This window comes from Ambystoma mexicanum, chromosome 2p (assembly GCF_040938575.1).
Source record: "Ambystoma mexicanum isolate Mex_15411 chromosome 2p, UKY_AmexF1_1, whole genome shotgun sequence".
Taxonomy (NCBI): Eukaryota; Metazoa; Chordata; class Amphibia; order Caudata; family Ambystomatidae; genus Ambystoma; species Ambystoma mexicanum.
In genome coordinates, this window is record NC_090923.1 from 1,269,006,349 (window position 1) to 1,269,078,437 (window position 72,089).

Below are 72,089 nucleotides of genomic sequence, written 5' to 3' on the forward strand. Positions count from 1 at the left end.
AGAACATACTCAGTGCTATGACGTAGGCGACAGACATACCCACGGACGTGCATCTTTATTATTTTCCACATAGGCTCTCAAAATGCAGAAACGCAAGACGCATAATGAACTTATCTAAAAAGGCTTGCTCACGCTTCTTCTAAGAACCATGTACCATAATGAAGAATATAACGGAGACACGATACTGAGGATAGAGCAATATGATACCGTCACCTAAAGCGCTCTGCATCAAACGGTTCCACCTATGCACCAGGCCCAAGTAGGCCGCAAGCAAAAGCTTCCATGAACATTGAATGAGCAAGAGCTCGGTTGCTGACCCTGCAAAATGAGCCCAGCGAAAGCACACCGCCAAGGGCACGATGTTGCAATCTCGCACGCCGCAAGCCAACGCCAAGGTCGCACCTGCAAGATAAACCAGGCACACAGTAGGAAAAACAATATTAATTGTGCTGAATTCTGCCTCAAACACGGTCCCACCTCACGTGACAAAGCCAAGCCTGACAGGATGCCAAGCCCAGGAGGAAGGAGACGCCTGAATCCCACGTTTCAAGACACAGGCAGATACAATTAAAAGACTCGTTGGACATCTGCAGCAGTGGGAGTAGTCGACCTCCCAACACATGAATAAATCCTCACATTGTTTACACCTACCCATAGTAAAACATTGTTGCAAATGACAGGTGCACCGCGAGCTGGGAACAGCGATAGTCCCAGACTGGGAGGCTCGCGAGCGGACCAATCAGAACATGGGGTTCTTATCACTGACGCCATTACCATTGACCAATCCTCAGAGGTCTTCATGCAACAATTTTCATGTATCAAATTGAAGGGACATCCCAAGTATACCACCTGACTAACCCTCAACCACTAACACCGTTCTCTATATGTATGCTATACTAACCCTACCACTCGAGTAACCAATCCAGAGTGGAAATAGGTTTTTTGCTAAACTTTCTAAGGTGACGCAAGTAGCGCGTCATACTAAGGTAAAAAGGGCCTGCGAGCCCCACGATTGTGTGTGTGTCAGGACGGACGCGTACGATCCTTTACCCATCCCTGCCGTTTTGTCTAATAAACAGCAGAGCCACCTTGCTTCTTGCGTGTGTGTCATACTCTATCTCATTTGGGATATACGGGAGGAGTTGGGGCCTCCCTGCCTGGAGGTCTATGGACGGCCCGGCCGACCCCGGCAGAATTTCCCCCCGACAAGTTGGAGGCACTGCTGAGATCTGTTTAAGATCTGCTTTTTTATTTTTATTTTTTCCAGGTACTCCCGTTGCGAGGACGCCCGGCGGCGCGGCCCCCTCTGCCGTTGCCCCCTTCTGAGGACTACAGGACCATCGCGGAACTGCGAGAAGACCAGACAGCGCAATCCGGATATTGGCCTTCGGGAGCCGGTTGAGAAGTATCCCGCCCGCGGTTGGCGAGTGTCCAGACGTGGTCCAGACGAGGGGAGGTGGCGAGCCGCTTGGAGGGGTGCACGCAGTCGAGCGGCCCCGCATCAAGAGAACTTGGTGAGCATGCCACGCACAACAAGCAATGTGAAATTGTGAGGGAGGGGGGAGGAATTAAATACGGGAGGTGGGAGGTGTTGCACAGGTGCGCGGCGAAGGTTTGACAATTTAGTGTAGGCAATGAAATGAATGGTAGCCGAACGAGTGCGAGAGCAGTCGGCTACGTTACGCGAGAGAGGGAGGTGGAGCACGAAAACATCACGTGGGGCCGCTCGTAGACACTGATTGGCCTAGGTCACGACTACGTGTAAGGGTGTGTGTGTGTGGTTTCCTACGATTTGGCATTTATTGATCAATGAGTAGATGAGGATCCCTATTGTTCGAGCAAGAAACTCGATAGGTAGATGACGTTTCCCTGTAGGCGGTAGCTAGTTAGTTGCCCAATACAGAAGATAATTGGCTTGTTAAGCCCTCCTGTCGAGGGGCGTATCACACGCGAGGCGACGCAGCGTGCGCAGTCCGATTATATTATTGATTACCTTGTTCCAGGAGTGACAGGAAGACAGCTTTGAGGTTAACGGGGGTAGATTGCAAGTGTATTTTGAACTTAAAGAATATATGAAGAACTTACCAGTAGTTCGAAGAGATCGGTGACGTCACCAGTAGGGCTTTCATAGGATATCCCGAGCACAAGGCATTTTTCTTTCTGAGAGTGGTGGGGAAGAGAACTGTGGTAAGGGAGTGGAAACGGAGATAAACGGTAATGAGTTGATCGGGGAAAGGCGAAAAGGGGGACGTGGCTGCGCACGGAGAACGCCGGCAACGGCAGGTGTAGAAGAGGGAGGAGGAGCAAATGAAAATAGGACGGCAGTATAAGAACGTCACAAGGGGCACGCAGCCGCAGGGGGCTACGTGCGCCTCAGCCGCAGGGGGCCGTAAGGGTGTTGTGTAAAGGAAGAAAGAAAGAAGAAAATATACAAATGTAAATACTATATTTTACTAATTTTTCCTTAGTGGACTATCGCAAGTCCCCAAACTTACGGGGCCAGGTAAAGATATAAGGCTGTATATTGTAAACTGCTAGTGAGATAACCGCTACCAAATAGGGGAAGGGTAACAAGTGGAGCGCTACTATGTCACACGGGACAGGATCGGGAGGGTGGGGGAACACCCTCACTACCCCACTACAACACATATGTACAACACTGTCACCCCATAGGGAGAAACTGATCAAGTATAGCATAGAATGGACACAGGGGACGGACAACAAAATGATAACACCATGGCCGCCTAATGGTAGCTTCGATCCATATACCCAACATTCACTATTAAACCATCTGCATAATACATACAAAGGGAAGAAGTTGACAAACCACGTGGAGGTGTTTAACTTATGGAGGATGTTCCAAGGGTCCCGACCAGGACCAAATGGAATGTTCACTGTGGGGGAAATACCGGAAGAAAAAGAGATTAAGGAGGAAGGAGAGAATGGGAAGAAGGGGAGTGAAGACCCAAAGAACACGGGGAACGGACAAGAGGGAGGAGAAAAGAATAATAACTCAAAAGAAACTGAAATAAAAAAGGAACAGAGCAACGATATACCCCTAGCAAAGGTAGTGAAAACAGAGGGAGGGGGGTTGTACCCTTTAAGAGAATTAGGAGAAATAGAAAGAGGACAGTTAAGGGCAGCTGAGGGGTTCTCCAACCCGGCATACAGCCCGCCACCATATGTGGCTCATAGGAAGATGCCAGCAGGGGAGGGGAGGACTGGAGAAGAACAAACTGTGGAAATAGGACATGATGAGTGGGTAGCTGCGCAGATACTATTAAAATTACGAGGTTCATTAACAGGAGAAGAGAAGGAGGTAGTAAGGAAAATAGACGAGGATAATACCAGGGAGAGTGGAATGAGAGGGGAAGAGCTGTTACGACAAAAGGTAGAGATTTTGGAGGAACGACTAGCAGAGTTAAGGGATGAGCAGAATGAACTGATCAAACAGCTCGAAAGGGAGGAAAAAGAGAGAGCGAGGAAAAGGAAAGAAGGTAAGAACGAATTGGAAAAAATAAGGGAACGAACTGAGGAGCAAAGGAGAGAAGCTGAAAGGGTAAGAGCAGCAGCAGAAAGGGTATCAAGAGCAGTGCTACGAGAGAGGAAAAGGGAAGAAGAAGAGAAAGAAAAAGAAATGGCAATGTGGAAGAAGAGATTACTATCAGAAACGACTAAGAAATACGAAGAAGGGAGGGTGATAGAGAGTATATTAGAAAGGGAGAGGGTGAGATGGGAAAGGAAGAAAGAGGATGAAAGGATATTGGAAAAGGTGAGTAGTGAAGTAATGGAGGAATTAAAAAGGAAAAGGGAAGAAATTGGTAGAGAGATGGAGGAGAGAAATGAAGGGGAAAGAGAAGATAGGAGAAGGGAGAGTGAAGTAAGGGGGTATGTATATAGAGACGCAGAAGTAGCAACAACATCAGCGCAAAGGGGAGCGGTTGGTAAAGGAGAAAAGGGAGAACCGGACCTAATAGACTTAAAAACAGTAACAATCAAGGGAAAAAAGACAGAGTGGGGGCTGCCGTTTATGAATGACTTTTGTAGTGAGGAAGAAGAAGGAGTGGAGAAGGAAGGAAGAAACAGTGAAAGGGAAAGCCTAGATAAACTATACACCACCCGGACCAATACAGACTCACCATGGATCTGTAGGAGAAAGGATGAACTGGAGAGAAGTGAGGAGGAAGAGCAAGGAATAGCGGAAAGACAGACACATGACGCCACACCGTCACCATCACACCCTCTCCCATCCCACCCTACATGCTCAACCACCTCACGCTCATAACGTACAATCAAACTTGCGCCCTTCACAAACGAACTGACACCATATGCAGGTCGGCTTAGAGACCTCCCTAGACGCAGGCAGGAAGGACGAATACACATGCCCACATTAAATACAGGAAATGATGGAAGAAGGGGAAAAGATGGAGAAGAAAGAGTTACTAACGAAATTGACGATGTAGGAGAGAGGGAAGAAGAGGAGGGGTGTGAGGACTCGATTTTATGGAACCCAAAGGGTAAAACGAGACACAACTTAATGCCACTTCTGGAGAGGGGAGGGGTTAGACCACAGTACGTCCCTTGGAAGCATACAGACAAAGAAAATATAAAGTGCAGGCTCCCATCATTAAGTGGAGGTGCGGGTAAATGGATATATGAAATGGAAAAACACACCGCAGGACAGAAACTGGCAGTGGGAGATGTAAAGGGCCTTCTAATATCAATATTAGGGGATGCAGCGGATGACATTTGGAAGAGAGCGGGATTCCCTGGGGTAACAATAGCAAACACATCGCACGATGGGGCACCATTCGCAAACTGCAGACATGCACTATGGCAGGTACTGAGGGTACAGTACCCAGACACATCAGACATAGGAGCAATTACCTCACGCAAGATGCGTGAGAACGAAGATCCTGTTGATTATATCCAGGAAATCCAAGAGAAGTGGCGCATGGAAACTAGAGAACAATGGGACAAAACACCAGCAATATTTTATCATATACTAGTACAAGGGCTCCCAGAAGGAGTTCAGAAACAACTGAAGAAAGTAGTGGGAATGGAAGCAAAAGCATGGCCAGAAATACAACTGACAATAGTGCATCATTGCAGGACCTGGCAAGGAAAAATGAAACAAAAGGAAGAGGACAGGAAAACGGAAGAGGCTAAACTAGTACAGAAAAAACTTACTAAATACACAATGGAAGGGGCACTAATAACTACACCTACAACAATGACCCAAAGCCCCACACAAGTAGTGGCTGCACAAGATCCCTCCCAAATACCACCCTCACAGACTATAACACAACAGGTGCCGCCACTCCAACCATACACGACCAACATGGGAGGAGGATACTCAATGCCAGGAGCTGGGTATTATAATTACAACAGGGGAAGAGGAGGAATTATGAGAGGGAGAGGATACGGATATAACACACAACAGCAGGTGGGAGGACTTAGAAATTCCTACCCCACCGGGCAACCAGTATACCAGGACAACACAGGAAGCTTTCCATGGCAGAGTAGGGAACCACCGATGTGTTGGAGTTGTGGATTAGTAGGGCACATGTCACGCACGTGTAGAGTAAGACCAGGAACACCATCATGGAGCGAACAGGGACAACCAAGGCCCACACAAGAACAGCAGGGCATACAGCAACAGCAGACGTTGCAACAGGGAAATGAACAGCAACAACTAATAACACAACAACAGCCACAGACATATTCACTGCCACAACAACAGGTAGCGATAACACAACAACCCCAAGCACAACAAACACAACTGGGTAGGGTGACGGTCCTGGGACACAACCCTTACACAGGAAATGGTCAATCGTTGTACCCTCAATAGGACAGCCCACAGACGGCCTTGGTGTGTCCCATCCTGTCGGTAACACCTAATAGTGCGGAGGAACCACGCATAGAGGTAACGATAGGTGACAAAAAATTATCATTCCTTGTTGACACCGGGGCGACCCGGTCTTGCATAAGGGAAGGTAAATTTAAGATGTCGGGCGAAGCCATGAACACCCAAGGGTTCTCTGGGGCTAGAGGATTGGTTCCTTTTACTGATAACATTCCCTTATCTATAGGAGATTATGACATGTCAGTCCCACTTTTATATTATAGTGCCTCACCAGTAAATATACTGGGGAGAGACATAATGAACAGGTTGAATATGACGATCTCCTTTACGGAGGACGGCATAATTTGCTCTACTCCAGGAATTAACATGCTCACAGCACGACAGATTATGCAAGCATACTGCGGACAGACAGCGATTAGGGCTGAGCCAGTAGATGGCGAACTCTTCCAGTAAGGGACAGACATGGCATTTGCATGGATGCCAGGGATAGAGGGAAAGATCTGGAGGAGGCCAGCAGCCTATTTGTTCAGACCAGAAACACCAGTCAATGAACCAGAAGGAAAGGTGGTTCCAGTGGACATTGAGAGCATTATAGCAACAGCTGATTACATTGCTGTACATGCCCAAGACAGAGAAGGAAGAGCATGGAGGGCAGTGATAGCACTAGCAGAAGGATGTAGACTCACCCAGGTGTCAGATGAAGAGCTGTTCTCAGAGGAAAAGGAGGAAGGTGAAATGGTGTTTATGATGAGTGTGGAAATATGGCTGAGAGTGGCGTACAAACAAGTAGCACAGAAAATTGCAATGGCACTTGAGGCACCCACATCCACCCCAGTTCCCTTCTTTGAGGAGGATATGAAAAAAGTACCCACATCATTATGGACTACTAGCCCCTATGACGTGGGGTGCATAAAAAGTATAGGGGGAGTAAGGATAAAATTGAAAAAAGGTGCAATACTCCCCAGAGTGAAACAGTACCCACTATCAAAAGAGGCAGATGAGGGCATATATGAAACCATAACGGCCCTTATAGATAATGGCATATTGGTCCCCTCAGAATCACCATGTAACACGGCTGTATACCCAGTGCGCAAGGCTAGAGGGGGGTCTTGGCGCTTCATACAGGATCTCAGGCCCTTGAACAACATAGTAGAAGCAGAATACCCCATAGTCGCAAACCCGGCCACAATATTGTGTGGCATTCCAGCAGAAGCATCACGATTTACAGTGATCGACCTTAAAAATGCTTTTTTCTCAATACCATTGCACCCAGACTCACAAGATCTGACAAGCTTCACTTCCAGAAACACAAAGTGGAAACACACCAGATTGCCACAAGGGTATTGCGAATCACCCTCAATTTTCAACAGAGTAATACAGATGGATTTGGGTAACATTGAAGTGGAAAGCACAGTGTTGCAGTATGTCGACGACATAATAATTTGCAGTACAAACGAAAGAACATGCAGAGAGGACTCATTAAAGATGCTGACAGTATTGGCTGAAAAAGGTTACAAGGTAGACATGGAAAAGTTACAGTACTGTCAAGAACAGGTACTTTACATTGGTCAGCTCAAATCCCAACATGGAAGAAAGATTGCACCACAAAGAGCACAGGCCATTTCAAAAACACCAGTGCCACAAACAGTGAGGGAACTGCAGCAGTTCCTGGGTCTGTGCAACTACTGTAGAGCATGGGTATTTGATTACAGTTCATACATAGGACCCCTGCTTGAGGCGTTAAAGGAAGCTAATAAAGGGGAGAAAAAGTTGGGGTGGACAATGGAAATGAAAGAGGCTTTTGATGAACTGAAAGATGCGATATCAACTGCTCCGGTACTGGCAACCCCAGACTATGAGCGACAATTCTTCATATTTTCACATTGCGACTCAGCAGTAATGAAAGCAGTGTTGGCTCAAAAAACAAGCATGGGCTACAAACCAGTAGCATTTTACAGCGGCCACTTAGATCCTGTGATGTTAGGTCATTTCCCTTGCGAACAAGGTCTCGCCGCAGCTGCTTTTGCGGTAGAGAAAGCATCAGCAATCACCATGGGGTGCCCAACTACACTGTTTGTGGAACATGCACTATTTGCGATATTGAATAAACCTAAGTCCACCCTAACCACGCAAAGGGCATCAGGTTATGAGATCATCTTATCCAGAGCTGAACTATCAATTGTTAGATGTAGCACGGTCAACCCTGCAAGGTTCCTAGCAGAAGTAATTGAGGAAGGAGATTATGCCCGCGACTGTACGCAAATAACTGAAATGTACTCATGTACTAGAACGATTGAAGAGAACGCACTAGAGGGGGGTGAGCTCCTGTTCATTGATGGGTCATCAACTATCGACCAAAGGGATGGTATAAGGAGGACTGGGGCAGCAGTGGTAAAAATGATGGAGGTACCGGTGTGTGTGGCAATGAAATGTGTACAATTACCACAGCATTATTCCGCTCAAGCAGCAGAGTTCATTGCACTAATCTTGGCGTTGAAGGAAAGCTTTGACAAACGAGTGACCATATATTCCGACAGCGCATATGTTACGTCCACTGTCCACTCCGGGCTGTCGAAATGGAGAAGAAGAGGGTTTAGGAGAGCTGATGGCACTCCAGTGCAACATGCCCTCCTATTGGCTGAACTAATTGAAGCAATAAATGACCCCGAAGAATTGGCTTTGGTCAAATGCACCGCACACACCAATGGTGAAGACCACATTTCAAAAGGGAATGCAGCAGCAGACGCACATGCGAAGTATGCTGCATATTTTGGTGAGATATGGAACCCCCCAGAGTCAAAGAGAGGGAGAGGGAGGGGAATGGCTAAGGAGATGTTGATAAGAGAAGGGTACACCCATCTCCCAGCCACACAGATAATGGAGCTACAAGCGGCTGCACCAATGGCAGAAAAAGAAATATGGGTAAAAAGAGGATGCACAATGTCACCAACTGACGCACTATGGCGCCAGGGTGACACTGGGAAGATTGTAATACCACTGGCACTATTGAACACCGCCCTGAGCCAACTACACCACCCAGCCCACACAGGCAAGGAAGTAATTGCAGCACGAATTAGGGAAGACTGGTTCTGCCCCGAGTTAAATTCTCATGTGTCAAATTTTATCAGCAATTGTCTCACATGTCAACAGTTTACGGCCGGTCACACTCTGAAGGTGATAAGAGGTACTATACCCCGGCCAGAGGGACCCTTCCGACATCTCCATATTGACTATGTTGATATGATCAACGTATGTCAAGGAAATAGGTATATGATTGTAGTAGTATGCCCATTCTCGAGGTGGATTGAAGCAGGGCCCTGTTCACACCCAGATGCATTCAGAGCAGCTAAATTCCTAGTGAGGGAGGTCTTCCCCAGGTGGGGAGTGTGCGAGGTACTGCGGTCAGATAATGGCCCACATTTCGCAAACGAAATGTTCCAGCACATCACATCCTTACTGAACATCAAACATAAATTTGCATGTGCATACCACCCACAGGCCAACGGTATACGTGAACGCCTGAATGGCCTATTAAAGGAGGCAATTGCAAAAATACAGCAAACAACAAAGAAGAGTTGGTTGTATTGCCTTCCACTAGCCCTATTTGAGCTAAGGAATAGACCAGGTTCCGACCACCACCTCACCCCTCACGAGGTGGTTACCGGACGTCAAATGCGCCTTCCCCTAACGCCAACATCAAGAGCATTTACCGACCACGAGAGTACTGCAAATGTCCTTGGTGATGAAATGTACCAATATGTGTCTTCTTTGATTACTAGTGTAGTGTTTGTGTCTCAACAGCTCGAGCGCACGCGGGGCGGGTCTAACAGCGATCAACAAGAAGGCGCGGATAAAGAATTGGAAAAGGAAAGACTGTGCAAAGTTGCTAAAGGTGACCACGTGCTACTTCGCAATTTCAACAGAAAGTGGAACAGCCCACGCTTCACTGGCCCCCATCTGGTAGAGGAGGTATCAACGAGAGCAGTAAAGCTACAGGACAAACGTGCCTGGAACCACCTACACGACGTAAAGATCTACAAACTCCAGACCCGCCCCAGCACCACCGACAGGGCCACTGGAAGAACAACAACAGTGTCACCAACGGAGGAAGAAACTTCTACCACAACTAACAGCCTAAGTGTCCCCATACCCTGCCACCCCTCAGATTCCCCAGAGACAACTACTAGAGGAAAAAGGGGTGATCCCCATACCGCCCACCCCATGGTTACACGATTAAAGAGTAAAGAGACTTCCGCCAGTTGAGCCCCAAACCCTCTGCCCATTGACCCCCTACCCACTGTAGTAATAACTGAACTGAAGGACATTGTCTTACACATATACACATGTAAACACCTGAATGTTCTCTTTCTTTTCTCTCGCACATGCAGGTACAGCGTATTATTGTATTACTAAGAAAGTAGATAACTAACCAATTCACTGCCCAGGAGTAGATGGTACCCTCAGATGATAATTACCTGGAAGAATTGTCACACCAATTTGTGTATGAAATAAAAAGGCCAACGTACCTGAAAAGAAGGAGGGTACGTGTCTACTACACAGCATTCCTCTTGGCCATAGAACATTCAATGCCCCACCTCCAACCATACTTGCCTGCCCTAAGAGATAGATCGCTTAGATTGGCGTGGGAACAGCTCTTCGCCTGGGCACTGAATGACTACTTGATAGGGAGAGCTTAAAAACGACAACTAACACTAATAACAAGCATATTAAGAATTTTCAGGCGGGCAACTGTAACGTCGCAAGAATAAGCTGCCGGACTGCAGCAAGGTAAGAGCAAAATGCCGGTGAAATTAGCATTTGTAATAAAATTGATAGGGATTTTAATGATCACCGGGTTCTTGGCTGCCTCTGTATGGCAGTACGGCTATGCTATCAATATTATTGCTGTACCCAAACCTAATACACCCCTACCCCCAGCTGCAACAGGTGTTACGTCAGGTGGTACTAGTAAAATCCCACACAAGGAAAATAGAGTTAAACGCAGCACATACTCAGATAATAAAGGTATTGACAACTACATACAAGATTCAGCACACATCTCAAACAACATATGGTACCAACACATGACCCACATAGGTAAGCAGACAACAGAAGACAGCTGCTACGTTTGCTCATTAATTCCATTTGCCATGAGCACTTCTCGAACATTTGTCGCCACGGAGATAGATGGAAAAATAGCACGATGTATAATATACCTGGCACTGTTCCAGACGAAAGGAAGATTTCAAGGGACAGTGGTGAAACTGGTGTGGAAAACACGAGATACATATCCATATGAAAACAACTTCCTCAAGACTTATTTGAGTTACCACAAGAGCAGTTTACATGCTGAAGGATTCAGATACATAACAAGTGGTCCTGAAAAAGGAGAAACAAAGAAAGTAACACTACAGTATCTACCATGTGATTGGTACGCCACTGAAGTCCCTGGTAAAAACGGATGTTGGGAAAGACCACTGGTGATAATAACAGGGAAGGTGTACATGAACAACAAATGGGACATAGGAGTGGTTGGCAGCAACATGGTAACAAGAGAAAATATTTCAACTATTGATGGACACAACCATAGATGTTGGATGACTTGGGTCAAGTACGTACCCATGCTCACGTGGATGGAGAAGGATGAAGACCCAATAACAATACTGCCGCTAACTGCGCCTAAGGTATGCTACCAACATAAAGGAGAAGTGGACGTAGGATACAACACCAACTGTGAAAGCGTGATGGAGTTACCTGAGGGGGGAGCAGGAACAGCAGTAGTAATGGACCATTACTGGGCCTGTGGAGACAAGGCGTACCACACACTGCCCCCTTTGTGGAATGGTGTATGCACTATAGTACACCCTTAATGTACCATCACTAGTGGTGCCCCAGAAACATGTGAATATGGCGAATTTCCCCAAAATGGATGAAGGAAACAAGAGGAAGAAGAGATCTGCACAGCTTCAGAAGGGGCCAGAGAACAGGAACAACGGCAACAACACTGTCCTGAATAGGAAGAAAAGACAAGGAGAACCTCTGACAGGAAATTACCTGTGGGGAAGGTCGGAAACAGCACTCACTTCAATTCCGCCAGAACACAGACTATTCAGCAGAGCAGCAATGTTCTTCTCCTCAATAATACATCCGGGACTACAGGCTTACGCAAACGCAAAATGGCTCCAGATAACTAGGTGGGAACTAATGATGACAATTAACTCTACAGTAAATGGATTCAACGCAACAAAAGAGGAACTGCGAGCTGTGAGGATGGTAGCACTTCAGAACAGATATGTACTGGACCTCCTCACAGCAATGGAAGGAGGAGTTTGCGCTAAGATAGGACAATCATGCTGCACATTCATCCCTGCCAACGATGCTGAAAATGGTACACTGACAGAAGCAGTTTTACAATTGGCCCAGATGCACTCAAAAATGATGGATGAAAGTAAAGGTGTGAAAAAGGATGAGAGCTGGTTTTCAATATTATGGTCATGGATGCCATCTTGGCTGTCAGATGGACTGAAGATTATAGTTGGATGTACTATTTTGGCTGGAGCTACACTGATCATAATAAGATTTTGGATGGCCCGGAAGGCACGCACCACAGATGAGATGATCGAAATGGTTGGTATGCACCTCTTGATGCCAACAGATGACGGCAAACACACAGGTACAATCATAAAAGAGAGAGAGAAACTGCGCAACCAGATCATCACCAACCACCTGGACCCACCATCTGTGAAGCTCGAAAACCCAAGAAACCCGAGGAGTTACATAGGAAAATGGGTATACTGCACTCCTGGAGGAACCTGTGCATATATGTACTGGTCATTTGAAGACCATGTCAACCACTATGGACATTTGGGAGCAATAACTAAAATATGGAGAGTAAGAGGAGATAAAGAAAAGGATATGTTTGTGGTCGACAAGTCGACCAGAGGGGGGACTGAAGTGGGAGAATGGAAGAACAGGCTCCCGCCCTTCCCCTCTCGCGCTTGGCCTAGAGGATCACGGCCTAGACACCCACCACGAGAGGAGTTTGCCTATCTACCAGACGACCAAATGCCCTGGTACAGGAACATACGGATGTGCCCACCTACCTGCCCAGCAGCCCGCCCTGTCCATGCCGACACCTGTGGCATGGATCAACTCGACTAAACCTACACGTCGTTAGAGATGCCATGACGACCTAGCCAACGGTCAGCACACCTGTGCAACCATGCACACCGGACACTCCCACACCAATCCACACGAAGAACATACTCAGTGCTATGACGTAGGCGACAGACATACCCACGGACGTGCATCTTTATTATTTTCCACATAGGCTCTCAAAATGCAGAAACGCAAGACGCATAATGAACTTATCTAAAAAGGCTTGCTCACGCTTCTTCTAAGAACCATGTACCATAATGAAGAATATAACGGAGACACGATACTGAGGATAGAGCAATATGATACCGTAACCTAAAGCGCTCTGCATCAAACGGTTCCACCTATGCACCAGGCCCAAGTAGGCCGCAAGCAAAAGCTTCCATGAACATTGAATGAGCAAGAGCTCGGTTGCTGACCCTGCAAAATGAGCCCAGCGAAAGCACACCGCCAAGGGCACGATGTTGCAATCTCGCACGCCGCAAGCCGACGCCAAGGTCGCACCTGCAAGATAAACCAGGCACACAGTAGGAAAAACAATATTAATTGTGCTGAATTCTGCCTCAAACACGGTCCCACCTCACGTGACAAAGCCAAACCTGACAGGATGCCAAGCCCAGGAGGAAGGAGACGCCTGAATCCCACGTTTCAAGACACAGGCAGATACAATTAAAAGACTCGTTGGACATCTGCAGCAGTGGGAGTAGTCGACCTCCCAACACATGAATAAATCCTCACATTGTTTACACCTACCCATAGTAAAACATTGTTGCAAATGACAGGTGCACCGCGAGCTGGGAACAGCGATAGTCTCAGACTGGGAGGCTCGCGAGCGGACCAATCAGAACATGGGGCTCTTATCACTGACGCCATTAACATTGACCAATCCTCAGAGGTCTTCATGTAACAATTTTCATGTATCAAATTGAAGGGACATCCCAAGTATACCACCTGACTAACCCTCAACCACTAACACCGTTCTCTATATGTATGCTATACTAACCCTACCACTCGAGTAACCAATCCAGAGTGGAAATAGGTTTTTTGCTAAACTTTCTAAGGTGACGCAAGTAGCGCGTCATACTAAGGTAAAAAGGGCCTGCGAGCCCCACGATTGTGTGTGTGTCAGGACGGACGCGTATGATCCTTGACCCATCCCTGCCGTTTTGTCTAATAAACAGCAGAGTCACCTTGCTTCTTGTGTGTGTCTCATACTCTATCTCTTTTGGGATATACGGGAGGAGTTGGGGCCGCCCTGCCCGGAGGTCTACGGACGGCCCGGCCGACCCCGGCAGAATTTCCCCCCGACAGGCTGGTATATGTAAGTCTAATATCTCACTGACCGCTGTGGCCACTTCCTCCTAGAATCTTTTGATCAGGGGACAGTCCCAGTACATATGTATTGAGTACGCCGCAGGAGCCTGACATTTGGGGCAGACCGCTGGTTTTGAGGGATCAAATTTTGTGATTTTATTTGGCGTGAGGTGTAAATGGATTAACATTTTAAATTGGATTAGTAGAAAGTTAGCATTTATTGTGATGGCCTTAGTATATTGGCAGTATTTCACCCATCAGCTTTTTTCTATTGTTATATCTAAGTCTCGTTCCCTTTTTTCCTTCATTTTATTTTTAGATGGGGTGTGAGATTATCCCGCTTTGTACAGCCTGAAGATATTGCCCATGAAGCCCTCCTGTGACATTACTTCTGTTAGGAACTGATGTATGGGTGGTGCATTTGGAAAGGATGGCCCTTTTCTCCTACATGCCGCCTTCAACCTGTGATACTGTAGAGTCATGACAAGGCCTGCCCCCACCTTTTCTTGGACATCTGACAATGACACAAACTTCCCATCAGGGTAGAGGTCTCCTGGGCGTATCTCCTTACTGCTGTCCCATTTGCTTTGTAATGTTGTGTCTAAAGTAGGTTCGAGGTTAGGATAGTGGTCAACCTCACCTGTGTCTTTCCTGGCTTTGGCGAATGGCATGGCCTGTAGACTTAAGGGGGAGGCTGCCAACTTTTCAGCTTGTATGTGCGAGTAGTGCTCCGTTGTCTTAGTCCAATATTTTGCAAAATGTGCCTGAGCTGTGTAAAAGTATAATCGGAAATCGGGGGCTGCTATGCCACCTGTTTCATATCTCTCGCACATTTTGAGCCATTGGAGCCTGACCGTGCAACCCCCACACACAAAACTCATTGCTAGCATTTGCTATTTATCAACAAATTATCTCCCAGGCCATATTGGTATATTGCTGAACAGGTACAGCAGCTTTGGTACCACCACCATTTTAAGTAGTGCTATGCGACCATATAAGAATATCGGGAGTTTGTCCCAGATTTTGAGCTTGTGCTCGAGGAGCATTAGGTATGGTTCATAGTTGTTGGTGTGTAGGGTTTGTCTGTCTGTTGCCAAGATAATACCTACCTAGCGTGCAGAACTAGGTGACCAATGGAAGTGTCTGGTAGCCTGTGATTGTGATGTGGTTTGAGTTAAGGGGATCATTTCAGATTTAGATTGGTTGATTTTATAACCTGAGTATTTTGCAAACTCCATTATCTCCTGCATCACTGGTGGTAGGTTCTTCTTGGGATCTCTGATGTAGAGCATGGTGTCATCTGCATACAAAGAAATAAACTGGGGGGAACCCCTAATATGGATACCTCTCCATTAGTGTTTGTATCTCAGTCTTGCCGCCATGCCCTTTATGGTGAGTGCAAATATGAGGGGGGATAATGGGCAGCCTTGTCTCGTGCCTGTGCCCAACATGAAGCTTAGTGATAGGGTCTCATTAGTTCTAATTATGGCTCTTGAATTTTTATATAGTAGTCGTATAAAGTTCATAAATGCTGGCCCAAATTCCATTTTTACTCATTATGGAGTACATATAGCTCCATGACACAGAGTCAAATGCTTTTTCAGCATCCAAAGCGACTGCTATTGTCTTGGCATTTGTATTTAGTTGAGAGGTGATAGCAAAGAATCTGCGCCGCCAAGCTCGGCATGACCCGGTTCTTGCCCATTTGCGGGTGCTGGAAAAGATGCAACTCTGGCGGCAGCTGTGCCGTTTTTAATGGCACGGCTACTGCCAGAGTTGTAATGAGGCCAATACTCTCTCAAAGAGTTTCCATAGAAAAATGAACATAACACCCGAATATTTAGCTAAATTCCCACTCAATGAAAAACGAGATCTGCTTTTCAGACTTAGGCTTAATGTCCTACACAATAAGACTACTTTGCAGAGATACAACTGACATCAAGGTTCAATTTATTGTGGTCTATGTAATCAAAAGAGAGAAACTCTAAAGCATCTGATTTTATCCTGTCCAAAACTGAAAGACCTAAGAACCACCCTTTGGCATGAACTGTTAGCCAACTCAGTAGGCCTTGATGCTGAGAAATGGTGGGACGCTATACATGGATTTTTTAATTTTTTTTTAAGTGACAAACCATGTTGGTGGACCAAGGTTGCGTAGCATAAAACATACATCTGCGTGATGTTGGAACCAGTATTCTTTTGTACCGTGCATGGTTGCCAAGGTATTTATAATACTTGACTGTAAAACTTCATCTTTCTCTAGGATCTTTTGAAGCAGCTGTGTAGCAGACATGTTTAGAACATTGGAACCTGTTTTTACTGTGTGTGCAACTCCGTAATATAGAGTTGCTAGTTCACTTTCAAAGAGGAGGTAGAATATGTATTCAATGTTTTGTCTGAATCCGGGGTCTTCAGAATACATTTGTAAAGAGCTGTATTCTGATGCTGTTATTTGTGTAGATATTTCATCATACCATCCACCTTTTCCAGTAGGAAACAGTACAGGAAAGGCTTGTGCTTCTACACTTTATTCCCATCTGCTTTAGATACTTTGGCTTGCTGCATTTGATAAGTTTCTAGTGCATTGTCTATGGTGTCTTCGGAGTGCAGTCGGTGAATTGTATACTGGTCTCAAATATTGGAGGCTGTAGTAGAATCTAGAAGTTCAAATTGACCAGTTGATGAGGAATCCTGAATTATTTCGGTGGTTTCTCTCAGGTTTTCTTCAATGTTTGTTTCTTTGTAGTATTCATTGTTGTCTTTAAGATATTGCAGGGCTTCTCTATCTTTCTTTGTCTACTAGTTGCTGACACATTTTTTTGTCTTTTGTAGGTACACCATTCACTAGGATAATCAAAGATTGATCTATTGGCCATTGCCCTCCCAGAGTGTCTAAATCTTCTTTGAGATCTAATGGCAAATACACTACTTTTCCACAAATGCCTATCAGTAATTCAGAGGGATGCAACTTTGTTGTTTTCAGTGGATGGTGTATAATTACTTGAAATAGGTGTACTGTTTGTATTATAATGCTGTCGTTTAATTTAAACTGTTGGAGTGGTATTGGCAGTCGGAATATTTCCAAGTTATTAGTGATAACCCGTGAAGGGATTTGGTTATTGACAAGTTTTGCAGGGCAGTACGTGCAAAGTATTGAGGGGTTAGTAATTTCATATTTGTTAAAATAGAGAGCTGATTGGAACCATTGGAACTGCTCATTGTCTACTATTTTGTATGTCATATCAACAGTTTTGGTGCTCTTTGTATAAAAAGTTCTGCAGCAACACAAACATACTTGGTTTGGTATTTCAGCAGATGTGCTTTTAAACTTTGCTATTTCTTTTTTTGGACGTGTTTAATAGAAGGTTGACATCTGCAAGGTTGTCGCTACTCTTTTCTAAAGTTACTGGATTTGTAAGTGCTCTTCAGTTCCAAAATATTTGCTTTGGATGTGGTTGATTTCTTTGAGCATTTCTTTGGCTGTACCATGTAGGAGAATGTGATTTAAATGGTCCAGTGCTAAAGCAGGACTTTTTGCATAGTACAGTCTCTGAACAAGTTTTCATACAGTAGAATGGTGTGTTGCTAACCTTTTGATGTGGTGGAAGGTGCTTTTGCAAGCAAGTTCAGAAATGCAGGCTAATGAATGTCCTTGTAGTCCTGTGTATTTGCGCACTCGACAGGAGTCCAAAGTTTGTACTATTTTAATTTTTAATTTGGCTTTAACTGTCACATACTGATTGAGAAACTGCTGCAAAGATTTGAAAGATTGTTTTTGAATGTTACACATTGATGTGTACGGCCATTTGTAGACGGGACGTATTGGTTCGGTGGAATGGAGAGTTGATTGTAAGTTTGCTGGGATATTCTTGCAATCAGCATTTCTTCTTCCATAATCTTATTGTCTACCTTTTCATATCCTCGCCCACTGCTATGTATGGTGATTGGTTTTGTTTACTCTTGTTTGTATGCCTCTTCATTGAAATATGGCTCTGTGCTAGTGGTTTGAATACACTCACCTGCACAGACATTTGCAAAGGTATTTATGCTGATATTGCATCTGTTGCAAGGTACTTTTTGTACTTTACTAATTAATTTTGTTAGTGGTTTCATTCTGTTTGAAACTAATATGAATAATTTCCTTTTTGGGAGCATTGGACTGTCTATGAGATCTTCCAGGATCATTTTTCTGCTGTAAGCTGTAATGGTGGAGAGTGATTTTATAAGGTTCTGAAGGATTCTATGGTGGAACATGTTTTGTAAAATAAATGTTTTTGAATGCTTGCTTGTGGCTATATTACCGTTGGTAGATGTAGTGTTTACACTAATGGTAGTTGCATTCTTCTTAATACATTTACTTTTAGTTTTACATTTTGAAAGAAAAGTCACACTTTTTCCTGTGCTACCTGGTTCCGTTTTGCTTAGTAACTGTATTAGCTGTTTTGTTTGAACTTCTTATAGAAAGTCTGCTAGCCGTAGATGGGCATTTTGCATGGATTTAGTCTTATCTGCTCTATTTCCGTGTTGCTTTCTATGGAGTTGCTTTTTGGTAGGCATTGTCTTGTGTCTGTTGGAATAAAAAGTAAAGTGTGGGTTTGGAAGTTGTGCAATGTATTTGTGTGTATTGCCAATGAGTGTCTGAACATGAGGGTAGGTATACATAGAGGAGTGTGATTGTGCAAAGGGCTGTTAGTTTTGGTTGGGAAGGCTGTACTGCTATGTCTCGGTGTTCCTGTGGGAAAGGTTTGCTTCAGTGTGCATTAGGGTGTAATATGCTTGATGTAGTAAGGAAAACTAGTGGATGTTTACATATTGGGGTTCTGATAGCAATACAAATAGTGCACTTGGAAGGTGCAATGTTAAGGGTGAAGTGAGTGCTTTGGGCTTGGATAACTTTGTCTAGGCTACAATACAACAACACTGCCCTGTTTGGGTAACAGGCAAAACACTACAATAGTACTGCACTTACTTTTTTGGATGTGACGAGTACGTTTCTTCTGGGTTTTTTCTTCCAGCAGAGATATCACTGGTTTTTAGCAGGCAGTTGTTCACTGCAATTGCAAAAGAAGGAAGTTGGTGGGTGTGTGGGTTAAGTGCACAGTAATAGCAGTAGGATAACACATTGTTTTGGATTGTAGGAGGATTTGTTGGCAGGAAAAGTTGGTGTGTGTGTATGCAATTGTAGAGTACTGCATACGAGTGGGATTAGCATTGTTGGTATGGGGCCAGTGCTGCAGTGATAACACTGCCCTATGGGGCTGCAGTTTTGAAGTGTCTGAGATGTTTTGCACTATTTGTTGAAATATGTGGTTTGCACCTGTTATGCTTGTGGCAGTACAAGGACACTATGAAAGCAAACAGCATTGTAAGTAACTGTCAGTTGATGTGAAGGGATAGTACAAATGACAGTATGATTATTTGGTAGGTTATGCAGGGCAAGTGGCAGGCACCCTGTTCATAAGCATGCAATATATGTACTTGCTAAGCATTGGTAACATACATGCAGTTTTCATTTTCTATGTGCATTATAAAATGCATGCATACATGTAGTTTGTGTTGCTGGCTGCAGATGTGGATGAATCTGGAAGTAGAACTTTTGAATGCAGGTGCTTGGGAATCAATGGAGACTTGTGCTTTGAGTGTTCAACAGTACATCTTCAGTGTTGTACTGAGTTGCTGGAGTTAAATGTAGAGCTCTTGAATGTGATTGGTGGATGGTTGTGAGACTGCTTACCAGTAGCCAATGAGAGAGTGTTGTGAAGTGTGAAGTGGAAAGGGAAGAAGGGTTACCCCTGTGTTATGGGGTCCGCAGACAACGTAGTAGTTACCGGATACACATGCTAAATTCGGGGCTTTTCAGCATGCCTGGCATGGAAATGGGAGTGCACTGTGTGGAATAGCTAATCTGGTGTTAAGGGTGTACTTTACAGGAAGGGAGGGTGATTAATTTCATTGCTGTGTTGGTTGTGTGGCGAAGATGGCTGGAGATAGTGTATATCTAGTGGGAGATTGCTTTGTTTCTGAACTGGAGAGGTATGCAAAGGTAAGAGGTGTTTCTACAGATCTTGGTTTTCCAGGCATGGATGCTTTATGATAGAGTGTGCCTGGCCGCAATTTGTAGGCACTGCTTGCTATTTGTAGAAACATGGCTACTTTTGGTAGTCCTGATGTTTTGGTGGTGCACTGTGGAGGAGAGCATTTGGGGTACATCAATGCCCCAAGTTTGATTCTTGTATTGAAGTTGTCAGTGGAGGATCTAATGCTGCTTTCCCAAGTTCAAAGGTGTTTTTGTTTCTGAAATGCTACCAGGAGCACAATGGACTAACCCCAATGTGTTCAATCCCCAGCAAAATGTTGGAAGGTGCCTTGTGAATAGAGGCATGTGTATAGTTCTGTGCCATGCTGAGATGTCTGTTTTCTCCAATGACAACATTGACTCCCTTAGTGTGCACTATTTTACTGCAGATGGCATTTCAATGTCCATTCTTGGAAATTCTAATTTCTTTCAGAATCTAAGGGATGCTTTGCAGAGGTTGCTATAAGGCAGTGAGGAGGAAAATAAGAGAACCCCCTAAAAATACAAAATAAAAGGTGTTTGTTTTCAAAAAAGTCTCTTTTCAGAGCCGCCACTAAAGAGGATATCTCCTGCACTGGTTGAAATTTCTTTCCCCACCCCTGTGCATAGCCCGATATGTCCGCAGACACTGCGATAGTTTGCAGATCGCACGTGCCACATCCAAAGCTTTTGAGGATGGCATGGAAATGGGACTGTGGAGGCCAGGGGATTGGTGAATAAGGTTTCCTCTGTGGGGTGTGCAAGCAGAGACTGTGCCAGAAGGTATTTTCGCTGAGAGGAGTGCAGATGGCTATGGCTATGACTGTGTGTTTCAGGATGAAGAGTGTATGGATTTTGGGGGACTCATGAATACATTGGTTACAGGTGTATGCAGAGCACTGTGCAGTGATTCTCTCATGTGGATGTGCACTGGTATGGAGTGCATAGCATGAGGTGGATGGATTTGCTTCCACTCTGTGACACTCTGGTGATGCATCATCATCCAGACATTATTATTGTTCATTGTGGAGGGAATAGTTTAGGACATGTTACCGGAATCTCATTGCAGTTTGCGATGAAGGAGGAACTTGGGAAAGTCATGGACATGTTTCCAAACTACCGAGTAATTTTTCTCGCATTGCTCAGAGACAGATGGGGCTGCGCTCTTCTTCATTTGGTCCGCAAATGGAGAAAGCGAGGTGCAATGTCAACAAGGCTGTTTGTTCCTTTTTGAGAGATGTTGGCACCTATAGCATGAGATCCATTGTGCGCATGCGCATAGGTGTCCTATGGACAGTATTGGGGTCCCCAAACTAATTAAAAGTGTGACACACATGTGGCGGACAATTATGAACAGGCACAGTGTTTGTAAGACCCAGGGGATAAGATGCGCATGCACCCAGGTGTCCGCCGGCATGGGCGGGGTCCCTGAATTAATTAAAGTACGTCACCACTGTGCGGACATGCCAGATAGGCACAATGTTCGTAGGACTCGGGGGGAGAGATGTGCATGCCCCCAAGTGTCCTCTGGACAGAGTTGGAGTCCCAGAACTAATGAAACATACGCCACAACTTTGCGAACATGCTGGGCAGGGGCATTGTCCGTAGGACACGGGTAATGAGATGCGCATGTGCCCAGGTGTCCGCCGGGCATGGGTAGGGACCCTGAACAAATTAAAGTATGTCACCATTATGCAGACATGCTGGACAGGCGCGATGTTCCTAGGACTCAGGGGGAGAGATGCGCATCCCTCCAAGTGTCCGCCGGACAGGGATGAGGTCCCCAAACTAATTAAAGGTATTTCACAACTTTGCAGACATGCTGACAGGAGCAGAGTCCTTCAGACATCTCCATTTTGAATCCCGACTTTCTGGACCAGCGCAGTGTCCGTAGGACACCTCCATTGTGATTAATTTCAGACATCCCAGATAGTCGCATGCTCTGTGGACTCATAACAGGGCTTTTAACAAAAGAACAAACGCAGTATACACATAGCACTTTATTTACACTCATAAATACACACAACTAGGAAAGCGAAGGGGTAGCAGAAATGGAGACATATACAGGGGAATTGAGGTTTTCCACAGGTTGGGCATCAGGGGAGGAAGGGATTGAGGTCTCATCAAAGCGTCTTTGCTTACAGGGAATTTGTGGGGATGGTTGGCTGGGAAAGGGGGAAGGGATACATGTGTAGGTGGGGCAGCGTTATTTAATAATGTCCATTGTATGTCTCTGTACAAAATCTTTCAAGTCAGCAAAAGTGTTCATTAATTGATCAATGTTTCCCTCCAGGATCACTAGCTGATTTTGTACACTGTTACTTTGGTGTTGTATGTGGTCATGGACTTGTGGAGGAGCTGCTGCTTCTGGGGCAGCCCTTCATTTCCTCTATATACTGTTAAAGAAAAACATATGTGTCAGGTACATGTGAAGCAACGTGTATTAATTGTCTTACTTTTCAAACTGTATTGTGTACCAATGGAGTTACTGTCTTCACTCATTTCATCCCGAGGGAAATTTCAAGCCACTCCAGGGTGCTTGCCATTTCTCTGTAAAAAAAGAGAAATAGTTTTTCCTAGTATTGCACACTGAAAAAACTGCGCAGTTACAGGAAGAAATGTAGTGTACCTATCACGTTGTAGTACAGTTTTCTTTCAATTGCATTGAAGCTCTACATTTTGCATAATTAATGTGTTGCACTGAAGCCTATTTTACAATGAGCTCTTCCCCTGTTGATAGAGAGGTATGTAAGGTTTCCATTTCCTGCCACCATGCCGCTAGACAGCCATAATCAGCTGGCAATGTGTTACTATGTCATTGTGCATGTCTGATGTGAAGTACTCCAGTTACGTACAACTGCTTTGTCCGCTAGTTGCAAGTAGGTGTCACATTGTTGACTTGTATTTATAGTGTGTCAGCATTGTATATATTGTTGGTTGAATGGATGTGGTGATTGTCGTTCCATCCTACAGTTTTGGTTCCATGGCTGCACTTGATGGAGTCAACAGTTCTGCAGTGTGTCCACTGCGTGATGTGTTGGAATACTGTGTATAAAAGTGCAAAGTGTTCCAGTGCATCTTTTTTGTGTTTGGGTTGTGGCCGTTGCGCAGATTACAGAGTACGGCACTGTACTATGATGTGTTGGGTCTGTGTACTTCATAGAGTGCTGGGAGCAGGGGCATTGTTCTGAAGAGTTTGTGGTTTGGTTGGCAGTACAAAAATACTATGTGAGTGGAAGTAGGTAGAGGTGCCAGAGGCTGTGTTATGTTAGTGGATTTTACTAACTACCTATATGTTTACTGAAGACAGAAGGCCTTGGCGACATCCACTGCAACGTTATGCAGCCATGCATGCCAACACTGTGATACTGGTATATGAATTGTGTTTTTCAATTGTATGGAACAGCTACATTTGGCGCAATTCATGAGTACCACTGAAGCCAATTTTACAATGACCTTTTCCCGTGTTGATAGAGAGGTATGACAGGATTCCATTTCCGGCCACCATGCGGCTACAACAACAAAATTAGGCGACAACGTGCTACCATTTCATCATGCATTTCCAATGCTGAGATCTCCAGTTAGATAGAACTTCCTTTTACGTACATGGAGACATATTGGTATCTCATACATGGTGCAATGAATCCACACCTGACACAATATATACATGTACATTTACGGCCCCTTCCTATTATTTATATGTGCAGTGAGTTTCGAATCAACGGTGTATGTTGGCAGACTCTGTGTGCAATGGTTGCACATACCTCGGTGTCAGGACCATCTTACGCACTGTAGTGCCTTTGGGGAAGGATCTTTTTGGGGCTCTCCTTCATGAAAGGAAACAAATTACTTTACAACTTCTTCAAAAATTGTACGTGCTTTCTAATGTACGAAGCGCTGTGACCTGAACTAGTTGTGTCCCCTGTGTGGTACATTACAGCTATTGGTGTGAACCTTTTGTTGCCAAATGATACCTGTCCGTGTGTGAAGGCAGTAAGGTTGCAGTTACTTTTTTCCCCATCTTTAATGTACATTGACAGCATTCATATTATGTATTGCCTATGCAATTGTATATGTAAGGTAGAATGATTATCGGAATTGGAAGGCCTACATAATATGCTCTGATTTGCATTTCGTACCACCTGTTGAAATGGAATGGAATCAGTTAGGTGTACATACAGAGAGAAAGCATTTGTTAGGGACTTCTTCCTGAATGACATGATTGCAGAGAGTGCATGTATGTTTCCACAAGTAGGAAATCAGAGAGATTCCATTTATGGGTATGTTTTTCATTTCCAATACCTGTAGCAAGTACATTACCACTGCCTGTGGATTTACTGGTCTATTTAACGTGCATTTTCCATTGTAGCACACTAGTCCAATCCCTGCCTTATCTGCGACCCTGTAACTGTTTCCAGGATTGTGTGCAGCATTTCTGTGCAGTCCTATTATTTGGAAACACAACTTGTATGAGCCGTGTTTGTTTTAAACAATTAGTGCCATTTGCAATACACCACTGCTTTCTACATGTGCAAAGTAATTTGCAGAACTTGTGTAAGAAAATTTGAATGGACCAGGCAGTTTTGTGTGTGAGAACCATTTGCTTAGTAAACTTTTTAAATGAAATTTCTTACAGTAAAAAGGTGTGCTGCCAACATTTGGAGATGGTGATGGCTTTTGCTAGCAGGTCCAGAAACAGAGGCTAACGAATGTCCTTATTCTCCTGTGTATTTGCAATGGAATCAGTTAGGTGTACATACAGAGAGAAAGCGTTTGTTAGGGACTTCTTCCTGAATGACATGATTGCAGAGAGTGCATGTATGTTTCCACAAGTAGGAAATCGGAGAGATTCCATTTATGGGTATGTTTTTCATTTCCAATACCTGTAGTAAGTACATTACCACTTCCTGTGGATTTACTGGTCTATTTAACGTGCATTTTCCATTGTAGCACACTAGTCCAATCCCTGCCTTATCTGCGACCCTGTAACTGTTTCCAGCGTCGCAGCATTTTCTGTGCAGCCCTATTATTTGGAAACACAACTTGTATGAGCCGTGTTTGTTTTAAACTATTAGTGCCATTTGCAATACACCACTGCTTTCTACATGTGCATAGTAATTTGCAGTACTTGTGTAGGAAAATTTGAATGGACCAGGCAGTTTTGTGTGTGAGAACTATTTGCTTAGTAAACTTTTTAAATGAAATTTCTTACAGTAAAAAGGTGTGCTGCCAACATTTGGAGATGGTGATGGCTTTTGCTAGCAGGTCCAGAAACAGAGGCTAACGAATATCCTTATTCTCCTGTGTATTTGCGTACCGGACAGGATTTCACATTTTTTCCAGTATTTAACTTTCTCCGTTGTTGCTGACTTTTACATGGTGCTTGAGTAACAGCTGCAACTACTTCATAGAGTTGTGGCAACCGATACAAATTGATGTGCAAGGCGATTTGAAGCTCCACCACATTGGTTCGGTACTATAGAGAGTGGCATCTAACTTTACTGGGGTTATTTCTGAAAGCAGTGTTTCTTCTTCCATTATGCTATTGTTGTACCTTTTCATAACCTGGTACAGTGCTATGTATGGCAATTTATTATTGTTGCTCTTCTTTGTATGATTTCTCATTAAAGTATGCCTGTTTGCTGGTGGTGTGCCTCCACTGACCTGTACTGATTTTGTGAAAGTATCAATGTTGATAATGTGTTTGCTTCTAACTAGTGGTGATAGTTTACAGAGTAAATTATTTAGTGCCTTCATTCTCATTAAATTTAATTGAAAATGTTTTCGTTTTAAGAGCATTGCACTGCCTACAATAGTTTCTAGGATTAGTTATGTGTGGTAAGGTTTGAGGGTTTAGCGTGATTTCTCCTCTCTACTTGCAAGGGTCTGAAGGACTCTGTGGTGGATTTTATTTGTAAAAATATGTTTTTTAAATGCTTTCTTGTGGTTTTAATAGCATTTGCACATACTCCATTACCAGTAGTAACAGTCACACTGTTTTCAGTACTTTTCAGTACCTTTATTTTCATTTCTGCATTTTGATAGAGGCATTAAATTCTCCTTATTAGTAGGTGCTTTTGTTTTCCTTTGTGCCTGTATTAGCTGTTCTCTTTCAACTTTGTGCACAAAATCTGTTAGAGGTGCATGGCGACTTTCTATGCTTTTAGGTACAGCTGGCCTATTTTTGCGTTTTTTTTACCGAGTTACTTTTTGCTAGGCATTCTGTAGCAGCTGCTGGAGAAAAAAAGAGACATGAAGGTCTACATATTTTGTGATGTATAGGTGTTCATCTATGCATGAATGGATGAATGTGAGGGTAGGAATACAGATAGAGGTGTGTGATTGTGTAATGGTGTGTTAGTGTATGGTGGGAATGTTATATTGCTATTTGGGAGTTACTATAATTCCGGCGACATGGTAACACAAAGTGAGCAACTGCTGAGGTGCACTTAGTAAGCATGAAGCAAATACCAGTGGGTTGATGCTATTGTGTACCTTAATATACAAGAACACTGCAATGTCTTAGTAAGAGGTGCACCTCCACAATAACATTGCACTTGCTTTGTTGGCTGTCGACAGCAGGCTCCTCTGGGTTGCATTTTGAAGGTAACACGCCACTGGCTTTTAGGACATAGGTGGTTACTGCAACTGTTAAAGAAGAATGTAAGACAATTTGTTTGTTAATTGCATACTGACTGCATTTGGAGAATGCATTACATGACAGGGCAGGGGGATGTGTTGGCAGTAACCCTTATTGTGTGCCTTTAATTGGACGGCTTTGTGTATGATTGAGGATTTGGGAGCAGTAGCATTGTTGGTAATGGTGTACGTGGTTGATTTGTCATTGTACCGTATGGCGTGCCGTTTAGCAAGTGTGTGCATTAGAGTAGAACTATTTACTTTTCAAATGGATAAGTCCTAGTTTTGGAAGGGTGAGAAAAAGCTTGGGAAAGATATTCAGCTTGGAAAGTATGCCACTGCTGTGCGGACATGCCAGATAGGCACAATGATTGTAGGACTCGGGGGGGGGGAGAGATGTGTATGCCCTCAAGTGTCCGCTGGACAGAGTTGGAGTCCTAGAACTAATGAAAAGTACGCCACAACTATGCCAATATGCTGGACAGGGACGTTGTCCGTAGGACAAGGTAATGAGATGTGCATGTGCACTGGTGTCCGCCGGGCATGAGTAGGGTCCCAGAACAATTTAAAGTATGTCACCGTTACGCGGACATGCTGGACAGGCACGATGTTCATGGGATTCAGGGGGAGAGATGCGCATGCCTCCAAGTGTCTGCCGGACAGGGATGGGGTTTTCCACAGGTTGGGCATCAGGGGAGGAAGGGATTGAGATCTCATTATAGCGTCTTCGCTTACAGGTAATTTGTGGAGATGGTTGGCTGGGAAAGGGGGCAGGGGTACATCTGTAAGTGGGGCATCGTTATTTAATAATGTCCATTGTATGTCCCTGTACAAAATCTTTCAAGTCGGCAAAAATGTTCATTAATTGATCAATGCTTGCCTCCAGGCTCACTAGCTGATTTTGTACACTGTTACTTTGGTGTTGTATGTGGTCATGGACTTGTGGAGGAGCTGCTGCTTCTGTGGCAGTCCCTTTATTTCTTGTATGCACGGTTAAAGAAAGAAATATGTGTCAGGTACATGTGAAGCAATGTGTATTATTTGTCTTACTTTTCAAATTGTATTTTGTACCAATGGAGTTACTGTCTTCACTCATTTCATCCCGAGGGAAATTTCAAGCCACTCCAGGATGCTTGCCATGTCTGTGTAAAAAAAAAGAGAAATAATTTTTCCTAGTATTGCACACTGAACAAACTGTGCAGTTATAGGAAGAAATGTAGTGTACTTATCACTTTGTAGTACAGTTCTGCTGTCAGTACTTTATAGTTGTCCTGCTGACAGTTGCTTCTCAGTTTGTATGTAAAGCAGCACTGAGGTAATACTATTGGAAACACAGGTTATTTTTCTTCTTGGTGCATTCCATTATTTTGCATACCCTATGCAATTGCACTGATGCTTTCATATGTACAGAATTTGTAGAGCTACTTTTTTTTTCCTTCTTATTCAGTTATGTGTTGCTCTCTCAACATGTTCATTGTTTTTTCTGCACACTACAACAATGTAAGAGAACCACTATGCTTTTGGGCAGAGTGGATGCTACCCGAGGTCCGTGAACAGTCGCACGATCCGCGGACCGTGTAGTTATCTGCATGAGACTGGGGGGTTCAGTATGTTATATGGTACATCTAGACAAATTAAGGGTATCCTGCTAAAAAGCTATGAAATTCAGTGAAAAAACTTTGCTAAAGGGACCTTATGGTTACGTTGCACTACTAAAAACCTCTGAAATTCAGTGTCAAAACTTTGTTAAAGGGACGTTATAGTTACTTTGTACTAATAACAACGTATTGATATTATGGTTAAAAGTAAAACCAAAAAAACCCCAGAAATGCACCAGTTATGGTGAGCTAAGCAACCATAACTCGCCCCACCACCATGCACTGCTAAGACTAACACCCATGACATCAAAGATGACATCACAAATGTCATTGATGACATCACTGATGACATAACATGTGCATTTATTTTTCATGAAAAGTCTCCACATGGGATTCTTATTATAATATTGGAAAAAAACTGTCCGGGGTCATTGAGAGAAATATCATGAGCTACGTAGTTCATTAAGCAATACATTGCTATAAACACCATGGTATTACGGATTTCTTTCCAGAATAGGAACCTGCTCATGTAGAAACATAGGCATTGAGTGCAGCATACAACATAGAGGTGCAATATTCATAATTTTGCCATGTGGGATAGTAAAATGATAAATGCTTTCATATAAGAGTTGTGCGTACTGTGAAACATGTTAGCTAATGCCTCACTATTACATAATTGTACTAATACAGACAAAACATAAAGAGACCACAACACATACAAACATGAGCAAATCCAGGGAAAGCAAAGTAAGCAAAAAAGCAGCAGTATTGCCAGAAAGTGTTCATAACCTAACTGATTATCTTCATGCACAGAAATGGTTGCTGTTTTTCAAGCCTGATTTTTTCTCGATGTATATGTATCATGTGATGTGACTGCACCCTAAGGAAAGTATTGTAAGAACATATGTTAAAAGTAAGGTCTACAAATATAGTACGTTTTGAATTTTTAGTTCCTGACTGTTAATGAAGAAAACCACTTGTCCTAGATATGTCAGTAAAGAAAAAAAGAAGGAGCCAGACATGTGATTTCATCTTTGATGTCATGGGTGTTAGTCGTAGCAGTGCATGGTTGTGGGGCGCGAGTTATGGTCACTTAGCTTACCATAACTGGTAAATTAGTGGGGGTTTTCGGTTTTACTTGTAACCATAATCTGGATAGGTTGTTATTAATGCAAAGTACCTATAATGTCCCTTTAACAAAGTTTTTGGACTAAATTTGATAGGTTTTTATTAGGGCAACTGAAGCATGACGTCCTTTAACAAATCTTTTTCACTGAAATTGATAGGGATTTAGTAGTGCAACTTAACCATAACATCCCTTTAACAAAGTTTGTCCACTGAATATACATATATATATATATATATTACATGGCCTGCGGTAGCAGCTGTGTAGTTATGGTTAAGTTGCTCAACTCATAGGAAGAGCACTTTATGGGCGGTTTATAACTTTGCTCCCCGTGGACGAAAACTCACCAAACTTTGCAGATAAAGTATATGGGTCGCTCTGAATTTCTTTTGCAAGTTTGGTGAGGTTTGGTCCAGATGGGCCACCGAAGTTACGGGGGGACGTCCCAAAAACATTTTTTTCCATAGACTGAATGGACAAAATGTGCATACGCATACGTGCTAAACCAATGGACGGATTTTCATGAAATTTGCGGCAGGAGTGGCGGCTTGGTCCCGAAAGCGTGCTTTTGTAAATTTATTTGATAATTAGTACTGTACTTTTTTAAAAAGCTGGTAAAATGTACGTCTCACAAAATTAGTGATATCTGGCTCTGCTCCGCGGTCCCATTTCTCTGTTTGCTCCAAAGTCAAGAGTCTAATTGGGCTGGAGTGTGGTGTGATGTCGGTGGACATTGGAAGTGCCCGGTGGTTGGCTGGAGGGAAGTGTAATGAGTGTAATAAATTTGAGTAACGCCGCCATCCTTAGCCGAGGAAGGGGTACATCTGTAGGTGTGGCATCGGTATTTAATAGTGTCCATTGTATGTCCCTGTACAAAATCTTTCAAGTCGGCAAAAGTGTTCATTAATTGATCAATGTTTGCCTCCAGGCTCACTAGCTGATTTTGTACACTGTTACTTTGGTGTTGTATTTGGTCATGGACTTGTGGAGGAGCTGCTGCTTCTGGGGCAGTCCCTTCATTTCTTGTATGCACGGTTAAAGAAAGAAATATGTGTCAGGTACATGTGAAGCAATGTGTATTATTTGTCTTACTTTTCAAACTGTATTGTGTACCAATGGAGTTACTGTCTTCACTCATTTCATCCCGAGGGAAATTTCAAGCCACTCCAGGATGCTTGCCATGTCTGTGTAAAAAATTGATAGGGGTTTAGTAGTGCAACTTAACCATAACATCCCTTTAACAAAGTTTGTTCACTGAATATACATATATATATATATATTACATGGCCTGCGGTAGCAGCTGTGTAGTTATTGTTAAGTTGCTCAACTCATAGGAAGAGAACTTTATGGGCGGCTTATAACTTTGCTCCCCGTGGACGAAAACTCACCAAACTTTGCAGATAAAGTATATGGGTCGCTCTGAATTTCTTTTGGAAGTTTGGTAAGGTTTGGTCCAGATGGGCCACCGAAGTTACGGGGGGACGTCCCAAAAACATTTTTTTCCATAGACTGAATGGACAAAATGTGCATACGCATACGTGCTAAACCAATGGACGGATTTTCATTTTCATTGGGAGTGGTGGCTTGGTCCCGAAAGCGTGCTTTTGTAAATTTATTTCATAATTAGTACTGTACTTTTTTAAAAAGCAGGTAAAATGTACGTCTCACAAAATTAGTGATATCTGGCTCTGCTCCGCGGTCCCATTTCCCTGTTTGCTCCAAGGTCAAGAGTATAATTGGGCTGGAGTGTGGTGTGATGTCGGTGGACATTGGAAGTGCCCGGTGGTTGGCTGGAGGGAAGTGCAATGAGTGTAATACATTTGAGTAACGCCGCCATGCTTAGCCGAGGATAGTGTGGTGCTGAAAGTGGCTACAAAACATGCGTTCTGGCATATGGTGGTGGGAAGAGGGTTGGAAAGGGTGGGGGAGTGTATCCGTGCATACTACGCCAATTTGCGGGTACCTCCTCTGGTGACTACCTTGTATAGTGACTGCTGGCAGCCTTTGTTACGGCACAATAGGTCCTGAGGCAACCTGTTTTTGTGGTGAGTGCTGGCAGGCTCAATTGGAGGTAGGGAGTGGATTGCACATGACATGAGAATTTTCACATAGGGTGTACTAGGCTTGTGAGTGGTAAGCCACTCGCGCCTTGGATGTATGCCTGGACATGTCCTCGGTCATTTTCACTGCGAAGTACACCAGTTACGAACAACTTCCTTGTCCACTAGTTGCAAGTAGGTTTCACATTGTTGCCTTGAGTGTGTGTGGTGTGTCGGCATTGTACATATTTCTGGTTGAATGGGTGTGGTGATTGTTGTTCCATCCTACAGTTTTTGATCCATGCCTGGACATGATGGAGTCAACAGTCTTGCAGTGTGTCGACTGGGTGCTGTGTTGGAGTACTGTGTATAGAAGTACATAGGCTTCCAGTGGATGTTTTATGTGGTTGGGTTGTGGCCATTGTGTAGAATACAGAGTACTGCACTGTACTATGATGTATTGGGTCTGTGTACTTAATAGACTGCTGGGAGCAGGGGCAATGTTCTGAAGATTGTGGCCATTGCACAGATTACTGATTACTGTACTCTACTGTGATGTATTGGTTCTGTGTACTTAATAGACTGCTGGTAGGAGGGGCAATGTTGTGTACATTTTGTGGTTTGGTTGGCAGTAGAAAAATATTATGTGAGTGGAAGTGGGTAGATGTGCTGAAGGTTGTGTTATGTTTGTGGATTATGCCAAGTACCTACATGTTTGCATGCATGGCTGTATTATTGTGCAGGGGTTGGGTAGCAGTGCCAGTGGCTATATTACATTTGTGGGTTCTGGTACCTGGACACATGTTGACTTGCATGGCTGCATAACATTGCCATGGGTGTGGCCTAGGCCTAGGTGCTTGGGTGCATGGCCAAAAGCTGTTGGAGTGCTGGTGGCTGTATTATGTGTGTAGGTTCTGGTACTTGGCCACATGTTTGCATGCATGGCTGCATAACGTTGTGGTGGGTGTGGCCAAAGGTTGTAGGCTGCGGTGGCCACACCCACCGCAACATTATGCAGCCATGCATGCCAACACTATATATACTATATGGATTTTCTTTTTCAATTGCATGGAAGCTCTGCATTTTGCGTAATTAATGTGTTCCACTGAAGCCTATTTTACAATGAGCTCTTCCCCTGTTGATAGAGAGGTATGTCAGGTTTCCATTTCCTGCCACCATGCCCCTACACAAACAAAATCAGGTGGCAACATGTTACTATGTAATTTTGCATGACGATGTGAAGTACTCCAGTTACGTACAACTGCCTTGTCCACTAGTTGCAAGTAGGTGTCACATTGTTGACTTGTATTTATAGTGTGTCTGTCATGATTCCTGCCCCTCATGTTCCCAGCCCTCCAAGATGTCAGGCAGGAGCCAGGCCACGATTACCTACATGGCCCTCAATGGCCTCTCCATCCCTCCAAAGACCCACTTGGAGTCAGACTTGGCGCTTGTGGCACCAGACTCACTCACTCCCATAGGATAACATTGGGGATTGGACTTGTAGTGCATTGATGAGGACAAGAATGATGCCCCCACATATAACGGTTCCCAGAAATGCATGTGCAGGCTAGTCTTTTGGGTGTGGTTCAGCCCAGAGACACCTGGGATACCCAGAGACTATTTAAGCCACGCCTAGGCATTTCTGTGCAGCCCTATTATTTGGAAACACAACTTGTATGAGCCGTGTTTGTTTTAAACAATTAGTGCCATTTGCAATACACCACTGCTTTCTACATGTGCAAAGTAATTTGCAGTACTTGTGTAAGAAAATTTAAATGGACCAGGCAGTTTTGTGTGTGAGAACCATTTGCTTAGTAAACTTTTTAAATGAAATTTCTTACAGTAAAAAGGTGTGCTGCCAACATTTGGAGATGGTGATGGCTTTTGCTAGCAGGTCCAGAAACAGAGGCTAACGAATGTCCTTATTCTCCTGTGAATTTGCAATGGAATCAGTTAGGTGTACATACAGAGAGAAAGCGTTTCTTAGGGACTTCTTCCTGAATGACATGATTGCAGAGAGTGCATGTATGTTTCCACAAGTAGGAAATCGGAGAGATTCCATTTATGGGTATGTTTTTCATTTCCAATACCTGTAGTAAGTACATTACCACTTCCTGTGGATTTACTGGTCTATTTAACGTGCATTTTCCATTGTAGCACACTAGTCCAATCCCTGCCTTATCTGCGACCCTGTAACTGTTTCCAGCGTCGCAGCATTTTCTGTGCAGCCCTATTATTTGGAAACACAACTTGTATGAGCCGTGTTTGTTTTAAACTATTAGTGCCATTTGCAATACACCACTGCTTTCTACATGTGCATAGTAATTTGCAGTACTTGTGTAGGAAAATTTGAATGGACCAGGCAGTTTTGTGTGTGAGAACTATTTGCTTAGTAAACTTTTTAAATGAAATTTCTTACAGTAAAAAGGTGTGCTGCCAACATTTGGAGATGGTGATGGCTTTTGCTAGCAGGTCCAGAAACAGAGGCTAACGAATATCCTTATTCTCCTGTGTATTTGCGTACCGGACAGGATTTCACATTTTTTCCAGTATTTAACTTTCTCCGTTGTTGCTGACTTTTACATGGTGCTTGAGTAACAGCTGCAACTACTTCATAGAGTTGTGGCAACCGATACAAATTGATGTGCAAGGCGATTTGAAGCTCCACCACATTGGTTCGGTACTATAGAGAGTGGCATCTAACTTTACTGGGGTTATTTCTGAAAGCAGTGTTTCTTCTTCCATTATGCTATTGTTGTACCTTTTCATAACCTGGTACAGTGCTATGTATGGCAATTTATTATTGTTGCTCTTCTTTGTATGATTTCTCATTAAAGTATGCCTGTTTGCTGGTGGTGTGCCTCCACTGACCTGTACTGATTTTGTGAAAGTATCAATGTTGATAATGTGTTTGCTTCTAACTAGTGGTGATAGTTTACAGAGTAAATTATTTAGTGCCTTCATTCTCATTAAATTTAATTGAAAATGTTTTCGTTTTAAGAGCATTGCACTGCCTACAATAGTTTCTAGGATTAGTTATGTGTGGTAAGGTTTGAGGGTTTAGCGTGATTTCTCCTCTCTACTTGCAAGGGTCTGAAGGACTCTGTGGTGGATTTTATTTGTAAAAATATGTTTTTTAAATGCTTTCTTGTGGTTTTAATAGCATTTGCACATACTCCATTACCAGTAGTAACAGTCACACTGTTTTCAGTACTTTTCAGTACCTTTATTTTCATTTCTGCATTTTGATAGAGGCATTAAATTCTCCTTATTAGTAGGTGCTTTTGTTTTCCTTTGTGCCTGTATTAGCTGTTCTCTTTCAACTTTGTGCACAAAATCTGTTAGAGGTGCATGGCGACTTTCTATGCTTTTAGGTACAGCTGGCCTATTTTTGCGTTTTTTTTACCGAGTTACTTTTTGCTAGGCATTCTGTAGCAGCTGCTGGAGAAAAAAAGAGACATGAAGGTCTACATATTTTGTGATGTATAGGTGTTCATCTATGCATGAATGGATGAATGTGAGGGTAGGAATACAGATAGAGGTGTGTGATTGTGTAATGGTGTGTTAGTGTATGGTGGGAATGTTATATTGCTATTTGGGAGTTACTATAATTCCGGCGACATGGTAACACAAAGTGAGCAACTGCTGAGGTGCACTTAGTAAGCATGAAGCAAATACCAGTGGGTTGATGCTATTGTGTACCTTAATATACAAGAACACTGCAATGTCTTAGTAAGAGGTGCACCTCCACAATAACATTGCACTTGCTTTGTTGGCTGTCGACAGCAGGCTCCTCTGGGTTGCATTTTGAAGGTAACACGCCACTGGCTTTTAGGACATAGGTGGTTACTGCAACTGTTAAAGAAGAATGTAAGACAATTTGTTTGTTAATTGCATACTGACTGCATTTGGAGAATGCATTACATGACAGGGCAGGGGGATGTGTTGGCAGTAACCCTTATTGTGTGCCTTTAATTGGACGGCTTTGTGTATGATTGAGGATTTGGGAGCAGTAGCATTGTTGGTAATGGTGTACGTGGTTGATTTGTCATTGTACCGTATGGCGTGCCGTTTAGCAAGTGTGTGCATTAGAGTAGAACTATTTACTTTTCAAATGGATAAGTCCTAGTTTTGGAAGGGTGAGAAAAAGCTTGGGAAAGATATTCAGCTTGGAAAGTATGCCACTGCTGTGCGGACATGCCAGATAGGCACAATGATTGTAGGACTCGGGGGGGGGGAGAGATGTGTATGCCCTCAAGTGTCCGCTGGACAGAGTTGGAGTCCTAGAACTAATGAAAAGTACGCCACAACTATGCCAATATGCTGGACAGGGACGTTGTCCGTAGGACAAGGTAATGAGATGTGCATGTGCACTGGTGTCCGCCGGGCATGAGTAGGGTCCCAGAACAATTTAAAGTATGTCACCGTTACGCGGACATGCTGGACAGGCACGATGTTCATGGGATTCAGGGGGAGAGATGCGCATGCCTCCAAGTGTCTGCCGGACAGGGATGGGGTTTTCCACAGGTTGGGCATCAGGGGAGGAAGGGATTGAGATCTCATTATAGCGTCTTCGCTTACAGGTAATTTGTGGAGATGGTTGGCTGGGAAAGGGGGCAGGGGTACATCTGTAAGTGGGGCATCGGTATTTAATAGTGTCCATTGTATGTCCCTGTACAAAATCTTTCAAGTCGGCAAAAATGTTCATTAATTGATCAATGCTTGCCTCCAGGCTCACTAGCTGATTTTGTACACTGTTACTTTGGTGTTGTATGTGGTCATGGACTTGTGGAGGAGCTGCTGCTTCTGTGGCAGTCCCTTTATTTCTTGTATGCACGGTTAAAGAAAGAAATATGTGTCAGGTACATGTGAAGCAATGTGTATTATTTGTCTTACTTTTCAAATTGTATTTTGTACCAATGGAGTTACTGTCTTCACTCATTTCATCCCGAGGGAAATTTCAAGCCACTCCAGGATGCTTGCCATGTCTGTGTAAAAAAAAGAGAAATAATTTTTCCTAGTATTGCACACTGAACAAACTGTGCAGTTATAGGAAGAAATGTAGTGTACTTATCACTTTGTAGTACAGTTCTGCTGTCAGTACTTTATAGTTGTCCTGCTGACAGTTGCTTCTCAGTTTGTATGTAAAGCAGCACTGAGGTAATACTATTGGAAACACAGGTTATTTTTCTTCTTGGTGCATTCCATTATTTTGCATACCCTATGCAATTGCACTGATGCTTTCATATGTACAGAATTTGTAGAGCTACTTTTTTTTTCCTTCTTATTCAGTTATGTGTTGCTCTCTCAACATGTTCATTGTTTTTGCTGCACACTACAACAATGTAAGAGAACCACTATGCTTTTGGGCAGAGTGGATGCTACCCGAGGTCCGTGAACAGTCGCACGATCCGCGGACCGTGTAGTTATCTGCATGAGACTGGGGGGTTCAGTATGTTATATGGTACATCTAGACAAATTAAGGGTATCCTGCTAAAAAGCTATGAAATTCAGTGAAAAAACTTTGCTAAAGGGACCTTATGGTTACGTTGCACTACTAAAAACCTCTGAAATTCAGTGTCAAAACTTTGTTAAAGGGACGTTATAGTTACTTTGTACTAATAACAACGTATTGATATTATGGTTAAAAGTAAAACCAAAAAAACCCCAGAAATGCACCAGTTATGGTGAGCTAAGCAACCATAACTCGCCCCACCACCATGCACTGCTAAGACTAACACCCATGACATCAAAGATGACATCACAAATGTCATTGATGACATCACTGATGACATAACATGTGCATTTATTTTTCATGAAAAGTCTCCACATGGGATTCTTATTATAATATTGGAAAAAAACTGTCCGGGGTCATTGAGAGAAATATCATGAGCTACGTAGTTCATTAAGCAATACATTGCTATAAACACCATGGTATTACGGAGTTCTTTCCAGAATAGGAACCTGCTCATGTAGAAACATAGGCATTGAGTGCAGCATACAACATAGAGGTGCAATATTCATAATTTTGCCATGTGGGATAGTAAAATGATAAATGCTTTCATATAAGAGTTGTGCATACTGTGAAACATGTTAGCTAATGCCTCACTATTACATAATTGTACTAATACAGACAAAACATAAAGAGACCACAACACATACAAACATGAGCAAATCCAGGGAAAGCAAAGTAAGCAAAAAAGCAGCAGTATTGCCAGAAAGTGTTCATAACCTAACTGATTATCTTCATGCACAGAAATGGTTGCTGTTTTTTTCAAGCCTGATTTTTTCTCGATGTATATGTATCATGTGATGTGACTGCACCCTAAGGAAAGTATTGTAAGAACATATGTTAAAAGTAAGGTCTACAAATATAGTACGTTTTGAATTTTTAGTTCCTGACTGTTAATGAAGAAAACCACTTGTCCTAGATATGTCAGTAAAGAAAAAAAGAGGGAGCCAGACATGTGATTTCATCTTTGATGTCATGGGTGTTAGTCGTAGCAGTGCATGGTTGTGGGGCGCGAGTTATGGTCACTTAGCTTACCATAACTGGTAAATTAGTGGGGGTTTTCGGTTTTACTTGTAACCATAATCTGGATAGGTTGTTATTAATGCAAAGTACCTATAATGTCCCTTTAACAAAGTTTTTGGACTAAATTTGATAGGTTTTTATTAGGGCAACTGAAGCATGACGTCCTTTAACAAATCTTTTTCACTGAAATTGATAGGGATTTAGTAGTGCAACTTAACCATAACATCCCTTTAACAAAGTTTGTTCACTGAATATACATATATATATATATATATTACATGGCCTGCGGTAGCAGCTGTGTAGTTATGGTTAAGTTGCTCAACTCATAGGAAGAGCACTTTATGGGCGGTTTATAACTTTGCTCCCCGTGGACGAAAACTCACCAAACTTTGCAGATAAAGTATATGGGTCGCTCTGAATTTCTTTTGGAAGTTTGGTGAGGTTTGGTCCAGATGGGCCACCGAAGTTACGGGGGGACGTCCCAAAAACATTTTTTTCCATAGACTGAATGGACAAAATGTGCATACGCATACGTGCTAAACCAATGGACGGATTTTCATGAAATTTGCGGCAGGAGTGGCGGCTTGGTCCCGAAAGCGTGCTTTTGTAAATTTATTTGATAATTAGTACTGTACTTTTTTAAAAAGCTGGTAAAATGTACGTCTCACAAAATTAGTGATATCTGGCTCTGCTCCGCGGTCCCATTTCTCTGTTTGCTCCAAAGTCAAGAGTCTAATTGGGCTGGAGTGTGGTGTGATGTCGGTGGACATTGGAAGTGCCCGGTGGTTGGCTGGAGGGAAGTGTAATGAGTGTAATAAATTTGAGTAACGCCGCCATCCTTAGCCGAGGAAGGGGTACATCTGTAGGTGTGGCATCGGTATTTAATAGTGTCCATTGTATGTCCCTGTACAAAATCTTTCAAGTCGGCAAAAGTGTTCATTAATTGATCAATGTTTGCCTCCAGGCTCACTAGCTGATTTTGTACACTGTTACTTTGGTGTTGTATTTGGTCATGGACTTGTGGAGGAGCTGCTGCTTCTGGGGCAGTCCCTTCATTTCTTGTATGCACGGTTAAAGAAAGAAATATGTGTCAGGTACATGTGAAGCAATGTGTATTATTTGTCTTACTTTTCAAACTGTATTGTGTACCAATGGAGTTACTGTCTTCACTCATTTCATCCCGAGGGAAATTTCAAGCCACTCCAGGATGCTTGCCATGTCTGTGTAAAAAATTGATAGGGGTTTAGTAGTGCAACTTAACCATAACATCCCTTTAACAAAGTTTGTTCACTGAATATACATATATATATATATATTACATGGCCTGCGGTAGCAGCTGTGTAGTTATTGTTAAGTTGCTCAACTCATAGGAAGAGAACTTTATGGGCGGCTTATAACTTTGCTCCCCGTGGACGAAAACTCACCAAACTTTGCAGATAAAGTATATGGGTCGCTCTGAATTTCTTTTGGAAGTTTGGTAAGGTTTGGTCCAGATGGGCCACCGAAGTTACGGGGGGACGTCCCAAAAACATTTTTTTCCATAGACTGAATGGACAAAATGTGCATACGCATACGTGCTAAACCAATGGACGGATTTTCATTTTCATTGGGAGTGGTGGCTTGGTCCCGAAAGCGTGCTTTTGTAAATTTATTTCATAATTAGTACTGTACTTTTTTAAAAAGCAGGTAAAATGTACGTCTCACAAAATTAGTGATATCTGGCTCTGCTCCGCGGTCCCATTTCCCTGTTTGCTCCAAGGTCAAGAGTATAATTGGGCTGGAGTGTGGTGTGATGTCGGTGGACATTGGAAGTGCCCGGTGGTTGGCTGGAGGGAAGTGCAATGAGTGTAATACATTTGAGTAACGCCGCCATGCTTAGCCGAGGATAGTGTGGTGCTGAAAGTGGCTACAAAACATGCGTTCTGGCATATGGTGGTGGGAAGAGGGTTGGAAAGGGTGGGGGAGTGTATCCGTGCATACTACGCCAATTTGCGGGTACCTCCTCTGGTGACTACCTTGTATAGTGACTGCTGGCAGCCTTTGTTACGGCACAATAGGTCCTGAGGCAACCTGTTTTTGTGGTGAGTGCTGGCAGGCTCAATTGGAGGTAGGGAGTGGATTGCACATGACATGAGAATTTTCACATAGGGTGTACTAGGCTTGTGAGTGGTAAGCCACTCGCGCCTTGGATGTATGCCTGGACATGTCCTCGGTCATTTTCACTGCGAAGTACACCAGTTACGAACAACTTCCTTGTCCACTAGTTGCAAGTAGGTTTCACATTGTTGCCTTGAGTGTGTGTGGTGTGTCGGCATTGTACATATTTCTGGTTGAATGGGTGTGGTGATTGTTGTTCCATCCTACAGTTTTTGATCCATGCCTGGACATGATGGAGTCAACAGTCTTGCAGTGTGTCGACTGGGTGCTGTGTTGGAGTACTGTGTATAGAAGTACATAGGCTTCCAGTGGATGTTTTATGTGGTTGGGTTGTGGCCATTGTGTAGAATACAGAGTACTGCACTGTACTATGATGTATTGGGTCTGTGTACTTAATAGACTGCTGGGAGCAGGGGCAATGTTCTGAAGATTGTGGCCATTGCACAGATTACTGATTACCGTACTCTACTGTGATGTATTGGTTCTGTGTACTTAATAGACTGCTGGTAGGAGGGGCAATGTTGTGTACATTTTGTGGTTTGGTTGGCAGTAGAAAAATATTATGTGAGTGGAAGTGGGTAGATGTGCTGAAGGTTGTGTTATGTTTGTGGATTATGCCAAGTACCTACATGTTTGCATGCATGGCTGTATTATTGTGCAGGGGTTGGGTAGCAGTGCCAGTGGCTATATTACATTTGTGGGTTCTGGTACCTGGACACATGTTGACTTGCATGGCTGCATAACATTGCCATGGGTGTGGCCTAGGCCTAGGTGCTTGGGTGCATGGCCAAAAGCTGTTGGAGTGCTGGTGGCTGTATTATGTGTGTAGGTTCTGGTACTTGGCCACATGTTTGCATGCATGGCTGCATAACGTTGTGGTGGGTGTGGCCAAAGGTTGTAGGCTGCGGTGGCCACACCCACCGCAACATTATGCAGCCATGCATGCCAACACTATATATACTATATGGATTTTCTTTTTCAATTGCATGGAAGCTCTGCATTTTGCGTAATTAATGTGTTCCACTGAAGCCTATTTTACAATGAGCTCTTCCCCTGTTGATAGAGAGGTATGTCAGGTTTCCATTTCCTGCCACCATGCCCCTACACAAACAAAATCAGGTGGCAACATGTTACTATGTAATTTTGCATGACGATGTGAAGTACTCCAGTTACGTACAACTGCCTTGTCCACTAGTTGCAAGTAGGTGTCACATTGTTGACTTGTATTTATAGTGTGTCTGTCATGATTCCTGCCCCTCATGTTCCCAGCCCTCCAAGATGTCAGGCAGGAGCCAGGCCACGATTACCTACATGGCCCTCAATGGCCTCTCCATCCCTCCAAAGACCCACTTGGAGTCAGACTTGGCGCTTGTGGCACCAGACTCACTCACTCCCATAGGATAACATTGGGGATTGGACTTGTAGTGCATTGATGAGGACAAGAATGATGCCCCCACATATAACGGTTCCCAGAAATGCATGTGCAGGCTAGTCTTTTGGGTGTGGTTCAGCCCAGAGACACCTGGGATACCCAGAGACTATTTAAGCCACGCCTAGGCATTTCTGTGCAGCCCTATTATTTGGAAACACAACTTGTATGAGCCGTGTTTGTTTTAAACAATTAGTGCCATTTGCAATACACCACTGCTTTCTACATGTGCAAAGTAATTTGCAGTACTTGTGTAAGAAAATTTGAATGGACCAGGCAGTTTTGTGTGTGAGAACCATTTGCTTAGTAAACTTTTTAAATGAAATTTCTTACAGTAAAAAGGTGTGCTGCCAACATTTGGAGATGGTGATGGCTTTTGCTAGCAGGTCCAGAAACAGAGGCTAACGAATGTCCTTATTCTCCTGTGTATTTGCAATGGAATCAGTTAGGTGTACATACAGAGAGAAAGCGTTTCTTAGGGACTTCTTCCTGAATGACATGATTGCAGAGAGTGCATGTATGTTTCCACAAGTAGGAAATCGGAGAGATTCCATTTATGGGTATGTTTTTCATTTCCAATACCTGTAGTAAGTACATTACCACTTCCTGTGGATTTACTGGTCTATTTAACGTGCATTTTCCATTGTAGCACACTAGTCCAATCCCTGCCTTATCTGCGACCCTGTAACTGTTTCCAGCGTCGCAGCATTTTCTGTGCAGCCCTATTATTTGGAAACACAACTTGTATGAGCCGTGTTTGTTTTAAACTATTAGTGCCATTTGCAATACACCACTGCTTTCTACATGTGCATAGTAATTTGCAGTACTTGTGTAGGAAAATTTGAATGGACCAGGCAGTTTTGTGTGTGAGAACTATTTGCTTAGTAAACTTTTTAAATGAAATTTCTTACAGTAAAAAGGTGTGCTGCCAACATTTGGAGATGGTGATGGCTTTTGCTAGCAGGTCCAGAAACAGAGGCTAACGAATATCCTTATTCTCCTGTGTATTTGCGTACCGGACAGGATTTCACATTTTTTCCAGTATTTAACTTTCTCCGTTGTTGCTGACTTTTACATGGTGCTTGAGTAACAGCTGCAACTACTTCATAGAATTGTGGCAACCGATACAAATTGATGTGCAAGGCGATTTGAAGCTCCACCACATTGGTTCGGTACTATAGAGAGTGGCATCTAACTTTACTGGGGTTATTTCTGAAAGCAGTGTTTCTTCTTCCATTATGCTATTGTTGTACCTTTTCATAACCTGGTACAGTGCTATGTATGGCAATTTATTATTGTTGCTCTTCTTTGTATGATTTCTCATTAAAGTATGCCTGTTTGCTGGTGGTGTGCCTCCACTGACCTGTACTGATTTTGTGAAAGTATCAATGTTGATAATGTGTTTGCTTCTAACTAGTGGTGATAGTTTACAGAGTAAATTATTTAGTGCCTTCATTCTCATTAAATTTAATTGAAAATGTTTTTGTTTTAAGAGCATTGCACTGCCTACAATAGTTTCTAGGATTAGTTATGTGTGGTAAGGTTTGAGGGTTTAGCGTGATTTCTCCTCTCTACTTGCAAGGGTCTGAAGGACTCTGTGGTGGATTTTATTTGTAAAAATATGTTTTTTAAATGCTTTCTTGTGGTTTTAATAGCATTTGCACATACTCCATTACCAGTAGTAACAGTCACACTGTTTTCAGTACTTTTCAGTACCTTTATTTTCATTTCTGCATTTTGATAGAGGCATTAAATTCTCCTTATTAGTAGGTGCTTTTGTTTTCCTTTGTGCCTGTATTAGCTGTTCTCTTTCAACTTTGTGCACAAAATCTGTTAGAGGTGCATGGCGACTTTCTATGCTTTTAGGTACAGCTGGCCTATTTTTGCGTTTTTTTTACCGAGTTACTTTTTGCTAGGCATTCTGTAGCAGCTGCTGGAGAAAAAAAGAGACATGAAGGTCTACATATTTTGTGATGTATAGGTGTTCATCTATGCATGAATGGATGAATGTGAGGGTAGGAATACAGATAGAGGTGTGTGATTGTGTAATGGTGTGTTAGTGTATGGTGGGAATGTTATATTGCTATTTGGGAGTTACTATAATTCCGGCGACATGGTAACACAAAGTGAGCAACTGCTGAGGTGCACTTAGTAAGCATGAAGCAAATACCAGTGGGTTGATGCTATTGTGTACCTTAATATACAAGAACACTGCAATGTCTTAGTAAGAGGTGCACCTCCACAATAACATTGCACTTGCTTTGTTGGCTGTCGACAGCAGGCTCCTCTGGGTTGCATTTTGAAGGTAACACGCCACTGGCTTTTAGGACATAGGTGGTTACTGCAACTGTTAAAGAAGAATGTAAGACAATTTGTTTGTTAATTGCATACTGACTGCATTTGGAGAATGCATTACATGACAGGGCAGGGGGATGTGTTGGCAGCAACCCTTATTGTGTGCCTTTAATTGGACGGCTTTGTGTATGATTGAGGATTTGGGAGCAGTAGCATTGTTGGTAATGGTGTACGTGGTTGATTTGTCATTGTACCGTATGGCGTGCCGTTTAGCAAGTGTGTGCATTAGAGTAGAACTATTTACTTTTCAAATGGATAAGTCCTAGTTTTGGAAGGGTGAGAAAAAGCTTGGGAAAGATATTCAGCTTGGAAAGTATGCCACTGCTGTGCGGACATGCCAGATAGGCACAATGATTGTATGACTCGGGGGGGGGGAGAGATGTGTATGCCCTCAAGTGTCCGCTGGACAGAGTTGGAGTCCTAGAACTAATGAAAAGTACGCCACAACTATGCCAATATGCTGGACAGGGACGTTGTCCGTAGGACAAGGTAATGAGATGTGCATGTGCACTGGTGTCCGCCGGGCATGAGTAGGGTCCCAGAACAATTTAAAGTATGTCACCGTTACGCGGACATGCTGGACAGGCACGATGTTCATGGGATTCAGGGGGAGAGATGCGCATGCCTCCAAGTGTCTGCCGGACAGGGATGGGGTTTTCCACAGGTTGGGCATCAGGGGAGGAAGGGATTGAGATCTCATTATAGCGTCTTCGCTTACAGGTAATTTGTGGAGATGGTTGGCTGGGAAAGGGGGCAGGGGTACATCTGTAAGTGGGGCATCGGTATTTAATAGTGTCCATTGTATGTCCCTGTACAAAATCTTTCAAGTCGGCAAAAATGTTCATTAATTGATCAATGCTTGCCTCCAGGCTCACTAGCTGATTTTGTACACTGTTACTTTGGTGTTGTATGTGGTTATGGACTTGTGGAGGAGCTGCTGCTTCTGTGGCAGTCCCTTTATTTCTTGTATGCACGGTTAAAGAAAGAAATATGTGTCAGGTACATGTGAAGCAATGTGTATTATTTGTCTTACTTTTCAAATTGTATTTTGTACCAATGGAGTTACTGTCTTCACTCATTTCATCCCGAGGGAAATTTCAAGCCACTCCAGGATGCTTGCCATGTCTGTGTAAAAAAAAGAGAAATCATTTTTCCTAGTATTGCACACTGAACAAACTGTGCAGTTATAGGAAGAAATGTAGTGTACTTATCACTTTGTAGTACAGTTCTGCTGTCAGTACTTTATAGTTGTCCTGCTGACAGTTGCTTCTCAGTTTGTATGTAAAGCAGCACTGAGGTAATACTATTGGAAACACAGGTTATTTTTCTTCTTGGTGCATTCCATTATTTTGCATACCCTATGCAATTGCACTGATGCTTTCATATGTACAGAATTTGTAGAGCTACTTTTTTTTTCCTTCTTATTCAGTTATGTGTTGCTCTCTCAACATGTTCATTGTTTTTTCTGCACACTACAACAATGTAAGAGAACCACTATGCTTTTGGGCAGAGTGGATGCTACCCGAGGTCCGTGAACAGTCGCACGATCCGCGGACCGTGTAGTTATCTGCATGAGACTGGGGGGTTCAGTATGTTATATGGTACATCTAGACAAATTAAGGGTATCCTGCTAAAAAGCTATGAAATTCAGTGAAAAAACTTTGCTAAAGGGACCTTATGGTTACGTTGCACTACTAAAAACCTCTGAAATTCAGTGTCAAAACTTTGTTAAAGGGACGTTATAGTTACTTTGTACTAATAACAACGTATTGATATTATGGTTAAAAGTAAAACCAAAAAAACCCCAGAAATGCACCAGTTATGGTGAGCTAAGCAACCATAACTCGCCCCACCACCATGCACTGCTAAGACTAACACCCATGACATCAAAGATGACATCACAAATGTCATTGATGACATAACATGTGCATTTATTTTTCATGAAAAGTCTCCACATGGGATTCTTATTATAATATTGGAAAAAAACTGTCCGGGGTCATTGAGAGAAATATCATGAGCTACGTAGTTCATTAAGCAATACATTGCTATAAACACCATGGTATTACGGAGTTCTTTCCAGAATAGGAACCTGCTCATGTAGAAACATAGGCATTGAGTGCAGCATACAACATAGAGGTGCAATATTCATAATTTTGCCATGTGGGATAGTAAAATGATAAATGCTTTCATATAAGAGTTGTGCGTACTGTGAAACATGTTAGCTAATGCCTCACTATTACATAATTGTACTAATACAGACAAAACATAAAGAGACCACAACACATACAAACATGAGCAAATCCAGGGAAAGCAAAGTAAGCAAAAAAGCAGCAGTATTGCCAGAAAGTGTTCATAACCTAACTGATTATCTTCATGCACAGAAATGGTTGCTGTTTTTCAAGCCTGATTTTTTCTCGATGTATATGTATCATGTGATGTGACTGCACCCTAAGGAAAGTATTGTAAGAACATATGTTAAAAGTAAGGTCTACAAATATAGTACGTTTTGAATTTTTAGTTCCTGACTGTTAATGAAGAAAACCACTTGTCCTAGATATGTCAGTAAAGAAAAAAAGAGGGAGCCAGACATGTGATTTCATCTTTGATGTCATGGGTGTTAGTCGTAGCAGTGCATGGTTGTGGGGCGCGAGTTATGGTCACTTAGCTTACCATAACTGGTAAATTAGTGGGGGTTTTCGGTTTTACTTGTAACCATAATCTGGATAGGTTGTTATTAATGCAAAGTACCTATAATGTCCCTTTAACAAAGTTTTTGGACTAAATTTGATAGGTTTTTATTAGGGCAACTGAAGCATGACGTCCTTTAACAAATCTTTTTCACTGAAATTGATAGGGATTTAGTAGTGCAACTTAACCATAACATCCCTTTAACAAAGTTTGTTCACTGAATATATATTACATGGCCTGCGGTAGCAGCTGTGTAGTTATGGTTAAGTTGCTCAACTCATAGGAAGAGCACTTTATGGGCGGTTTATAACTTTGCTCCCCGTGGACGAAAACTCACCAAACTTTGCAGATAAAGTATATGGGTCGCTCTGAATTTCTTTTGGAAGTTTGGTGAGGTTTGGTCCAGATGGGCCACCGAAGTTACGGGGGGACGTCCCAAAAACATTTTTTTCCATAGACTGAATGGACAAAATGTGCATACGCATACGTGCTAAACCAATGGACGGATTTTCATGAAATTTGCGGCAGGAGTGGCGGCTTGGTCCCGAAAGCGTGCTTTTGTAAATTTATTTGATAATTAGTACTGTACTTTTTTAAAAAGCTGGTAAAATGTACGTCTCACAAAATTAGTGATATCTGGCTCTGCTCCGCGGTCCCATTTCTCTGTTTGCTCCAAAGTCAAGAGTCTAATTGGGCTGGAGTGTGGTGTGATGTCGGTGGACATTGGAAGTGCCCGGTGGTTGGCTGGAGGGAAGTGTAATGAGTGTAATAAATTTGAGTAACGCCGCCATCCTTAGCCGAGGAAGGGGTACATCTGTAGGTGTGGCATCGGTATTTAATAGTGTCCATTGTATGTCCCTGTACAAAATCTTTCAAGTCGGCAAAAGTGTTCATTAATTGATCAATGTTTGCCTCCAGGCTCACTAGCTGATTTTGTACACTGTTACTTTGGTGTTGTATTTGGTCATGGACTTGTGGAGGAGCTGCTGCTTCTGGGGCAGTCCCTTCATTTCTTGTATGCACGGTTAAAGAAAGAAATATGTGTCAGGTACATGTGAAGCAATGTGTATTATTTGTCTTACTTTTCAAACTGTATTGTGTACCAATGGAGTTACTGTCTTCACTCATTTCATCCCGAGGGAAATTTCAAGCCACTCCAGGATGCTTGCCATGTCTGTGTAAAAAATTGATAGGGGTTTAGTAGTGCAACTTAACCATAACATCCCTTTAACAAAGTTTGTTCACTGAATATACATATATATATATATATTACATGGCCTGCGGTAGCAGCTGTGTAGTTATTGTTAAGTTGCTCAACTCATAGGAAGAGAACTTTATGGGCGGCTTATAACTTTGCTCCCCGTGGACGAAAACTCACCAAACTTTGCAGATAAAGTATATGGGTCGCTCTGAATTTCTTTTGGAAGTTTGGTAAGGTTTGGTCCAGATGGGCCACCGAAGTTACGGGGGGACGTCCCAAAAACATTTTTTTCCATAGACTGAATGGACAAAATGTGCATACGCATACGTGCTAAACCAATGGACGGATTTTCATTTTCATTGGGAGTGGTGGCTTGGTCCCGAAAGCGTGCTTTTGTAAATTTATTTCATAATTAGTACTGTACTTTTTTAAAAAGCAGGTAAAATGTACGTCTCACAAAATTAGTGATATCTGGCTCTGCTCCGCGGTCCCATTTCCCTGTTTGCTCCAAGGTCAAGAGTATAATTGGGCTGGAGTGTGGTGTGATGTCGGTGGACATTGGAAGTGCCCGGTGGTTGGCTGGAGGGAAGTGCAATGAGTGTAATACATTTGAGTAACGCCGCCATGCTTAGCCGAGGATAGTGTGGTGCTGAAAGTGGCTACAAAACATGCGTTCTGGCATATGGTGGTGGGAAGAGGGTTGGAAAGGGTGGGGGAGTGTATCCGTGCATACTACGCCAATTTGCGGGTACCTCCTCTGGTGACTACCTTGTATAGTGACTGCTGGCAGCCTTTGTTACGGCACAATAGGTCCTGAGGCCAACCTGTTTTTGTGGTGAGTGCTGGCAGGCTCAATTGGAGGTAGGGAGTGGATTGCACATGACATGAGAATTTTCACATAGGGTGTACTAGGCTTGTGAGTGGTAAGCCACTCGCGCCTTGGATGTATGCCTGGACATGTCCTCGGTCATTTTCACTGCGAAGTACACCAGTTACGAACAACTTCCTTGTCCACTAGTTGCAAGTAGGTTTCACATTGTTGCCTTGAGTGTGTGTGGTGTGTCGGCATTGTACATATTTCTGGTTGAATGGGTGTGGTGATTGTTGTTCCATCCTACAGTTTTTGATCCATGCCTGGACATGATGGAGTCAACAGTCTTGCAGTGTGTCGACTGGGTGCTGTGTTGGAGTACTGTGTATAGAAGTACATAGGCTTCCAGTGGATGTTTTATGTGGTTGGGTTGTGGCCATTGTGTAGAATACAGAGTACTGCACTGTACTATGATGTATTGGGTCTGTGTACTTAATAGACTGCTGGGAGCAGGGGCAATGTTCTGAAGATTGTGGCCATTGCACAGATTACTGATTACCGTACTCTACTGTGATGTATTGGTTCTGTGTACTTAATAGACTGCTGGTAGGAGGGGCAATGTTGTGTACATTTTGTGGTTTGGTTGGCAGTAGAAAAATATTATGTGAGTGGAAGTGGGTAGATGTGCTGAAGGTTGTGTTATGTTTGTGGATTATGCCAAGTACCTACATGTTTGCATGCATGGCTGTATTATTGTGCAGGGGTTGGGTAGCAGTGCCAGTGGCTATATTACATTTGTGGGTTCTGGTACCTGGACACATGTTGACTTGCATGGCTGCATAACATTGCCATGGGTGTGGCCTAGGCCTAGGTGCTTGGGTGCATGGCCAAAAGCTGTTGGAGTGCTGGTGGCTGTATTATGTGTGTAGGTTCTGGTACTTGGCCACATGTTTGCATGCATGGCTGCATAACGTTGTGGTGGGTGTGGCCAAAGGTTGTAGGCTGCGGTGGCCACACCCACCGCAACATTATGCAGCCATGCATGCCAACACTATATATACTATATGGATTTTCTTTTTCAATTGCATGGAAGCTCTGCATTTTGCGTAATTAATGTGTTCCACTGAAGCCTATTTTACAATGAGCTCTTCCCCTGTTGATAGAGAGGTATGTCAGGTTTCCATTTCCTGCCACCATGCCCCTACACAAACAAAATCAGGTGGCAACATGTTACTATGTAATTTTGCATGACGATGTGAAGTACTCCAGTTACGTACAACTGCCTTGTCCACTAGTTGCAAGTAGGTGTCACATTGTTGACTTGTATTTATAGTGTGTCTGTCATGATTCCTGCCCCTCATGTTCCCAGCCCTCCAAGATGTCAGGCAGGAGCCAGGCCACGATTACCTACATGGCCCTCAATGGCCTCTCCATCCCTCCAAAGACCCACTTGGAGTCAGACTTGGCGCTTGTGGCACCAGACTCACTCACTCCCATAGGATAACATTGGGGATTGGACTTGTAGTGCATTGATGAGGACAAGAATGATGCCCCCACATATAACGGTTCCCAGAAATGCATGTGCAGGCTAGTCTTTTGGGTGTGGTTCAGCCCAGAGACACCTGGGATACCCAGAGACTATTTAAGCCACGCCTAGGCTGAGAAACATGCTTTGCGTTTTCTGCACCTGCACCGTGACACTCACTGTGTTCGGATCGGTCTCCAGGAGGCCTGCATCTTTCTACTGCGCTCTGCAAGAACAAGAACACCGTAAGGAACAGCCTTACCTTGCAGCGCTTCCGCCCATCATTCATCGCTCCTTCTGTTCTGCTGGCATCTTCGGCAGTGTCATTCCCATCCCGGCATGCTGCTTCCTAAGGAAAAGGGAAAAGAACAGAAAAAAGGCATTAGTAAGCATTTAGCAAATCTTCGCTTATTTTTAAAGACTGTACGAGCTTCAAACGCTTACCTGAATCCCAGCCGCTCTGGGGAACTCTGTCTCCTTAACTTCTCATCCATCTGCAAGAGGGAAAAGACACTCCAGGTTAGTGTGCAAACAACTAGAGGCGCTGTGTACCGCGCTTCCTCACTGCATTTCTTCTTCATAACCGGCATCCATGCTGAAAACGTTGCGGCACCTAAAAGACACAGAAAAATAACTCAGTTTAATACAAATACGAAAGGGTCGCATTGCTCATCGCCCTCTCACTCACCTTCAGTGCTACTCATCTCAGCAGCACGTCGCCATCCCCGGACGCCCGCCATCATCAAGGAAGGAAAGGAACAAAGTTAGAGAACTGTTCAAAAGACTCATTATACCTACCTATCGGACTCTTGCCAGTGAAGTAACTAGGCAGCAACGAGCCCACATTAATCAACGCGCCCCTGCGCTGAAAGCAGGATGGAGAGCACACTTTCCAAGAAAACAAGGTGAGCTGTGGATCAAAAGGAAGGGATGGACCCCGGGGAAGAAGGGGCTCAAGCACACAGAGACAATAGGGAGTTAAAATCTACCAATCCTGTGTTTCAGGCCCAGTCTCCAGTCAAGTAGACTCCAGGGAAGGGTTTGAGGTCATAAGAGGTCAGAACAGGCTGAGTGACGTCCCCGTGGATACCAGGTGAGCGTTACAGAACGCAAAGCCTCACATCAAAATCCACCTGGGCGTCATGGAAACGTCAGAAACCGACCAGTTAGCCCACATGTTGGGGCAGCTACGCTCCGAAGTACATGCAGCCAGTCAGGAGACCAACACCCTGAGGAGAGAGCTGATAGTATCCAAAGAACGCACTGATGATTTAAGCCGGCAACTTCTCCAGTCACAAGCAGGGCATGCACCATTGCCGGGAAGTGTGCCCTTGATGCCAGCAGCATCAGCCAATCCCATTCAGCTAACCCTTCCTGGGGCAGTTCCCTTAGCCCCGCCCGAACAATTTACGGGGGATCCCAAGAGGTTTGCAACGTTCATGAACCAGTGCCGCCTGCACTTCCTTGTTATACCAGGGGCCTTTCCGAATGACCAATCACGGGTCGCTTTTGTGCTATCCTACCTGAGTGGTAGCGCTGCGGACTGGTCTGTACCCTTTGTGGCCCAAGACGATCCTTTGCTGCATGACTTCAGGGGCTTTCAGCAGGAGATGGAAAAGCTGTTCGCCCGTTGTACTGATGGGCAGGCATTAGACAACGAACTTCTGTCCCTATGCTAAGGGAATCAAGACCTATTAACATACATAGCCAAGTTCAATAGACTCGTAGTTGAAGCAGAATGGCCAGTGGAGAAGAGAACCACGTTATTTCATCAGGGGTTGCGGGGGGAGCTCAAGGATGTTCTTGCACAAGTAGTGAACCCCCGATAGACTGCTCAGAATTCATTGACCTTGTTGTTCAACTGGATCATAGGTTGCAGGAACGAAGAGCAGATCGAACCAGACCGGACCCTCACCCTATGTATGTGCGTTCAAAGGACAATATTGCCCGCACACTGGAAGGTTCAGGAGAACCAAGGCAAATCGGGGGGGGGGTCAGATTCCCCTTGACTAAACCAGAAAGGGATAAAAGGAGACAGCAGCAGTTATGTCTGTACTGTGGAAGGTCAGGTCATTTCCTTAAAGAGTGCCCTGTGAAGCCACCGAGGAGGATGGTAGGGGCCAAGAACAAGGAAAATACCATCAAGGAATCGGAAAACTCCCCAGCCCAGCAAGTGTAGGGGTCCTCTTGTCGAGCGAAGAAAGTGAACTACAGACCTCCCATTTTGCACTATCTGTGGTCTTGATCAATCACCAACAACCATCTCGGATGCATGCAGTAAGAGCGTACATTGACCGTGGAGCTGTTGGGAATTACATCGACCAGAATCTTGCGGCAAAGATGGGGCTTCCGATATGCCCTAAATCAACCACCGACACTGTTACCACTGTCGACGGCACAGAAATAGCTTCTGGTCCAGTATCCCAATGCACTGCAGCTTTAACCCTTCTGTGCCAGGATTCCCAACCAAGAATCTATCATTTTCAACCTCATTAAGGCACCACAGTTCCGGGTGATTTTGGGAATGCCATGGTTGGTAGCTCACAATCCTCGAATCGATTGGTGAGCAAAAGAATTGGCCTTTCCCGAGACTTGCGCCCACACATGTTATCACCAAGAGAACCAACCAATAGACACCAGAACCTCCACGCTTGCGACTGTGGCAATCGCCACCCTACCAAGTGAATACCAGGACTTTCAAGATGTCTTTCAGAAAGAACAGGCTAATACCCTGCCACTGCATAGACCTTACGCTTGCCAAATCGACCTGATACCCGGTGCACAAATCCCTTGTGAGCGAATTTACGCACTCATGGAACCAGAAAACCAGCACCTGAAGGCCTATCTTGACCAATACCTGGCCAATGGGTTCATCCGTCCCTCGAAGTCTCCAGCAGCCAGTCCTCTATTCTTCGTACCGAAAAAGGAGGGGAACTTGAGAACGTGCATCAACTATCGCGCATTGAACCATATTACGTGAAAAAAACGCTACCCCCTGCCACTGGTCCCTGAATTGCTTGATCAAGTCAAAGATGCTCAAATCTACACAAAACTAGACCTGAGGGGGGCATATCACCTTGTTCATGTAAAACAGGGGGACAAATGGGAAACCTCTTTTCGCACCAAATACGGCTTGTACGAATATCAAGTAATGCCCTTTGGCCTTTGCAACGTGCCTGCAGCATTTCAATACTTCATGAACGATGTCCTACGGGAATTGATTGATGTCTGTGCTCTAGTGTACATCGATGATATTCTAGTATATTCTGCATCAAAGCAGGACCACGTTAAACACGTCCAATCCGTATTGGAGAAACTCTGTCAACACCAGCTCTACGCCAAGCTCGAAAAGTGCTCATTCTACGTCTCCGAGGTGGAATTCCTGGGCTTTATTCTCAGCCCGAATGGAATCCGAATGGATGTACACAAGGTAGACGCTATACTGAACTGGCCATCTCCAAATTCATTCAAGGGGGCTCAAAGTATGCTGGGTTTTGCAAACTTCTACCGCCGGTTCATCCCAGGATTTTCGCAAATCGTGCATCCCATCACGTCATTGCTAAGGAAAAGCAAAAAAAAGTTCCAGTGGACAACAGAAGCCGAGGAAGCCTTCCAGGAACTCAAAGCAAGATTCACATCTGCCCCAATCATACGCCACCCTCGCCCTGATCTGCCATACCTGGTGGAAACGGACACCTCAGGCATGGCTATGGGAGCCGTCCTCTCACAAAAGGACCCCGAAACGGGCCAGTTACACCCTGTTGCCTTCTGGTCGCGTAAATTCACAGCCCCTGAACTCAATTACGCTATCACAGACAAAGAACTCCTGGCCATTAAGTCAGCCTTTAAGGCATGGTGGCACTACCTCTTGGGCGCAAGACACACAATCACCGTAATAACTGACCACCGGAACCTCCAGTACCTAAAAACGGCAAAGGCCCAATCGTCACGACAACTACGTTGGGATCTTTTTTTTGCTGAATATGACTATGTGATTACATTTTGACCAGGGGTGAAAAATGGGAAGGCCGATGCCCTTTCCCGTATGGAGGTGGAAGAGCAAGGGTATCAGACCCCTGACCCGATAGCAATCATCCCGAGTGACAAGCTCCTAGGAATCACAGAGGTAGTGCCGCCATGCCTTAAAGGCTGACTTAATGGCCAGGAGTTCTTTGTCTGTGATAGCGTTATTGAGTTCAGGGGCTGTGAATTTACACGACCAGAAGGCAACAGGGTGTAACTGGCCCGTTTTGGGGTCCTTTTGTGAGAGGACGGCTCCCATAACCATGCCTGAGGCATCTGTTTCCAACCATAACTCAGAAAGAATTACATGAAGAAATCCAAAACCTGATGAGTCCGGAGCAATTACATGCGTGGAGTGCACAAGGAGAACATTACATGATAAAAGATAAGTTGACCGACTTCAGGAATCATTATTTCTTACCAAACCAAGAACTAATAGAACAAGTCATGTCCGGTTATCATGATTCCTTGATCGAGGGCCACCCCGGAATCGCTAAAACCCTAGCCAAGGTAAAACGAAATTATTGGTGGCCCACGTGGCGTAAAGACATTATTCAATTCATCCTATCTTGTGGAGTGTGTGCTCAAAACAAGTCATCCAAGCAGAAACCGGCTGGGCTATTACAACCATTGGAAATCCCACCAGCACCCTGGCACACGTTGTCTCTCGATTTTATAACTGACTTACCACCCAGTCAAGTGTTTAACACTATTCTTGTGGTAAATGACCTATTTTCAAAAATGGCACATTTCATTCCTCTTAAGGGGCTCCCAAATGCTTCCACTCTGGCAAAGGTATTTCTTGAAGGCATCGTATGGCTCCATGGGTTTCCTTCAGTTTTGGTCTCAGACAGAGGTATTCAATTCGTATCTAACTTCTGGAGAAAATGCTGCTCTATGGCCCAGATCGACATCCAGCTATCCACCAGTCACCATCCCCAAACGGATGGTCAAACTGAGAGGACAAATCAGACGCTCGGCAGTATCTGCGTTGCATGTTACACCAAGCTGAACGAAGCTGGTTTGACCTCTTATGGATAGCTGAATATGTTTATAATAATTCCCTACATACCAGCATTGGGCGGACACCCTTTTATACCATGTATGGCAGGTGCCCACGTACTTCTGAGTTGGACATTCCTACAACCCTGGAAATGCCAGCAGTCAAAACCTTGCACACAACCATTTCTCAAACCTTTAAAAGGGCAGCTGAACACCTACTTCAAGCTAAGAATCGCCAAAAGAAGTTTGCTGATCAACACCGAGCAAAGGCCCCCAACTACCAAGTGGGAGACAAAGTCTGGCTGGCCTCTAAACACGTGTCCATTAAAGGAACCCAAACGTTCCATCCAAGATACCCGGGTCCATTCACCATCACCTCCATGATAAATCCTGTGGCGGTCAGACTAGCTTTGCTGTCAAACATGCAGATTCATCCTGTGTTCCACGTGTCTCTCCTTAAACCTGTTCAACCTGGGACTCGGGTAGCAACGCCACCACAGCCAGTAGTAGTCGCCGGGGAGACAGAATTCGAGTCAAGGACATCCTGGATTCAAAGTACGTCAGATCCAAATTATACTAGTTAGTAGACTGGAAGGGGTATGGTCCCCAAGACAGGACATGGGAGCCTTGTGAGTACATCCATGCACCTCGCTTGTTTAGACGATTTCATCAAAACCATCCAAACAAACCAGGACCAGACAGAAGAGCCACCTTGAGAGGGGCCTTGGGGGGAGTGCTGTCATGATTCCTGCCCCTCAGGTCCCCAGCCCTCCAAGATGTCAGGCTGGAGCCAGGCCACAATCACCTACATGGCCCTCAAGGGCCTCTCCATCCCTCCAAAGACCCACTTGGAGTCAGACTTGGCGCTTGTGGCACCAGACTCACTCACTCCCATAGGATAACATTGGGGATTGGACTTGTTGTGCATTGATGAGGACAAGAATGATGCCCCCACATATTACGGTTCCCAGAAATGCATGTGCAGTCTAGTCCTTTGGGTGTGGTTCAGCCCAGAGACACCTGGGATACCCAGAGACTATTTAAGCCACGCCCAGGCTGAGAAACATGCGTTGCGTTTTCTGCACCTGCAGCGTGACACTCACTGTGTTCGAATCAGTCTCCAGTAGGCCTGCATCTTTCTTCTGCGCTCAGCTCCTGCAAGTACAAGAACACCGTTAGGAACAGCCTTACCTTGCAGCGCTTCCGCCCATCATTCATCGCTCCTTCTGTTCTGCGGGCATCTTCGGCGGTGTCATTCCCATCCGGCATGCCGCTTCCTAAGGAAAAGGGAAAAGAACAGAAAAAAGCATTAGTAAGCATTCAGCAAATCTTCGCCTTTTTTTAAAGACTGTACGTGCTTCAAACGCTTGCCGGAATCCCAGCCGCTCTGGGGGAACTCTGTCTCCGGAACTTCTCATCCATCTGCAAGAGGGAAAAGACACTCCAGGTTAGTGTGGAAACATATAGCGGCGCCGCATACCACGCTTCCTCACCGCATTTCTTCTTCATAACCGGCATCCACGCTGAAAACGTCACGGCACCTAAAAGACACAGAAAAATATCTCAGTTCAATACAAATACGAAAGGGTTGCATCGCGCATCGCGCTCTCACTCACCTTCAGCGCTACTCATCTCAGCAGCACGTTGCCATCCCCGGACACCTGCCATCATCGAAGGAAGGAAAGGACGAAGTTAGAGAACTGTTCAAAAGACTCATACTTACCTGTCGGACTCTTGCCAGTGAAGTAACTAGGCAGCAACGAGCCCACATTAATCAACGCGCCCCTGAAAGCAGGACAGAGAGCACACTTTCCAAGAACACAAGGTGAGCTGTGGATCAAATGGAAGGGTTGGACCCCGGGGAATAAGGGGTTCAAGCACACAGAGACAATAGGGAGTTAAACTCTACCAATCCTGTGTTTCAGGCCCAGTGTCCAGTCGAGTAGACTACAGGGAAGGGTTTGAGGTCGTAAGAGGTCAGAACAGGCTGAGTGACATCCCTGTGGATACCAGGTGAGCATTACAGTGTCAGCATTGTATATATTGTTGGTTGAATGGGTGTGGTGATTGTCGTTCCATCCTACAGTTTTGGGTCCATGGCTGCACTTGATGGAGTCAACAGTTCTGCAGTGTGTCCACTGCGTGATGTGTTGGAATACTGTGTATATAAAAGTGTAAAGTGTTCCAGTGCATGTTTTATGTGTTTAGGTTGTGGCCATTGCATAGATATCAGAGTACTGCACTGTACTATGATGTGTTGGGTCTGTGTACTTCATAGAGTGCTGGGAGCAGGGGCATTGTTCTGAAGAGTTTGTGGTTTGGTTGGCAGTACAAACATACTATGTGAGTGGAAGTGGGTAGAGGTGCCACAGGCTGTGTTATGTTTGTGAATTTTACTAACTACCTACATCTTTACCAAAGACGGTAGGCCTTGGCGACATTCACTGCAACGTTATGCAGCCATGCATGCCAACACTGTGATACTGGTATATGGATTTTGTTTTTCAATTGTATGGAACAGCTACATTTGGTGCAATTCATGAGTACCACTGAAGCCAATATTACAATGAACTTTTCCCCTGTTGATAGAGAGGTATAACAGGATTCCATTTACAGCCACCATGCGGCTACAAAAACAAAATCAGGCGGCAACGTGTTACCATTTCATCATGCATTTCCAATGATGAGCATTCCAGTTATGTAGAACTTCCTTTTACGTACATGGAGACATGTTGGTACTTTATACATGGTGCAATGAATCTACAGCTCATTCAATATAAACATATACATTTACGGCCCCTACCTATTATTTATATGTGCAGTGAGTTTCGATTCAACGGTGTATGTTGGCAGACTCTGTGTGCAATGGTTGCGCATACCTGGGTGTCAGGGCCATCTTACTGTAGTGCCTTTGGAGAAGGACCTTTTTGGGGCTCTCCCTCATGAAATGAAAAAAAATAATTTACATCTTCTGCAAAGATTATACGTGCTTTCTAATGTACGAAGCGCTGTGACCTTGAACTAGTTGTTTCACCTGTGTGGTACATTACGGTACATTGGTTCATGGTACAATGTACATGGTACATTACGGCTATTGGTGTGAACCTTTTGTTGCCAAATGATACCTGTCCGTGTGTGAAGGCAGTAAGGTTGCAGTTAATTTTTTTCCCCATCTTTAATGTACGTTGACAGGATTCATATTATGTATTGTCTATGCGATTGTATATGTAAGGTAGAATGATTATTGAAATGGAATGGAATCACAGTTAGGTATACATAGAGAGAGAAATCGTTTGTTATGGACTTCTTCCTGAATTACATGATATCAGAGAGTGCATGTATGTTTCCACATGTAGGAAATCGGAGAGATTCCATTTATGGGTATGTTTTTCATTTCCAATACCTGTAGTAAGTACATTACCACTTCCTGTGGATTTACTGGTGCATTTTCCATTCTAGCACAACAGTCCAATCCTTGCCTTTTATGCACCCCTGAAACTGTTTCCAGGATTGTGTGCAGCATTTCTGTTCAGCCCTATTATTTGGAAACACAACTTGTATGAGCCGTGTTTGTTTTAAACAATTAGTGCCATTTGAAATACACCACTGCTTTCTACGTGTGCATAGTAATTTGCAGTACTTGTGTAGGAAAATTTGAATGGACCAGGCAGTTTCGTGTGTAAGTACTATATAAATGAGATTTCTTACAGTACAAAGGTGTGCTGCTAACATTTGGAGATGGTGATGGCTTTTGCTAGCAGGTCCAGAAACAGGGACTAACGAATGTCCTTATTCTCCTGTGTATTTGCGCACTGGCAGGAGTTCACATTTTTTCCAGTATTTAACTTCTTCCGTTGTTGCTGACATTTACATGGTGCTTGAGTTACAGCTGCAACAACTTCATAGAGTTGTGGCAACCGGTACAGATTGATGTGCAAGGCTATTTGAAGCTCCACCACATTGGTCCGGTACTATGGACAGTGGCATCTAACTTTACTTGGGATATTTCTGAAAGCAGTGTTTCTTCTCCCATTATGCTATTGTTGTACCTTTTCATACCCTGGCGCAGTGCTATGTATGGCAATTTACTTTTTTTTACTCTTCTTTGTATGATTTCTCATTAAAGTATGCCTGTTTGCTGGTGGTGTGCCTCCACTGACCTGTACTGATTTTGTGAAAGTATCAATGTTGATAATGTGTTTGCTTCTAAATAGCGGTGGTAGTTTACAGAGTAATTTTTTTAGTGCCTTCATTCTTATTAAATTTAATTGAAAGATTTTGCGTTTAAGAGCATTGCACTGCCTACAACAGTTTCAAGGATTAGTTTTGTGTGGTAAGGTTTGAGGTTTTAGGGTGATTTCTCCTCTCTAGTTGCAAGGGTCTGAAGGACTCGCTGGTGGATTTTATTTTTGTAAAAATCCTTTTTTTAAATGCTTTCTTGTGGTGTTATTAGCATTTGCACATACTCCCTTACCAGTAGTGACAGTCACACTGTTTTCAGTACCTTTCAGTACCTTTCAGTACCTTTATTTTCATTTCCACATTTTGATAGAGGCATTACATTCTCCTTATTAGTAGGTGCTTTCGTTTTCCTTTGTGCCTGTATTAGCTATTCTCTTTCAACTTTGTGCACAAAATCTGTTAGAGGTGCATGGCGACTTTCTCTGCTTTTAGGTACAGTGGCCTATTTTTGTGTTGTTTTTATCAAGTTACTTTTTGCTAGGCATTCTGTAGCAGCTGCTGAAGAAAAAAAGAGACATGTAGGTCTACATATTTTGTGATGTATACATGTTCATCTGTGCATGAATGGATGAATATGAGGGTAGGAATACAAATAGAGGTGTGTGATTGTGTAATGGTATGTTAGTGTATGGTGGGAATGTTATATTGCTATTTGGGAGTTACTAAAATTAAGGCGACATGATAACACAAAGTGAGCAACTGCTGAGGTGCACTTAGTAAGCATGAAGCAAATACCAGTGGGTCGATGCTATTGTGAACCTTAAATACAAGAACACTGCAATGTCTTAGTAAGAGGTGCACCTCCACAATAACATTACACTTGCTTTGTTGGCTGTCCACAGCAGGCTTCCTCTGGGTTGCATTTTGAAGGTAACACGCCACTGGCTTTTAGGACAGAGGTGGTTACTGCAACTGTTAAAGAAGAATGTAAGACAATTTGTTTGTTAATGGCATACTGACTGCATTTGGAGAATGCATTACATGACAGGGCAGGGAGATGTGTTGGCAGGAACCCTTAGTGTGTGTCTTTAATTGGACGGCTTTGTGTATGATTGAGGATTTGGGAGCAGTAGCATTGTTGGTATGGGTGTACGTGGTTGATTTGTAAGTGTACCATATGACGTGCCGTTTAGCAAATGTGTGCATTAGAGTAGGACTATTTACTTTTCAAATGGATTAGTTCTAGTTTTGGAACGGTGAGAAAAAGGTTGGGAAAGGTGTACAGCTTGGAAAGGACAGTGTGTGTGTGTGTGTGTGTGTGTGTGTGTAATTTCATTAACCTTTCTGCAAATATATGCTTCCTACATGATTGCAGCAATTATTACACTTCTTGGGTTTATGTATCCACATTTACGCTTGGCACTCTTGTCAATGCACACATACATTTTTTTGCCTTTCTAACTAATGTTACATTCTTTGAAGTGTGCAACGTAAGTGGCAGGCACCCTGTTTTATGCATGCAATGTATTTACTTGGTTTGGGTTGGTAGGATACATTCAGTGCTGGTTTTGTGCGATAGGTTTATGAATTGTGTAGGAGATGCATTGGTGCAGAAAAAAATTCATAACATTGTCGGAGGGTAATGAGAGAGTTCCTGTTTGTATATTGCAATGGCTGATACGGGTAAATGAAAACTTTCAAAGCACATACTAATGAAGTGGCACTTGATGGTAGGTGATGGTAGAAATGAGAGTATGCTTTTGAGAACATTGTGGAAGTTCAGTGGCAGATAACCTGTTCAGAGGCACATATAACATAGTTGTAAAAATTCTGTAGAACCAATATTTATACATGTAGTTTGTGGTGATGGGTGCCGATGTAATTGAATCTGGATGCAGAAATATTGGGTAGTTTCACAGAAGTTTTTACTGGGATGCCACCAGGCCTGCACTCTGAATGTTTAACAGTACATATGGAGTGTTGTACAGAACTGCTAGTGTTACATGCATAGGTCTTGGATGTGATTGGTGGATGTGTGTGTGACTATTTAACAGTACCCAATGAAGGATGCTGGAAAAAGATAGTGGAAAGGGAAGGGAAGAAGGACTGCTACTGCCTACTTGCGGTACTTGGGGAAGCGCATATGCCACATCCTGACCTTCTTAGCATGCTGGCCATGGGAATGGGACTGTGAGGATTATCCAATCAGGAGCTGAGGGTGTGCATTACTGTAAGGGGCGGTAATATTTCTTTTCATTACTCAGTGTAGTGAGGGTGGCAGACATCGAGAGACGTACACTGTTGATTATGGGTGATGCCTCTGTGCTAGATCTGAACAGGTATGCCCTGGAAAGAGACTTTGATGGCAAATTTTGATTTTGGAAGGAGTGGAGGCTTTGTGGTGCTTTTCTGTTGTGCGCAGTTCCGGCATTGTGCTAGCACTTTGCAGAGAGGTGGCCACTTTCACAACTGTTGATGTTGTCATGGTGCACTATGGCAGCCAACATTTGGTGTACCTGGCTTGTTCACATTTGTTCCATCAACTAAAGAGGTTGATGAAAACTGCAAAGTGCCTTTTTTCCACTGCCAAGTTGCTTTTCTCTTCCATACCACCACGAAGTGTATGGGACTATACCAATATGCTTTGTTAAGAGCCAGAGGTCGGAAAGTGTCTTATGAACAGAAGCATGTGTGATTTCCTGTGCACTGCTGGGATTTTCTTCTGTATCAATGACATAATTGATTCTCGAAGTGTGAACCTTTTCAATGCAAATGGCATTTTTTTGTCAGTCATTGGAAATTATATTTTGTTTTACCATCTACAGGATGCATTGAAGAGGTTATTGAGAATGTGAGGAGAAGAAGAAAACACAAACTCCGGATATCACGATATTTGCAGGATCGCAAATGCCACATCTGGGGTGTTTGAGGATGCCATGCATGGAAATGGGACTGTGGAGGCTAACAGATTCGCCAATAAGGTTTGTGGTTATGGTGTGTAAGCAGAGAGTGCAGTGTTGTGAACTTGATGACTTTCTCACTATATTTAGTGATAAATAATGCCCCCTAGTGACTTTGTACTGTAAAAGTGACGAGCGCAAAATCTACCTACTTTCTTCCATTGGTTTGGAAACTTACACTCTTTTCTATTGCTTTCCTAACTAATTGAAAAAAGCACTACATTTCTTGCTAGGTGTGCGGCTAGTAATTGCCAATTGTTTCTGAATAAATACTCTGTAAAGTGCACAGTTTGCATCACATGTCATGACAAACTCACAGTTGCATACTATTTAAAAAAGTCTGCCATAAAAAGAAGGAAGAGCCATTTGCAACTGTGGCCCACTTTTTCATTGTTGCCCGAGACAATTTTATGCCCCAGTCCAAATGTGACACTGCTCTAGTAGGGGCTATTCACATCAGAAGCAGATAAGTGAGGTGCTTTGGTAGAGCAGTGCATTTCGCCAGTACTGGAATGTGAAGTTTCGCACCTTTGTGGTTCCTACAGTGTAGAAACCTGTGGAGCTATTTAGGACTGAAATAGTTTCTGGTTTGGAAGTGGACAAGGGCCCTGCAAAGGAATTTTACACATTTTTACCTTTTTCCTGCAAATCACAAAAAAGCAAAATTTATTTATTACTATTTCTAATAGGTATTTACTTCTGTCTATAAAATATCAACATGCATGCTGCACTTCACTTATGCATTATGTTATGTACTGTCACCTGTAGGTCATCAGACCACGTCCCACTTATACTTAGACAGCTAGCTGGATGAAAAATTGAATCAGAGGCTATAACAACTGTGCTCTAAGTAATTACCCATTAGGCACATGGCCAATTATGCAAATTAAGGGATGATGTTATTTAGCTACTTCTAGCTACCTTTATGATAGCCGATAGCTCCTTTCCTTTCTGAGGATTTGGCAAAACTGAGAGAATGTGGCAGAAGGTCTGTTTGTAGATAGGAATGCAGAAGAGTATGGTTATGGTTGTGTGCTAAGTGTACGGGTTTCGGGGGACTCTTACATACATTTGTTGGAAGTGCATGCAAAATAGTGTGTAATGGCTGCAAATTTTGGATTCTATTATCACATAATAGAATCCAAAATTCAAAGTATGGTATGGAGTACTTGCAATGAAGTGGCTGATTTTTGGTTCCTCGTTCTGCCACATTGGTGATGCTCAATCATCCAGCAATTCATATTCTTCATTGTGGAGGAAATAGTTTAGTACATGTTACTGGAATTTCTATGCAATTTGCAATGAAGGAGGCACTTGGCTAGCTCATGAGTATTTTTCGAACTCCTGAGTTATTTTTTCCTCGCATTGCACAGACAGATGTGGCTGCCTTCTTCTTGCTTTGGTTCGTAAATGGAGAAAGCAAAGTGCAATGTCAAGAAGGCTGTTTATGCCTTTTTGTGAGATGTTGCCAAGTCATACTTTCAAAATGCCAACATTGTGTTTAGTAGCACAACCATTTTCCCACAGATGGAGTTCATCTTACAGATGCTGGTAGTCAACTTTGTCATCGAAATATAACAGATGCATTGCTGCCCTTTTTGCAAGTACAGAAAGTATTTTTCTAGTAGGTGTTGCTCATTTCAACCCTTTGAAACACACTCAAACAACAGAAAAAGCCTTTTTTTAGTGCCAGGATTTTCTCCCGGAAATGACTACAATGTTTTTGACCGAGCTCACACTCCAATTATTCATCATGCAATCTGTACAGCTTATCGACTGTCTGTCAGCCTGCATCGTCTCATTGGCAATTCTATTTGTGTACTTTGAAAGGTGGCTCTGAAAATAGCTTTTTTTAAACTTTTTTTCTTTTTTGGTTGTTTTGTATCTTTCTTGGTCTTGTAACACATGACATATAAGGAAAGGAAGGGAAGGGAGGATAGGGAAGGGGTACCAACCACAGGGATAAGATAAGGACATGCACAAAGAGGAAGATGTTGGGTGGCCTTCAGTTAGGTGGGAGATGCTCATTTGCATGCTCCCGGACCGACCCCTCGAACACACTTTGAAGTTGCTCCCCCCTGCAAAGTAGTGCGTTACAGTACATGCACAATCCAATGACCTTTGAAAGGTAAGGTTTTGCTGTGGTGCATATAGCCTGCAAGGCTGCTTTAGGGAAGCGTTGCCCCACAAAAGCGTCCCTGGTAGTGGTAGCAGCATATGCGGAGGATGTTGTAGAAGAAAGTAACCTTATGCCTTGTTTGAAGGGCACTACCATCTGAACTGCTGCCTTCTGGTTAGCTTTGAGATCTCATTGCATTGAGGTGGTGCCGTAAGGAGACCTCATCCGGCATAGAAATACAGGAAAGAAGATACAACTTAGAAAGTATGCTACTTGTGAAACCAAGAATGTCATTTACACAATCAGATGCCCTTGCGGCAAATACTATGTTGGCAAATCCGCCAGACGAGCGAAAGAGCGCTGGACAGAGCACAAGTCGCAAATTAGAACTGGCAACGTCAAATCACCGGTATACCAGCACTTTAGAGATAACCATCATAATATCCCCCCTTTGGCTCAATGAGTATTTTTACTTAGGACCATTCCTATGAGCACACCTATGCACACCTATGCCCCAAACATCTTCACCTTTTTAAGCTGAGATAGAGGTCTACTTGATTCTCACACAGAACACACATGGTCAAATCTGTTGGCCAATAATGAGAATAGACTCTACTGTGCTAGACTATGAACCTATTTAAAGGACAGATCACAGGTATCTGTAGACATGTACAGGTACAATCACTAAAATTATGACATTTGCAAAGTTTTTCTTTGTGAGCATCACATACTCTGATTGTCTATAAATTGCCAAATGTATTGTAAACAATGCTTCACTGTGGTTGAATTCTACAAACTCATTCTTTGGAAACATTTAACTTCTTCCGTGTTTACAATGATCTTCAAGGTGGGTTTTCCTCTGCATTATAATCCATGCCACCGTTACCACGAATGGGCACCTCCCTTATCAAATTGATGGAACTCTGTTATTAAGATGTCAGGGCATTTAGTTATTATATCATATTTTAGTATCAACTACATGAACATCCATCCAGTAGAGAGCTCGTCACACCATACCAGCCGTATGACACAATATTTCTCATGCGCACAATGACGTCACAATCTAATCCGTCCTCATTTAGCCAGCAATTGGATTTTCATTCCTTTTGTATAAAAATCATATTTTCCTTGAACACGCATGGTCCCAAGACCAATGCTCATGATTACAATAAGCTGAGCCACTATGAAACCACCAAATACGATTGCATCACACACCACTGATGATGTCATCCCACGCATGTGCGTGATGAAATCATTGCGGGTGGATGTTATAAATAGAATCAGCCATTTGCAAGAGCGGTAGGTGAAGTTGGATACATGTGGCTCTATGATGACCTTCCAGACAGCTCTCCATTCTTTTCATTGAATTTCATAGGTTTTTATTAGTGCAACTAAACCATAATGTCTATGAACATTCTTGTTGAGGGTGGATACTGCAATTCCCGACAAAGAAGCTGAGGTATTTCACGGCTGATTGGACCAGCTTACATTTGGATGGATTGGCAGTTAAGCCTGCTTCTCTGAGGGCTCTCATAATAGTAAAGAGATGGAAAAGATGGTCTTCCCATGTCTTACTATAAATGACTGTGTCATCAATATAAGCCCCACAGAAATCGGATTAGGGCTGTAATATCCTGTCCATAAGCCGTTGGAAAGTGGCGTGGGCCCCATGTAAACCAAAAGGAAGGACTTTGAACTGAAATAGTCCTAGGGGCATCAATAAAGCTATATTTTCCTTATCAGGTGTATGTACTGGGCCTTGCCAGTACCCCTTGGTTAAGTCGATGGTTAATAGGAAGGTGGCGTTTCAGAGTTTATCAGTTTGTCAATATGCGGCATGGGATAGGCATCAAAGTCGGAGATGGCGTTGACCTAACAGAAGTCTATGCAAAACCTTCAGGAGTCTACGAACATCTGACTTCATTGCTGACCTTCCAGACAGTGCCACATGACCATATGCTGGCGCGCGGCATGATGATGTGTCCGAGAACCCGTCCACACTTCACAATAAGATCTGTGCTTCATGAACAGTTTGGAACTGCATTTTCTACTGATCTAGGAACTTTCAACTTCAACATTTTCCTTGCACCGCTCCAACACCTATTCCTACTCATCCATTAGCAATCTAGTGTACAGTACATACTTTTAGCAAAACTGTTATTTATCTTAAAATGGAATCAGCTAATGCCATCCCTCCTCCCCAATAGACACCACCACTGCTGTAATCAAGGAGCATGAGAAACACTGTCCACTGCCTTAGAAATAGCACACGCGCAACATTTTTCCCTGTCCACCTGCCCCTCCATGTTAGTGTTTGGTGCCTCGGCCCTCATTTCCCTCCCCACCTTTCATTCTAAGCTCTCCTGCCAAAAAAAATGAATCCAAAAACAATAAAAGAAATGTTCCTTTAGGAACCACATTTCACAGTTAAAAACTTATATACTCCATCTACTTTATATTTCTCAGTAAAGTACATAGACTCAATAAGATTTTCCAACATTTCCATTTGCATTTTGTGTTATGCTAATGCCAATATTGTGGCGTTTATCCCCCGTTCCAGGGACGGTGGATACCGTCCTGGCAGCCAAGTTATCAGCCCAAGCGAAGCGAGGGTGGATAACGAGTTCTCTGGATCATTATCCTCCAATTCCAGCCCCTGTAATGGGGGATGAAGGCCATTAGCACCCTAGGTTCCCAAAGTGGGAACCTGGGGTGCTAAAAAAGTATTTTTCCAAGGTGACCACTATGGAAAGGAAAGGCAGGGTTCTGTACAAGGCCCCTCTTCACTTTCCATGGCAGCCTGCAGAAGGCGAAAAGAGAACCCTATGACCATATTACCATGAGCACATTTTTCTTCCCTTTCAAACCTATCCCAATTTCGAATAACTTTAACACAAAGCCAGTCCCAGGTGGACATGCCCACTTTAACCCCATGGGTTGTCCCTCGTGGTCATGGCCACTAGCCTGATTGTCCGGATCATGACCTTATTCCATAACCCGGACAATCTGGCCACTGCCCAGGGCTAGAGGCTACACCTCAGTCACCAAATTTGTGGCTTGGTCCCGAACGCATGATTTTGTAAATTTGGTGAAAATCCGTCCGGTAGTTTTTTTTAAAACAACCAAAAAGTAGGTATAAAAACATTAGTGATATCTATGTCTGCTCTGTGGACACACTTCCCTGTTCACTCTGCAGACAGAACACCAAGTGATAATTGGCATTCGTCATGTCCGCAGACACGCAAAGTGTTCTCTGATTGGCTGGGTTGAGGCATGAGGTGCATCAAATTGTTTTGATGCGCTTGCCATATTGGATGCATGAACATGTGCTGGAAGTGAGCATAAATCCAATTTTAGGGAGTGTGTTGGTGTGTATGAGGGCTTGGAGAGGGTGGCGGAGTAAGAGATGGTTCAAATGCTGTATTTGTTTAGGTGGGAGAAGGCTGTGATGTGTTTGCAGTGTCTGCGGTCACCGCGGTTGTCCGCGGATATACTAAACACAGGGCACACTAATGGCTACTTTACTTTAGTATGATGTTGGTTTTGGGTCCTTAGAAGAGCATTGGGTGAAGAGGGTATGTATTGAAGAGTTTGTACGTTGGTTGTAATTATTTTTTAGAATGTTAATTGAAGCGCATAGATTTGAGGTGGATGTATTATGTTTTTGGGTTCTTGTCATTTGGTAGGTGTTTGCTTCTATGGTTGTGTTATGCTGCAGTTGTTGTGGTGAGGGCCTACTGTCTTGGGTGCATGGCCAAAGGCTGTAGGCCGTAGGCCATGCACCCAAGACTCTAGACCCTGGACACAACCACCGCAGCATAACTCTACAATGCTACCAAACATTTTGATTGTGGAATGGGACTGCTTAGGGGATATGTTTTAAATAATGTGAGTACTGATTGGTAGTAGTGTATTAGTGTTTATAGTATAGTGAGATGATGTGTGTTTGTTTGTTTGTTTGTCGGATTGTGTTCAGGTTGTTGGTATTGAAGACTCTAGGCATTTTGGGTTGCATTGATTGGTGAGGTGTTCATTTGCATGGCTGTGTTATGTTGCAGTGTTTGTGAGTTTAATTATTATATACTTACTGTTTACTTTGTTGAGGCTGTATGAACAGTTTTGGCCAGGCCATGTAACATTGTAGTGTTTGGCAACAAGCGCTGCAGCATAAGATACCCATGGAAGCAAATATTTTGGATTGCGGTTTATGGTCAGGTGCTTGCTTTAAGGGGTGTGTTATGCTGTGGTGTTTGTGAGACCAATCAGTATATACTTACTGTTTGACTTTTAGTGGTTGTATGCAGTGTTTTCATGACATGGGTAGTTGGAGCAGAATTTTCAATCACTGTGATAAAAGAAAAAATCACATGTTAGTGTAGGTAGTTTACAATGAATATTGCATTTCAAAGTAGACATTTCTGTATTTTGTCGACTCTCATAGTTAGTACTTTAGAAGTACTATAGGTTCAAACCAATGCACTTTGCAATTTGCTCAGTTCTTGTGTTTGTTGATTAATCATTGGATCTGTGGGTAAAAAATCCTTGCTGGATTAAAAAAAACGTTCTATCTACGTTGTGGTACAATATATTTCTTTCATTGATTTCAATAGGACGAATTGAATAGGTGTATGGTTTTTCATTTGGAAGTGGCTGTAACATTGTTGCAATTAGATAGCAGTTGGTGTATTTTATTTGTTTTTTTCTTTTTCCATTTTAGTTGTATTCATCTATCTGTTGGCTTGTTGCAGATTTATGGGACAGTTAGATACCTGTGGGCATATTCTAACTTTTTATTTCTTGTTTAATTTTAGTGGTATTCATTTATCTGTTTCTTTGTTGCAGATTCTTGGGGCAGTTAGATACCTGTTGGCATATTCTAATTGGTCATAGTTTTGAAGTTCAAGTTTTGTTTATGTTCATACACAGATTAGTTATTACATTTTGGTTTCAAGAATATTAAGTAAGCGTTTACAAGATTTTCTGGTAATCTCTGCTTTAGAGTAATGGTACTATCATTACATTTGAAACATCCACAATTCTTTTTTATATATGCAGTGTAGTGACCTGCATTGGTTGTGGCTCCTGCATGGTAGATTATACCTATTATTGTGAAGGTTTTTTTTACCAAGTGATACTCGACCATGTGTGAATACAGTGAGATTGCAGTTGTTTTTGGTACCATCTGCATTTTAACGTAAACACATTGCTATTACATATTTACTATGTTTCTGTATTTGTAAGGTGGAACGATTATTGGAATTGCAGGTCATAATCTGCATTGGTTTGCATTTTGTACAAGTTGCTGAAATGGAATGGATTCACAGTTAGGTATGGATACATACACAAATCGTTCATTAGGAACTTCTTCTTGTACTATATATCAGCAAAGACAGCATGTATGTGTCCACATGTATGAAATCTGCAAGATTTCATTTATAGGTATGTTTTTATTTTCTAGTACTTGTAGCAAGTACATTAGAAATTCTTGTGGATCTTCTTGTGAGTTTATAGCAAATCTGACCATTCCAGCACAGTAGTCAAATTCCTGCCTTATTCCAGAAACACTGTAAGTGTTGTCATGATTGTTGGTTGCATTTCTTTGGACTGACATTTGCAAACACAATTGGTCTGTACCGTGTAAGTAAATGTTGTCAATAATTGGTGGCAATTGGAATAGAATATTTATTGCTACATTTGCGTAGCAATTTACACCAGTAATATTTGAAAATTTGAATGGACCTGACAGTTCTGTGTCCAAGTCATTTGTTGGGAGTGTGCGTGGCTTCTTTGAAGAGTTACTTGAGTTACTTTGAGCAGTAGATTCATCTTTGGTTGTGGTCCTTGATGATGTATTACCTTCTTTTACTTTCTTTGGAGGAATTGCTGTAGGATACTGCATAGATTGAGTCTGAAGTAGTTTTCTTTTACAACGTTTTGCTTTTTGCGTAACACAATAGGTTTTTAATTGGGGGGGTAGAGTGAATTCAGTCTATTGTATTCTAGAATGCAAGAAATATCAGCATTTATTTTACTAGCATCAAAGTTGATTAGAAATAGTCTGTCAAGTGTACGTAAGCGTGATAGTGCTACATAGCTCATGCCTTCTTTAAAGACTGTGATACCAATATCTATCAATGCTTTATCTAGGGTAAATCCTTGTAATTTGTAAATGGTGTATGCATAGGCTAGAGTTAGAGAACATTTTTCTCTGCATACAAACATGTCTTTGAAAAGAAGGAAGCGGGCATTTGATCATCCTTTTTAACTTCGGATAGTTTGTCAAAGAGAAAATTAACAAATTGAATATTGTTGTCACGTGGGTATGTTTGAAAGCCAACAACTGTACCAAGTGCTCCATTAACTAGTCCTTCGTCCACGTCAAGGTTAAGTTTAAGCACTACTCTATAGTTTAAAGATAATTTTAATATTTTCTCCAAACCAGCTATGTTACAGATAGAGTTTTCCAAGGTGTTTAGCCTTGTTGTGGCTTGTTGACACATCGATAGTGTCACACCATGTACGTCCAGTTTGTCTGTGGAGGCAATTTGGACTATTGGTTGCATTTTTTTTTACATTGTTTCATTAAATGTTGAACAGCTTGCAAGAGTTGCCTCGAAGGACATACAACTGACATTATTGTGTGCTAATTGTTCCATCACATCAGTAGCATATGAGTTATGGCTATAGAGTGCATGGATGTGCCTGGTTTTTAATATAGTTTGTGCTACTTGAGATAGTACAACAACTCTAATACTTTTTAAAATGTTGGTGTACGTCAGGTCTGCAGACTGCTGCATACTTTCAGTTAGTTCTCTGTATTGGCAATGTTTCCTATGCTGCCAAGAGTTTTATGTCACAGTTTTTGCCCTAAGGTTTTCACTGGGCCTGTTAATAACTGGCCCGTTATTAGCTCCTTGGAACTTTAGTATTTCTTTTTTGCATGCGTGTAATAGAAGATTGACATCTGTACAGTTGTTGGTAGTCTTTTGTAAATCTATTGCATTTTGTAAGTGGTTTTCAATTCCAAAATATTTTCTCTGAATATGATCTATTTCTTCGAGTCGTTGTTTGGCTGCACCTTGTAGAAGATTGTTATTTAAGTTGGCTAGCGCTAAAGCAGGACTTTTGGCATAGTACAGTTTATGGACCAGTTGTCTTATAGTTCAATGATGTGTTGATATAATTTTGATATGATGGAAGGTGCTTTTGCAAATAGGTCTAGAAATGCAGGCTAACGAATGTCCTTGTAGTCCTGTGTATTTGCGCACTGGACAGGGGTCCATATTTTGTAGTAGTTTAATTTTGAA